This window comes from Triticum aestivum, chromosome 4D (genome assembly GCF_018294505.1).
Source record: "Triticum aestivum cultivar Chinese Spring chromosome 4D, IWGSC CS RefSeq v2.1, whole genome shotgun sequence".
Lineage (NCBI taxonomy): Eukaryota > Viridiplantae > Streptophyta > Magnoliopsida > Poales > Poaceae > Triticum > Triticum aestivum.
The window spans coordinates 436,897,705-436,969,793 of NC_057805.1; positions in this window are offsets into that span (position 1 = coordinate 436,897,705).

The window sequence follows — 72,089 nt, forward strand, 5'->3', positions numbered from 1 at the left end:
GCTAGAATAGACTGTGAGAAACAAACTGTCGGTGTTAGTTTTGGTGATGAGTCTCATGAGTTTAATTTTTCCAAGTTTAGTAGAAATCTTCATGAAAAAGAATTGCCTAGTAAGGATGAATTAATTGGTCTTGCTTCTATTGTTGTACCACCTACTGATCCTTTAGAACAATATTTGCTAGACCATGAAAATGATTTACATATGCATGAAAGGAATGAAATAGATAAGATTTTCTTTGAACAACATCCTCTGCTTAAACACAATTTGCCTATTGAAACTCTAGGAGGTCCTCCTCCACCTAAAGGTGATCCTGTGTTTGAATTAAAACAATTGCCAGACACTTTGAAATATGTTTATCTTGATGAAAAGAAGATATATCATGTTATTATTAGTGCTAAACTTTCAGAGCATGAAGAAGAAAGATTATTGAAAGTTCTAGGGAAGCATCGAGCTGCTATTGGATATACTCCTGATGATTTAAAGGGCATTAGCCCCACTCTATGTCAGCACAAAATTAATATGGAACCTGGTGCTAAACCCGTTGTTGATCACCAACGTCGGTTAAATCCGAAGATGAGAGAAGTGGTAAGAACGGAAATATTAAAACTTCTGGAAGCAGGTATAATCTATCCTATAGCTGATAGTAGATGGGTAAGTCCTGTTCATTGTGTCCATTCCACAAAGAATTGTTACAGGCTATAGAATGGTAATTGATTTTAGAAAATTAAACAAAGCAACAAGAAAAGATCATTACCCTTTGCCTTTTATTGATCTAATGCTTGAAACGTTATCTAAGCATACACACTTTTGCTTCCTTGTGGATATTCTGGCTTTTCACAAATACCTGTTTCTCAACCTGATCAAGAAAAGACCACTTTTACTTGTCCCTTTTGGAACCTATGCTTATAGACGTATGCCTTTTGGTTTATGTAATGCACCTGCTACCTTTCAAAGATGTATGACTGCTATATTCTCTGACTTTTGTGAAAAGATTGTTGAGGTTTTCATGGATGACTTCTCTGTTTATGGGAAGTCTTTTGATGATTGTTTAAGCAATCTTGATCGAGTTTTGCAGAGATGTGAACAAACAAATCTTGTCTTGAATTGGGAGAAGTGCCACTTTATGGTTAATGAAGGCATTGTCTTGGGTCATAAAATTTCTGAAAGAGGTATTGAAGTGGACAAAGCTAAGGTTGATGCAATTGAGAAAATGCCATGTCCTAAAGATATAAAAGGTATTCGTAGTTTCCTAGGTCATGCTGGTTTCTATAGGAGATTTATCAAAGACTTTTCTAAAATTTCTAGGCCTCTTACTAGTCTTTTGCAAAAGGATATTCCTTTTGTTTTTTATGATGATTGTTTAGAAGCCTTTGAAACACTCAAGAAAGCCTTAATTTCTGCACCTATTGTTCAACCACCTGATTGGAACTTGCCTTTTGAAATTATGTGTGATGCTAGTGATTATGCTGTTGGTGCTGTTCTAGGACAAAGAGTTGATAAGAAATTGAATGTTATTCATTATGCTAGTAAAACTCTAGACAGTGCTCAAAGAAATTATGCTACTACTGAAAAAGAATTCTTAGTAGTGGTGTTTGCTTGTGATAAATTTAGACCTTATATTGTTGATTCCAAAGTAACTGTTCACAGACCATGCTGCTATTAAATATCTTATGGAAAAGAAAGATGCTAAACCTAGACTTATTCGATGGGTTCTCTTGTTACAAGAATTTGATTTACGTATCATTGATAGAAAAGGAGCTGAGAACCTAGTAGCTAATAATTTATTAGGCTTGAAAATGTGCCTGATGACCCACTACATATTGATGACAGTTTTCCTGATGAGCAGTTAGCTGCAATAAATGTTGCTCACAGTACTCCTTGGTATGCTGACTATGCTAATTACATTGTTGCTAAATATTTACCACCTAGCTTTGCATACCAACAAAATAAAACATTCTTCTATGATTTGAGACATTATTTTTGGGATGACCCACATATTTATAAAGAAGGAGTAGCTGGTATTATTAGACGTTGTGTACCTAAGCATGAACAGGGACAAATCTTACGGAAATGTCACTCCAAAGCTTATGGAGGGCATCATGCTGGAGATAGAACTGCTCACAAGGTATTGCAGTCTGGATTTTATTGGCCTACTCTCTTCAAGGGTGCCTGTAAGTACGTCTCATCTTGTGATGAATATCACAGAATAGGTAATATCGGCAAGCATCAAGAAATGCCTATGAATTATTCACTTGCTGTTGAACCATTTGATGTTTGGGGATTTGATTACATGAGACCTTTTCCTTCCTCTAATGGGTATAAACATATTTTGGTTGCTGTTGATTATGTTACTAAATGGGTAGAAGCTATTCCAACCAGTAGTGCTGATCACAACACCTCTATTAAAATGCTTAAGGAAGTTATTTTCCCAAGGTTTGGAGTCCCTAGATATTTAATGACTGATGGTGGTTCACACTTTATTCATGGTGCTTTCCGTAAAATGCTTGCCAAATATGATGTTAACCATAGAATCGCATCACCTTATCATCCTCAGTCTAGTGGTCAAGTTGAACTTAGCAATAGAGAAATAAAATTAATTTTGCAAAAGACTGTCAATAGGTCCAGGAAGAATTGGTCTAAGAAATTAGATGATGCACTTTGGGCTTATAGAACAGCATATAAAAATCCTATGGGTATGTCTCCTTATAAAATGGTTTATGGAAAAGCTTGTCATTTGCCTCTTGAGTTAGAACATAAAGCATTTTGGGCATCAAAGAGCTCAACTATGATTTCAAACTTGCTGGTGAAAAGAGGTTATTTGATATTAGCTCATTAGATGAATGGAGAACCCAAGCTTATGAAAATGCAAAATTATTCAAAGAAAAAGTTAAAAGATGGCATGACAAAAGAATCCAAAAGCATGAGTTTAAAGTCGGAGAATATGTTCTTTTGTACAACTCTCATTTTAGATTCTTTGCAGGAAAACTCCTCTCAAAATGGGAAGGCCCCTATGTTATCGAGGAGGTTTATCGGTCTGGAGCCATCAAAATAAATAATTCTGAAGGTACTAACCCGAAGGTTGTCAATGGACAACGAATAAAACATTATATCTCAGGTACGCCCATTAATGTTGAAAGTAATATTATCCAAACTTCGACACCAGAAGAACACATAAACGAGTCCTTCCGGAACACCCCAGAATCGTGAAAATAAGGAGGTACGTGATATAGTAAGTAAACGGACTCTGAAAAATTTGCAAAAATATTTTTTATCAGTTTTGGAATATTTAAAAATTTAGGAAATAAAGAAACTTCCAGGAAGCGTACCCTGGTGGGCACAAGACACCAGGGCACGCCGGGCTTTCCTGGCGCGCCCAGGTGGGTTGTGCCCACGTGGGACACCTTTCGGACTCCATTTTCTACCGTATGCTTGTCCTCCAAGGTAAAAAAATCTATATATACTTCCTGAACCTGTTAATCACCGTATCGCGAAGAAATCCTCTGTTTTCTTTTCTTGCTGTTTTCTACGCAGTTTTGAAAATATGTCGTCTCAAGACTCTGACGGAGAGAGCTATGTCTGACATCTTATTGCTGACCCAAAGACCTACGGGGACCTATCTCCCTATAGTCGAACTACGGATGACGAGGAGGATGCTCACTTTATGAGGATCGATGATTCAAGCTCAGAGGAGGAGGATGTTCCTCTACCTCAACCTGGGGATATGCACGTGGAGTTCAAGAAGTCAAGTCTCCCTAAGAGAGCTAACCGTTCTAAAAATCAATCTATTCCTTCTCGTTTCCAGGAGAAAAGCAAAGGGGATTTATGTGACAAGATCTTGAAGCTGGAGTTGGAAGTCGATGATTTAAAGGAGGAAATTTCTCTCCTCAACTACAATATGAAAAAGTTGAAGGCACAATTTTCATCGCCACCACCATCTTGTTCACCACCAAAGGAGAACTGAGTATCGGGTATGGGCACTCCCCTTGGCTTCCGCCAAGCTTGGGGGAGGTGCCCCGGTATCGTATCATCCCACTATCTTTTTTGCTTTTACTTATTTTAGTTTGATCTTTTTCTTTAGATGAATAAAAGTTTAATTCGATCCTTTCTTCTTTGAGAGTTTGCTTAGTGATCTATCCTTGTAATCATGTGCAAGTTATATAATAAAGTTTAGTTTGAGTTTTTGCTTTCTTTACTTTCATGTTGCAATTAAAGAAAAGAAATAAGAAAGAAAAAAGAGAAAGGAAATAAATAAAAGAAAGGAAATAAATTAATAAGATCATATCCTAATCCTATGGTAGGTGATAGCACCACATATGGAAAAGTATAAGTAGAAAATTTTATTAGAGATTGACAAACATAGCATTAGTTAATGATGCAACTCATAAAAGAATTAATAAGGGAAGAGAAGATTCACATATAAATATACTATCCTAGAAATCTTTTGTGATTGTGAGCCCTCATCAAAATATTATATGCCCAAATTGTTAACGTTGGACAAGGAAGACAACTTAATGGTTTATGTTTGTTTATATTCACATATAAGTCATATTGTCATAGATCCTTTAACATGTGATGCTTGCCCCCTATCTTTGCTAGCCAAAAAAAATCTGCACTAAGTAGAGATACTACTTGTGCATCCAAAAACCCTTAAACCCAAATCTTATTTTCAAGTGTCCACCATACCTACCTAGGGATTGAGCAAGATCCCTCAAGTAAGTTGTCATCGGTGCAAAAAGGCAATAAAAATTGCTTCTAAATGTGTGAGATCATTTAGTGTAAGAGAAAATTGAGCGTTGCACGAACTTGTGATGGTGAAGAATAAAAGCGATAGACTGCATAATAAAGGTCGCTATCACAAGGGGCAATGCAACGTGATGTTCTTTTGCACTAAGGGGTTGAGCATACAAACAAATAAGCGCATGGCAACCTCTGCTTCCCTCTGCGAAGGGCCTATCTTTTACTTTTATGTATTACTTTTATGCAAAGAGTCAAAGTTTTCCTTCTATTCCTTTTTATTTTTCTCCTTTGGCAAGCATCATGTGGTGAGGAAAGATCTAGGCACATATGTCCAGTTGAATATAGATAGCATGAGTTATTATTGTTGACATCACCCTTGAGGTGAATACGTTGGGAGGCGAAACTATAAGCCCCTATCTTTCTATGTGTCCGGTTGAAACGTTTTGCTCATGTGTATGCGGTGAGTGTTAGCAATCATAGAAGACTATATGATGGTTGAGTATGTGGACTTGCCTAAAGGCTCCGATACGTGACCCTTCCTGAAAAGATGATGAATTGTAGTTGCAAAGTTGACTGAGAACATAGTTTGTTGGTTTTAATAGAGTTTTTGCTTTATACTTCGATTGTGTGATGAACTGTTACTTATTGATGAGAAGTATATGATAAAAGTTCTATGACAAAAGTCTTATGTTTAAATTTGTTGCTGTTATAATAATCTACATGATGCTTCTATGTCCGTATTTTGTTTTTTTCGACACCTCTCTCTCAAAGCATGTGGACATGTTTTTCGATTTCGGTTTTCGCTTGAGGACAAGCGAGGTCTAAGCTTGGGCGAGTTGATACGTCCATTTTGCATCATGTTTCTTACTATTATTTATAATGTTTTTATCCATAATAATGCTTTTTGGAGTAATTCTAATGCCTTTTCTCTCATAATATGCAAGGTACACACCAAGAGGGAGAATTCCAGCAGCTGTAAATCTAGACCTGGAAAAGCTACGTCAGGCTACCTATTCTACACAACTCCAAACAAGATGAAACTTCACAGAGATTTTTATGGAATATTTGAGGAATATTGGAGCAAATAACTACCAGAGGGGGCCCACCAGGTGGGCACAACCCACCTGGGCGTGCGAGGGAGCCCAGGCGCGCCCTTGTGGTTTGTGCTCACCCAGGCCCACCTCCGGTGCCCATCTCCTGGTATATAGGTCATTTTGACCTAGAAAAAAATAAGGAGAGGACTTTCGGGACGGAGCACCACCGTCTCGAGGCGGAACTTGGGCAGGAGCACTTTTGCCCTCTGGCGGAGCGATTCCGCCAAGGGAACTTCCCTCCGGAGGGGGAAATCATCGTCATCCACATCACCAACAACTCTCCCATCTTGGGGAGGGAAATCTCCATCAACATCTTCAACAACACCATCTCATCATTTTTTAATTTTTTGGAATTAAAATGCCATGGCATGCACTCCATGCATGTGCCCATGCCTTGACAGCAATATGTTTGAAAATTCCTTCTAATTTACTGCACATGGAATTAACTTGCACAGAAGTACACAAAAATATGATTTTTCAAACCATTTTGATTAGGCGTTGCATATATATGTAGTTCAAATTTGAATTACGGTCATTAAATGGTTAGAAAATCACTTAAATGTCTTTAGAAGGTCAAATGACCCCTGAAATTTACCAAATTTTCACATGACAGTTGCACGTTAAACGTAGGAAAAAATTTTGAAGGCCGTAAGAGGAAGCTATCTCCCGTTCATCATCAAACATGAATTGTTCCCTCTCGGAACCACGAACCTTCTAGCGAGTTGCTCCGGTTTGTGAGGGGTGTGTGTCCAAACATTCGTCAAACATGCCAATTTCTTTACCACATCATCTTGGTGGCATGACATTAAATCAAGCAAGGTTTCATGTTTTTCTGATCATTTTTTATTTTTCTGGAATTAAAATGCCATGGCATGCACTCCATGCATGTGCCCATGCCTTGACACCAATATGTTTGAAAATTCCTTCTAATTTACTGCACATGGAATTAACTCGCACACAAGTACACAAAAATATGATTTTTCAAACCGTTATGGTTAGGCGTTGCAAGTAGATGTAGTTCAATTTGGAATTATGATCATTAAATGGTTAGAAAATCACTTAAATGTCTTTAAAAGGTCAAATGACCCCTAAAATTTACCAAAATTTCACATGACAGTTGTAGTAGTGCACGTTAAACGTAGGAAAAAATTTGAAGGCCGTAAGAGGAAGCTATCTCCCGTTCGTCATCAAACATGCATTGTTCCCTCTCGGAACCACGAACTTTCTAGCGAGTTGCTCCGGTTTGTGAGGGGTGTGTGTCCAAACGTTCGTCAAACATGCCAATTTCTTTACCACATCCTCTTGGTGGCATGACATTACATCAACCAAGGTTTCATGTGTTTTTGATCATTTTTCTATTTTTTGAATTAAAATGCCATGTCACTCCATGCATACGTATGCATGTGTCCACACTACAAAAAAGACACATCCGTGACATTTTGGGCCGAACGAATTTTTTCCTGTCATACTTATGACACTTATATGATGATAATTGTGACAAAACCCGGTATCATCATAGATGTGGTGGGGTCCTACTTCTATGACAAAAAATCATGACAGAAAATGGGCTTTTCGTCCTGGGCAGGCCGGAGACGTAGCTGCATGACATTCTTTGGGCCGTCCATGATGGAAAAAACCGTGGTAGAAGCGAGGGCGAGGAAAATATCGGGGTGTTCCCGGTTACGGTGGGTGGTCGGGGCCGAGCGATGCGCGTTTCTCTCGTACACGCAACGCGCGTGGGTGCGAGGCGTTTGGCTCTAACTGAACCTAAGCGAGGCATTGGGCTCTAACTAAACCCGAGCGATTACACTGCAGGCTACGCGTTACTGAACCCGAGCGATCGATCGATGGCTGTTAACTGAACCCGATCGAGCAATTCCTTCGCTACTGCTGCTAACTGAAGCCGATTGATGCTGCCTCTGGATGAACAGTGAGTGTTGCTGGGGGGTTTGGATGAACAGTTCCTGGTGGGGGTGGAGGAACAGGACCCCGTGGCGTTGCCTCTGGATGAACAGGACCCCAATCATTCAAGCCGGTTGGGGCTGGATGAACAGGACCCCGTGGAGGGCATGCAGGATGAACAGGACCACCCCGTGGAGGGCAGGATGAACAGTAGACTGTGGAGGGCTGGATGAACAGTAGCCCGTGGAGAGGGCTGGTTGAACAGTAGCCGGTGGAGTAGCGCGCGGTGGAGGCTGGATGAACAGGAGCCCGTGGATGAACAGTCACAGGTGGAGGCTGGAGGAGGTCGACGGTGGATGAACAGTATCCCGTGGAGGCTGGAGGAGGTTGACGGTGGAGATGAACAGTATTCCGTGGAGTCCCGTTTTGCGGTATGCCACACCCCTCCCGATTAACAGGACCCCCGTTTCGACCGTAGCGCTCCAACACAAGTCAGTTTCCTCCGTTTTGCGGTACGCCACACCCCTCCCGATCAACAGGACCCCCGTTTCGACCGTAGGAGCTCCGTTTCCTCCGTTTTGTGGTACGCCAGACCCCTCCCGATGAACAAGATCCCGTTTCGACCGTAGGAGGTCTGTTTCCTCCGTTTTGCGGTACGCCAGACCCCTCCCGATGAACAAGATCCCGTTTCGAACATGGCCGGTTGAACACAAGGCTGTTTCCTCCGTTCTGCGGTACGCCATGCCTCCTTTCCATCGGCTGTTCCGTCCAAGCCGGTGGCTCCCACGTGTTCCGTTGCCTCCCGATGAACACGACGCATTCCGTTGCCTCCCCATGAACACGACGATGATGTTTCTCCGTTCCGACCCAGCCATGTACACGAGCCCTGGCCGTACGTACGCGCGATTAGGCGTTCGAGACCCCGCCCGTATGTACGTACGTGGCCGTATTTACTTTCTTGCACCCTGGCCGCTGTACGTACGTGTACATGCTACGTGCGCGCCTCTACTACAACACGTGCGCGCCTCTACATCGACCAGTATGTACGTACACGTTCGCGATCAGAATGACAATGCTACATATGCTTCGACTAGGTGTGTCCCGACTGTGAGGCACTTCCTTGCCTGCGAAGATGTAGCTGGTGGGTCCCAGCAGTCAGGGGGACGAATCGTTTTTTTGCCCGGACGCACTTCCTTGCGTTCGAAGATGTAGCTGGCGGGTCCCAGCAGTTAGGGGGAAACGTTTTTTGGCGAAATACGGTGGCCCGTCTGGTGGGTCCCCGCTGTCAGGTGGAGGAATAATTATTTTGAGTATAATAAGGAGGCACTTCCTTGCTGCGGCCGTGGACCCAGCTATCAGCCTTTCCACGTACAGTACTCTTCCGATGGAAGTCGTTCCTTGACCAAGTTGACCACGCTGCGCCGAGAGCACCAGGGCGGTGGATGATGGCGAGGCCTAGGAAGGGGGCGACGCGGAGCCGGGGAAGACGTGGCAGTGGAAGCCCGCGCGAAGAGGAGTACGAGGGTTCACTGGTTCGGCTGCGGTGTGAGGCTGTCGTCGCCGCAGGGCCTGGCCAGCGGTGGGAATAGTAGGGGGCGGTGAGGCCTCCGCGGCAGCACATCCGCCCATGGGAAGCAGGAGCATGCGGCACGACAAGCGTTGCTTTGGGAGGCTGGAGCAACAAGACCAGAGGTTGAAGAAGAACTACGGCCGTTGGATGGACATCGTACGGTCACTGGAGCTAGTATCGTTCATATTGACTAGGTTGACAAAGCACTCCGTCCCCGTCAACTTAGTAGGCCCACAAGTCAGCCTCCCACCTGTGGGGAACGTAGTAATTTCAAAAAAATTCCTACGCACATGCAACATCATGGTGATGGATAGCAACGAGAGGGAAGAGTGTGTCCACGTACCCTTGTAGAGCCAAAGCGGAAGCGTACGTCTTCACGATCCGACCGATCAAGCACCGAACGCACGGCACCTCCGAGTTCTGCACACGTTCAACTCGATGACGTCCCTCGAACTCCGATCCAGCCGAGTGTTGAGAAAGAGTTTTGTCAGCACGATGGCGTGGTGACGATGATGATGTTCTACCGACGCAGGGCTTCGCCTAAGCACCGCTACAATATTATCGAGGTGGATTATGGTGGAGGGGGGCACCGCACACGGCTAAGAGATCAATGATCAATTATTGTGTCTATGGGTGCCCCCTCCTCCGTATATAAAGGGGGAGGAGAGGGCCGGCCAGGGAGAGGTGGCGCGCCCAAGGGGGGAGTCCTACTCCCACCGGGAGTAGGATCCCTCCTTTTCCTATTTGGAGAGGGAGAGGGAAGGAAGAGGAAGGAGGGAGGAAGGAAAGGGGGGCCGGCCCCCTCCCAATTCGGATTGGGCTTGGGGGGGCGCCCCCTCCCTTGCTCCTTTCCCCTCCTTTCCACTAAAGCCCATTAAGGCCCATATACCTCCCAGGGGGTTCCGATAACCTCCAGGTGCTCCGGTATAATCCCGATCTCACCCGGAACCATTCCGGTGTCCAAATATAGTCGTCCAATATATCGATCTTTATGTCTCGAGCATTTCGAGACTCCTCGTCATGTCCGTGATCACATCCGGGACTCCGAACTACCTTCGGTACATCAAAATACATAAACTCGTAATATGACCGTCATCGAACTTTAAGCGTGCGGACCCTACGGGTTCGAGAACAATGTAGACATGACCGAGACACGTCTCCGGTCAATAACCAATAGCAGAACCTGGATGCTCATATTGGCTGCCACATATTCTACGAAGATCTTTATCGGTCAAACCACATAACAACATACGTTGTTCCCTTTGTCATCGGTATGTTACTTGCCCGAGATTCGATCGTCGGTATCTCAATACCTAGTTCAATCTCGTTACCGGCAAGTCTCTTTACTCGTTCCGTAATACATCATCCCGCAACTAACTCATTAGTTACAATGCTTGCAAGGCTTATAGTGATGTGCATTACCGAGTGGGCCCAGAGATACCTCTCCGACAATCGGAGTGACAAATCCTAATCTCGAAATACGCCAACCCAACAAGTACCTTCGAAGACACCTGTAGAGCACCTTTATAATCACCCAGTTACGTTGTGATGTTTGGTAGCACACAAAGTGTTCCTCCGGTAAACGGGAGTTGCATAATCTCATAGTCATAGGAACATGTATAATTCATGAAGAAAGCAATAACAACATACTAAACGATCGAGTGCTAAGCTAACGGAATGGGTCAAGTCAATCACATCATTCTCCTAATGATGTGATCCCGTTAATCAAATGACAACTCTTTGTTCATGGCTAGGAAACATAACCATCTTTGATTAACGAGCTAGTCAAGTAGAGGCATACTAGTGACACTCTGTTTGTCTATGTATTCACACATGTATCATGTTTCCGGTTCATACAATTCTAGCATGAATAATAAACATTTATCATGATATAAGGAAATAAATAATAACTTTATTATTGCCTCTATGGCATATTTCCTTCAGTCTCCCACTTGCAATAGAGTCAATAATCTAGATTACACAGTAATGATTCTAACACCCATGGAGCCTTGGTGCTGTTGATGTTTTGCTCGTGGAAGAGGCTTAGTCAACGGGTCTGCAACATTCAGATCCGTATGTATCTTGCAAATCTCTATGTCTCCCACCTGGACTTGATCCCGGATGGAGTTGAAGCGTCTCTTGATGTGCTTGGTTCTCTTGTGAAATCTGGATTCCTTTGCTAAAGCAATTGCACCAGTATTGTCACAAAAGATTTTCATTGGACCCGATGCACTAGGTATGACACCTAGATCGGATATGAACTCCTTCATCCAGACTCCTTCATTTGCTGCTTCCGAAGCAGCTATGTACTCCGCTTCACATGTAGATCCCGCTACGACGCTTTGTTTAGAACTGCACCAACTAACAGCTCCACCGTTCAATATAAACACGTATCCGGTTAGCGATTTAGAATCATCCGGATCAGTGTCAAAGTTTGCATCGACGTAACCGTTTACGACGAGCTCTTTGTCACCTCCATAAACGAGAAACATATCCTTAGTCCTTCTCAAGTATTTCAGGATGTTCTTGACCGCTGTCCAGTGATCCAGTCCTGGATTACTTTGGTACCTCCCTGCTAAACTAATAGCAAGGCACACATCAGGTCTGGTACACAGCATTGCATACATGATAGAGCCTATGGCTGAAGCATAGGGAACATCTTTCATTTTCTCTCTATCTTCTGCAGTGGTCGGGCATTGAGTCTTACTCAACTTCACACCTTGTAACACAGGCAAGAACCCTTTCTTTGCTTGATCCATTTTGAACTTCTTCAAAATTTTGTCAAGGTATGTGCTTTGTGAAAGTCCTATTAAGCGTATTGATCTATCTCTATAGATCTTGATGCCCAATATATAAGCAGCTTCACCGAGGTCTTTCATTGAAAAACTCTTATTCAAATATCGTTTTATGCTATCCAGAAATTCTATATCATTTCCGATCAGTAATATGTCATCCACATATAATATCAGAAATGCTACAGAGCTCCCACTCACTTTCTTGTAAATACAGGCTTCTCCAAAAGTCTGTATCAAACCATATGCTTTGATCACACTATCAAAACGTTTATTCCAACTCCGAGAGGTTTGCACCAGTCCATAAATGGATCGCTGGAGCTTGCACACTTTATTAGCTCCCTTTGGATCGACAAAACCTTCTGGTTGCATCATATACAACTCTTCTTCCAGAAATCCATTCAGGAATGCAGTTTTGACATCCATTTGCCAAATTTCATATTCATAAAATGCGGCAATTGCTAACATGATTCGGACAGACTTAAGCATCGCTACGGGTGAGAAAGTCTCATCGTAGTCAACCCCTTGAACTTGTCAAAAACCTTTTGCAACAAGTCGAGCTTTATAGATAGTAACATTACCATCAGCGTCAGTCTTCTTCTTGAAGATCCATTTATTCTCAATGGCCTGTCGATCATCGGGCAAGTCAACCAAAGTCCACACTTTGTTCTCATACATGGATCCCATCTCAGATTTCATGGCCTCAAGCCATTTTGCGGAATCTGGGCTCACCATCGCTTCTTCATAGTTCATAGGTTCGTCATGGTCTAATAACATAACCTCCATAACAGGATTACCGTACCACTCTGGTGCGGATCTTACTCTGGTTGACCTACGAGGTTCAGTAACAACTTGATCTGAAGTTTCATGATCATCATCATTAACTTCCTCACTAATTGGTATAGACGTCACAGGAACCGGTTTCTGTGATGAACTATTTTCCAATAAGGGAGCAGGTACAATTACCTCATCAAGTTCTACTATCCTCCCACTCACTTCTTTCGAGAGAAACTCCTTCTCTAGAAAGGATCCATTCTTGGCAACGAATGTCTTGCCTTCGGATCTGTGATAGAAGGTGTACCTAACAGTTTCCTTTGGGTATCCTATGAAGACATATTTCTCCGATTTGGGTTCGAGCTTACCAAGTTGAAGCTTTTTCACATAAGCATCGCAGCCCCAAACTTTAAGAAACAACAACTTTGGTTTCTTGCCAAACCACAGTTCATAAGGCATCGTCTCAACGAATTTTGATGGTGCCCTATTTAACGTGAATGCGGCCGTCTCTAAAGCATAACCCCAAAACGATAGCGGTAAATTAGTAAGAGACATCAGAGATCGCACCATATCTAGTAAAGTATGATTACGATGTTCGGACACACCATTACGCTGTGGTGTTCCGGGTGGCGTGAGTTGCGAAACTATTCCGCATTGTTTCAAATGTAGACCAAACTCGTAACTCAAATATTCTCCTCCACGATCAGATCGTAGAAACTTTATTTTCTTGTTACGATGATTTTCAACTTCACTCTGAAATTCTTTGAATTTTTCAAATGTTTTAGACTTATGTTTCATTAAGTAGATATACCCGTATCTGCTTAAATCATCTGTGAAGGTGAGAAAATAACGATACCTGCCGCGAGCCTCAACATTCATTGGACCACATACATCAGTATGTATGATCTCCAACAAATCAATTGCTCGCTCCATAGTTCCGGAGAACGGTGTTTTAGTCGTCTTGCCCATGAGGCATGGTTCGCAAGTACCAAGTGATTCATAATCAAGTGATTCCAAAAGTCCATCAGTATGGAGTTTCTTCATGCGCTTTACACCTATATGACCCAAACGGCAGTGCCACAAATAAGTTGCACTATCATTATCAACTCTGCATCTTTTGGCTTCAACATTATTAATATGTGTATCACTACTATCGAGATTCATCAAAAATAGAGCACTCTTCAAGGGTGCATGACCATAAAAGATATTACTCATATAAATAGAACAACCATTATTCTCAGATTTAAATGAATAACCGTCTCGCATTAAACAAGATCCAGATATAATGTTCATGCTCAACGCTGGCACCAAATAACAATTATTTAGGTCTAATACTAATCCGGAAGGTAGATGTAGAGGTAGCGTGCCGACGGCGATCACATCAACTTTCGAACCATTTCCCACGTGCATCGTCACCTCGTCCTTAGCCAGTGTCCGCTTAATCCGTAGTCCCTATTTCGAGTTGCAAATATTAGCAATAGAACGAGTATCAAATACCCAGGTGCTACTGCGAGCTCTGGTAAGGTACACATCAATAACATGTATATCACATATACCTTTGTTCACCTTGCCATCCTTCTTATCCGCGAAATACTTGGGGCAGTTCCGCTTCTTGTGACCAGTCTGCTTGCAGTAGAAGCACTCAGTCTCAGGCTTAGGTCCAGACTTGGGTTTCTTCTCTTGAGCAGCAACTTGTTTGTTGTTCCTTTTGAAGTTCCCCTTCTTCTTCCCTTTGCCCTTTTTCTTGAAATTGGTGGTCTTATTAACCATCAACACTTGATGCTCCTTCTTGATTTCTACCTCCGCAGCCTTTAGCATTGCGAAGAGCTCGGGAATTGTCCTATCCATCCCTTGCATGTTATTGTTCATCACGAAGCTCTTGTAGCTTGGTGGTAGTGATTGAAGAATTCTGTCAATGATGCTATCATCTGGAAGATTAACTCCCAGTTGAATCAAGTGATTGTTATACCCAGACATTCTAAGTATATGCTCACTGACAGAACTAGTCTCCTCCATCTTGCAGCTATAGAACTTATTGGAGACTTCATATCTCTCAATCCGGGCATTTTCTTGAAATATTAACTTCAACTCCTGGAATATCTCATATGCTCCATGACGTTCAAAACGTCGTTGAAGTCCCGGTTCTAAGCCGTAAAGCATGGCACACTGAACTATCGAGTAGTCATCAGCTTTGCTCTACCAGATGTTCATAACATCTGGTGTTGCTCCTACAGCAGGTTTGGCACCTAGCGGTGCTTCCAGGACGTAATTCTTCTATGCAGCAATGAGGATAATCCTCAAGTTACCCAGGCCGTGTAATTGCTACCATCATCTTTCAACTTTGCTTTCTCAAGGAACACATTAAAATTCAACGGAACAACAGCACGAGCCATCTATCTACAACAAACATAGACATGCAAAATACTATCAGGTACTAAGTTCATGATAAATTTAAGTTCAATTAATCATATTACTTAAGAACTTCCACTTAGATAGATATCTCTCTAATCATCTAAGTGATCACGTGATCCAAATCAACTAAACCATCACCGATCATCACGTGAAATGGAGTAGTTTTCAATGGTGAACATCACTATGTTGATCATATCTACTATATGATTCACGCTCGACCTTTCGGTCTCAGTGTTCCGAGGCCATATCTGCATATGCTAGGCTCGTCAAGTTTAACCTGAGTATTCTGCGTGTGCAAAACTGGCTTGCACCCGTTGTAGATGGACGTAGAGCTTATCACACCCGATCATCACGTGGTGTCTGGGCACGATGAACTTTGGCAACCGTGCATACTCAGGGAGAACACTTTTATCTTATAATGCTACCGTCAATCACAGCAAGATAAGATGCATAAAAGATAAACATCACATGCAATCAATATAAGTGATATGATATGGCCATCATCTTCTTGTGCTCGTGATCTCCACTCCGAAGCACCGTCATGATCACCATCGTCACTGGCGCGACACGTTGATCTCCATCGTAGCATCATTGTCGTCTCGCCAACTATTGCTTCTACGACTATCGCTACCGCTTAGTGATAAAGTAAAGCAATTACAGGGCGATTGCATTGCATACAATAAAGCGACAACCATATGGCTCCTGCCAGTTGCCGATAACTCGGTTACAAAAACATGATCATCTCATACAATAAAATATTGCATCATGCTTTGACCATATCACATCACAACATGCCCTGCAAAAACAAGTTAGACGTCCTCTACTTTGTTGTTGCAAGTTTTAGGTGGCTGCTACGGGCTGAGCAAGAACCGTTCTTACCTACGCATCAAAACCACAACGATAGTTCGTCAAGTTAGTGTTGTTTTAACCTTCTCAAGGACCGGGCATAGCCACACTCAGTTCAACTAAAGTTGGAGAAACTGACACCCGCTAGTCACCTGTGTGCATAGCACGGCGGTAAAACCAGTCTCGCGTAAGCGTACGCGTAATGTCGGTCCGGGCCGCTTCATCCAACAAGACAGCCAAACCAAAGTGTGACATGCTGCTAAGCAGTATGACTTGTATCACCCACAACTCACTTGTGTTCTACTCATGCATATAACATCAACGCATAAAACCAGGCTCGGATGCCACTGTTGGGGAATGTAGTAATTTCAAAAAAATTCCTACGCACACGCAAGATCATGGTGATGCATAGCAACGAGAGGGAAGAGTTTGTCCACGTACCTGTTGGGGAACGTAGCAGAAATTCAAAATTTTCTACGCATCACCAAGATCAATCTATGGAGTAATCTAGCAACGAGGGGAAGGGGGGTGCATCTACATACCCTTGTAGATCGCGATGCGGAAGCGTTGCAAGAACGCGGATGAGGGAGTCGTACTCGTAGCGATTCAGATCGCGGTTGATTCCGATCTGAGCACCGAAGAACGGTGCCTCCGCGTTCAACACACGTGCAGCCCGGTGACGTCTCCCACGCCTTGATCCAGCAAGGAGAGAGGGAGAGGTTGGGGAAGACTCCATCCAGCAGCAACACGACGGCGTGGTGGTGATGGAGGAGCGTGGCAATCCCGCAGGGCTTCGCCAAGCACCGCGGGAGAGGAGGATGAGGGAGAGGGGTAGGGTTGCGCCGAAAGAGAGACGTTCTCATGTCTTGGGCAGCCCCAAACCTCAACTATATATAGGGGAGGGGGAGGGCTGCGCCCCCATCTAGGGTTTTCCCCCCAAGGGGTGCGGCCAGCCCTAGATGGGGCTTGGGGGCGGCCAAAGGGGGGAGGAGTGCCTCCCAAGTCAAGTGGAGGCCCTCCCCCTTAGGGTTTCCCCTCTCCCATGCGCATGGGCCTTGGGGGGGCTGGTGCCCCTGGCCCATTAAGGCTAGGGCGCCCCCTTACAGCCCATGCTACTGTATTGGACATGGTGGAACATTTTCCGGACCTCCGGACCCCTCCGGAATCCTCCGGAATCTTCTGGAAGCTTCCCGGTACAATACCGAAAAAACCCAAACTTTTCCCGGAACCCGAACAACAACTTTCCATATATAAATCTTTACCTCCGGACCATTCCGGAACTCCTCGTGACGTCCGGGATCTCATCCGGGACTCCGAAAAACATTCGGTAACCACATACATACTTTTCCTATAACCCTAGCGTCATCGAACCTTAAGTGTGTAGACCCTACGGGTTCGGGAACCATGCAGACATGACCGAGACGTTCTCCGGTCAATAACCAACAGCGGGATCTGGATACCCATGTTGGCTCCCACATGTTCCACGATAATCTCATCGGATGAACCACGATGTCGGGGATTCAATCAATCCCGTATGCAATTCCCTTTGTCTATCGATATGTTACTTGCCCGAGATTCGATCGTCGGTATCCCTATACCTTGTTCAATCTCGTTACCGGCAAGTCTCTTTACTCGTTCCGTAACTCACATCATCCCGTGATCAACTCCTTGGTCACATTGTGCACATTATGATGATGTCCTACCTAGTGGGCCCAGAGATACCTCTCCGTTTACACGGAGTGACAAATCCCAGTCTCGATTCGTGCCAACCCAATAGACACTTTCGGAGATACCTGTAGTGCACTTGTATAGCCACCCAGTTACGTTGTGACGTTTGGTACACCCAAAGCATTCCTACGGTTTCCGGGAGTTGCACAATCTCATGGTCTAAGGAACTGATACTTGACATTAGAAAAGCTCTGAGCAAACGAACTACACGATCTTGTGCTAGGCTTAGGATTGGGTCTTGTCCATCACATCATTCTCCTAATGATGTGATCCCGTTATCAACGACATCCAATGTCCATGGTCAGGAAACTGTAACCATCTATTGATCAACGAGCTAGTCAACTAGAGGCTTACTAGGGACATGATGTTGCGTATGTATCCACACATGTATCTGAGTTTGCTATCAATACAATTCTAGCATGGATAATAAACGATTATCATGAACAAGGAAATATAATAATAACCTATTTATTATTGCCTCTAGGGCATATTTCCAACAGTACCCTCGTAGACCGAAAGCGGAAGCGTTAGCACAACGTGGTTGATGTAGTCGTACGTCTTCACGATCCGACCGATCAAGCACCGAACGCACGGCACCTCCGAGTTCTGCACACGTTCAACTCGATGACGTCCCTCGAACTCCAATCCAGCCGAGTGTTGAGGGAGAGTTTCGTCAGCACGACGGCATGGTGACGATGATGATGTTCTACCGACGCAGGGCTTCGCCTAAGCACCGCTATGATATTATCGAGGTGGATTATGGTGGAGGGGGGCACCGCACACGGCTAAGAGATCAATGATCAATTGTTGTGTCTATGGGGTGCCCCCTCCTCCGTATATAAAGGGGGGAGGAGAGGGCCGGCCAGGGAGAGGTGGCGCGCCCAAGGGGGGAGTCCTACTCCCACCGGGAGTAGGATTCCTCCTTTTCCTATTTGGAGAGGGAGAGGGAAGGAAGAGGAAGGAGGGAGGAAGGAAAGGGGGGACGGCCCCCCTCCCAATTCGGATTGGGCTTGGGGGGCCCCTCCCTTGCTCCTTTCCCCTCCTTTCCACTACAGCCCATTAAGGCCCATATACCTCCCGGGGGGTTCCGATAACCTCCCGGTGCTCCAGTATTATCCTGATCTCACCCGGAACCATTCCGGTGTCCAAATATAGTCGTCCAATATATTGATCTTTATGTCTCGACCATTTCGAGACTCCTCGTCATGTCCGTGATCACATCCGGGACTCTGAACTACCTTCGGTACATCAAAATACATAAACACATAATATAACCGTCATCGAACTTTAAGCGTGCGGACCCTACGGGTTCGAGAACAATGTAGACATGACCGAGACACGTCTCCGGTCTATAACCAATAGCGAAACCTGGATGCTCATATTGGCTCCCACATATTCTACGAAGATCTTTATCGGTCAAACCGCATAACAACATACGTTGTTCCCTTTGTCATCGGTATGTTACTTGCCCGAGATTCGATCGTCAGTATCTCAATACCTAGTTCAATCTCGTTACCGGCAAGTCTCTTTACTCGTTCCGTAATACATCATCCTGCAACTAACTCACTAGTTACAATGCTTGCAAGGCTTACAGTGATGTGCATTACCGAGTGGGCCCAGAGATACCTCTCCGACAATCGGAGTGACAAATCCTAATCTCGAAATACGCCAACCCAACAAGTACCTTCGGAGACACCTGTAGAGCATCTTTATAATCACCCAATTACGTGGTGACGTGTGGTAGCACACAAAGTGTTCCTCCGGTAAACGGGAGTTGCATAATCTCATAGTCATAGGAACATGTATAAGTCATGAAGAAAGCAATAACAACATACTAAACGATCGAGTGCTAAGCTAACAGAATGGGTCAAGTCAATCACATCATTCTCCTAATGATGTGATCCCGTTAATCAAATGACAACTCTTTGTTCATGGCTAGGAAACATAACCATCTTTGCCTAACGAGCTAGTCAAGTAGAGGCATACTAGTGACACTCTGTTTGTCTATGTATTCACACATGTATCATGTTTCCGGTTAATACAATTCTAGCATGAATAATAAACATTTATCATGATATAAGGAAATAAATAATAACTTTATTATTGCCTCTAGGGCATATTTCCTTCACCACCAAGGTGGGTCCCAACCAGCAGGGGGAGTATTCATTTTTTGTGCGTAATAAGGAGGCACTTTCGGTGGGTCCGTGCTGACAGCCAGGGGAACGTTTTTTCACGCAATACGGTGGCCCATCCGGTGGGTCCCAGCAGTCAGGGGGGAAACGTTTTTTCGTGAAATACGGTGGCCCCGTCTGGTGGGTCCTTGCTGTCAGGTGGAGGAATCATTATTTTCCGCGTAATAAGGAGGCACTTCCTTGCTGCCGTCGTGGACCCAGCTGTCAGCCTCTCCACGTACAGTCCATGTCCGATGGAAGCCATTCCTTGACCACGTTGACCACGCCGCGTTCCGTTGCATGCATGCATCCGTGGGTGTGGTGCGTCCCCACTGTCAGCCTCTCACGTACAGTCCTTCCGATGACTCTCGGTTGTTGACCACGTTGACCACACCGTGCTGAGCGCACCAAAGGCCGGTGGACGACGGCGAGGCCCCAGACTGGAACGACCCAGAGATGGGGAAGACGGGGTAGTGGAGTCGCAGATGGAGAAGAGTGGGAAACTTGACCGGTTCGGGTGCGCGGCAGCACAGCCGCGGTGCCGCCCACGGGAGATAGGAGCAAGAACAGAGGTTGAAGAAGGAGCACGGATATTGGATTAACATCCAACGGTCCAGCTTCTAGAATCATTTGTTGATTAAGTTGACAAAGCCCTGCGTACATGTCCGCTTAGTAGGCCCACAAGTCAGCCAGCAAATCTGACGGGTCCCAGCTGTCAACGGGAGGAACAATTTTTTCGCATAACAAGGAGGCACTTCCTTCCGTGCGAAGATACAGCCGATGGGTCCCAGCTGGCAGGTGGAGGAACCATTTTTTTCAGCTTAATAAGGAGGAACTTTCCTTGCGTGTGACCATGGACCTCGTGGGTCCCAGCCGTCAGGCTCTGCACGTACAATCCTCTTCCGAGGACTCTCGTTTGTTGACCACGCCGCACCGAGCGCAGCGAGGCGGTGGACGGCGGCGAGGCCCCGGAGGGAATGACTCGGAGATGGGAAGACGCGGCAGTGGAGTCACAGATTGAGTGGAGGAGAAGGGTTATAACTGGTTCTGGTACGGCATGGGGGTGGAGTCGGTGTAGAATAACAGGAGGTGTGGAGGGATAGCCTGGCCGGCGGTGGGGTAGCGCTTCGCAGCGATGTGTGCTAAGCAGAGCCGCTAGCCACCGGAGGCCGGACCAGGCGGTCCTAGCGACGCTGGAGGAAGAAGATGAGAGAGTGGAGGTGCATGCCGACCAAGTTGACAATGCCCTGCGTAGGCTTCGACCTATTGGCCCACATGTCAGCCTGCAAAATTGTGGCATATATTTAACCCATGTTTTCTAGAATGTACAGTCCATTTTCTGGGCTGGGTGAACAAATAATTTCGCGTCAATGCGGCCCATTTATATTATCTAAGAAATCCCAGCCCATTTGCACTTCCTTCAAATACACGAATTAGCTGGGCTCATTATATATATATAATGTTATGTTAGAAGGAGCAATTAATATCAAAAATAAACCGGAGAGGCACATTTTTTATATACATAATTAACAAATTAGCGAGTTATTGCTCAAAAAAAGGAGCGCGTTATTATTACATTGGTCCTTAAAATCTTCACAAGCTTTTGTACGCAATCACCAGGATTTTCCTTGCCTGTGAGTCAAAAACAACCAGGATTTTCCTTGCCAACTTCCGTTAACCATTTACTTTTATAAGTTAATAACACGTGGGATGTTTTATAATGTATATATAAGTCTCTATAAAATATACGATAATAGTAATAATATAAATATATATAATGTGGTTAAAAAATACATTGGGCTGCCGATCTTTAAGAAAAAGCCATAGGCCGGTATGGACCTCAAAAAATAAGTTGAAACCACTGTCACCGTATGTTCTGGGCTACGCATGTTAAAATACAAAACCTAGGCCTAGGTGATACTTGTTCGCCCTCTAGAAAAAAATGATAACAGATCCCCGAGCGAACTGGATTATAGAGGGGGCTGGCGGCACGACTGAAGAAGCACATCAGGAGCGATTTTTTTCTTCAGTGGATGGCTCTCGATGGCATTTTTTTACTTGCCTCTGCACCATATAACTTGTATTTTTAGCCTCCCAGTCCGTGGTGGACCAGCAGCCCATTTGCTGGAAGGGCCAACCTACAGAAACTAGCACTCGATTTTTCATCAAGCCCCAAAAACAACGCAGTACTATGTTTGTTTTGAGGCCGAAAACATTACGGCAGGGGTTGAGCGGGGGAGGGGGCAAGACAGAGCAAAAAGATTAAAAAGAGCTGATGCGCCGTTGCTACCCTAACAAAGTAGGTGCAATTCTTCTCGGGAAGAAGGTGTGCCGTTGACACCCACACGTCACATACCCCACAGTAGGCATACTAACAAGTTCACACACAAGCACAACAGAAAAGGTAAACATTCGTATCAAACTCAGGTTCACAGGACACGTTCATATTCATAGCCAACATTCACTATCAACAACTCAAAAGATTCATATATACATAAGTTCAGCATGTCTATGGATCCAAATGATTGATAGATCACACAACAATATTCATAGATAATTCACAAAAAGATTCAGATATACACATGTTCAATATGTTTATGCATCCAAATGATTGAGATCACAGCCAATATGATCCATGGACGAACTTTAATTACCTAGGGTACAGATTGGTAAATGGTGTTCAGTCGGAGGTACTTCTTGCTAAAATTAATGCTTGTACGAGTAACCTTTCGAGTACATAAGAGGCAACACAGACAATCTGAACTTTGCTTGTAGGGTTATCCTCAAATAGTGGCCTCGTGGCGAGGGAGGTTTGAGCAACTTGGCCACTACTTTCATCCAACTAGTTTACTGGCTCATCTTGGTCCTGTAGCTCGCCAAAATTCTACATTGCAGACTGGTAAATGGTGTTCAGTCGGAGGTACTTCTTGCTAAAATTAATGCTTGTACGAGTAAACTTTCGAGTACATAAGAGGCAACACAGACAATCTGAACTTTGCTTGTAGGTTTATCCTCAAATAGTGGCCTCGTGCCGAGGGAGGTTTGAGCAACTTGGCCACTACTTTCATCCAACTAGTTTACTGGCTCATCTTGGTCCTGTAGCTCGCCAAAATTCTACATTGCATACGAGAAAGGAGGCGGTTGAGAAAATGAACCACCCAAATTTTTTGTGCAGTTCAACTGAAATGGAGCATCCCTGGCGTGCAGACTGATTAAGTGCCAGATGAATATACGCGTCAACCAACTTGTCTGGAATCTTTAGACTCCATGCCATACAGTTCGCTGCCATATCTGCCGATAACCAAAAGGCACAAGTTGGGACCAAAGACTGGACTGTGTTTTTCTGGGCTATGTGCCAAGCAATATTTTTAGTGTTCACTCTCCTAATACTTGGAGTTTGACAACTGGTTGACACCGGTTGATACTCGAATGAATATAGGCACTTCTTGTCAACATCGATGCTTGTCTGAGTGAACTTTGGAGTACATAGCAGCAGCATAAGTATCTGTCCATCTGATCTTTTTGTGCAGTTCTACTAAAATCACCCAATGCAATGATTTTCCTGCGAGTTCAGGCTCCAAGTTACTCCTTTATAAAATCGTCAAAAAGTAGCACAATACCAAATTACCAATACATGACAAGCACAATAATCAGGATAAAGACCAGTACCAACCTGTGTGAGGTAGCATATCAATTACTTTTTCCTTTGACTGGAAGCCGAGATAAGCGAAGCGACTGACAGCAAAGGAAGAAAGCAGGCCCAGATTAGCGACTGACAGGAAAGGACGGAAGCTGTCGAGGCAATGAAGCACCCAAACTTTTTGTGAAGTTCCACCAAAATCAAGCATCCCTGTTGGCACATATATTGAGAGAGTGAGATTACTGTAATAGTGGGACTAGTTGATGAAACATACACTAACAAATAGAAGCACCCTCATTATCTTAATGGGTAAAGTTAGCAACATAGTAGTCTTGCTTAAAGAGAGGTATTATTTTATTTAATCAGTGCCAATTAGCTCAACACTCAAAGCATTGCCATGTATCATAGGTTGCAAAACTTTAACGTGCAAAGATAAAGGAGTTTCTCATGACAGTAGCACGATACAAATAGAGATGACAGCAAACTAATATGGATGAAGGCCTTAGGCCCGTACCAACCTGAGGAAAAAAGCTTATTCATGTAGTCCCATAAGAGATGATAAAGCACTCACTGGAATCACTCAATAGTATATATTTTTGTGCACTTCAAATGTATGGTTGAAATCACTCTTGTTTACCAGTGCTGAGATTATATCGAAAGATTATCAAGAACTTCCAGCAGAATTAAAGCACAGGCTGGGATACAGTTCATTGTATTGTCTTGTGTAGTTCCACTAAAATGTATGATTGGCACAACATGATCCCTGTTTGCACAAGTAGGAACAAGGTGAAACCTTCATTAGCTTACTGAGAAAGGATAGAAAGACATTAGCATATTACTCTAACAGTAGCATCAAATTCATGATGGACAATACGCAAAACATTGCCTCATTGAAGCAATGGCAATAAATTGACATGCAAAACAATAGCACTATGATGTCATGACACTAATAATATTCCCTCCCTGCTCCACCACATGATTCACCTCCATAGACAAACATACACACGTACATGATTCAGCATAGGGTGCTACTAAAGATTTGTTTAACTCCGACAGGAAAATTAGGCAACAATAAATTAGTGGTACTAAAGTACTCCTAATTAATTAAGTGAGACAACAAAAGTGGAAGGGCTCCCTGGAGGATCGTCTCACATGTAAGGTAGTCGTTGCCGGAGCCCTTGAATGGCCTCGACTGAGGCCTCTGGCTTCAGCAAGATCGCCTTGGCACTGTTTATTCTTCTTCTTCCTCTTCATGCTCTGTTTCTCATTCTCCTCACCAGTTGGTGAAACCAAGTACATGATTGGCCTTCTATTTCAGAATTGGTTTTGTAAGTGAGGGAGTACAAGTGTACTAGTAAAAAATAGCATTATTTTCTCATGGCAGTCGCAAAATAGAGATGAACACATGCATTAAATATCATTCTTACCTAAAGGAAGGTTATGGTGCGAATATGGATGATGAGGATTGGAACACAGATCTCCCTTTGTGCAGTTCCACCGAAATGAACCAACTGTTCCATTCTGACATTCCAGTTAAACAACACAAAAGTCACTTCTTTTAAGAAGAGTTTTGTGCAGTGCACCAAAAGGTCACAATAGCAACCAGGTGAAATGGATATCCCTGTTTACACAAAAATCTATAGAGGAAACAGTCAGAGTCTCAAACAATTACAGGCAAAAACATTTGGCTAAACTTGTCATGGCTTATAACAGTGGCATGGCTTCATTTTTACCAGGGGCATTAGATTAAGAACAACTAAATATGTGGTATAAGGGCATGGGACAGTGGGTGCACCAGCAGTCCAGCACCATGTGCCTAAACAGGGGCATAAAGTGGTGATTCATAGTTTGTTACCCCGAGAAACAAACATCCAAGAAACATATCTGGGTTGGTCCCATTTTTGTTCACTCTAGCCACCTACTCCCATGTGTGGATAGCAAATCTAGTCCTGGTCATACCACTGTGTTCAGCATTATCCCTATATTTCCCTTTTCGACCAAGAGACCGGTTGGATGACCAGTCTGTACTACTTTCACCCCCTTTCCTTCCTGTTTGTACCATGTCCGATGTACTACAAACTAAATTCCCCCACCCCCACTTTATTTCTTGTTTGAACCAAGTACAAGATTCGACTCCATGAAGTAGCTTTACCTCTAACAATAGAAAAAAGGTGATGTTGGACCATCCGATCGAGAGGGGCTGAGAGGTAGAAAATGATGCACATGCAGCGACGTAGCGAGCTGGGAAAGTAGAGCTAAGGCGGTTTCCAAGGAAGATATACCTGAAGGTCGTCGGGATGTGGATAGGTGGGTAGCGGCAGGTCAGATCCGCCCACACTAGGGCAAGGACGAAGGGATCGGAGGACTTCCCGCGCCGGTGATTGGCCAGAGATAACGGTGCGGCCAGTAGTGGGTCTCCTCCCTCGTTGTCGACGACGGCCTAAACGCTGCCCCTCCCCCCTTCCCCGGCGGAGGGGGATACGTCCGGATCCGTAACCAGCGGTGAGGATAGAAAGACAATGCTTTTTGAAGGGAGAAAGACAGTGTTACCACCCCTATATTGTTTAGATCTGGAGAGGATTAGAGTGTGTGAATAGAGCAACCCTAGCACGCAAGCGCGGAGGCTCCGGCCTATATATACGAAGTGGGGTAGTTTTCCTTTTTCACTCCATCAAAACAATCGTTTAAAATTGTGTACTACGTGCCAGGTCGCCGTTTTTTTAGTTGTTGATTGTTTTTTGAGGTAGCTACCCGCTTGTTCCAAGTGGAATTACGGTGTGCCAGGTTGCACTTCGTATCGTCGAAGTCTGGTACAAGTCCCTCCATTAAATGAACAACCACCCCCTCGTAAAAATTGTGAACAAGCCCACGGCTAAAATTATTGGAAACGTGGGTTGCCAAATATAAGTGTTTTTAGAGATTGCAACAAGTGACTACATACGAAGCAAAATATGTCTGCATACATCCATATGTGGTAGTCCATTTGAAATGTGTAAAAAGACATATATCGAGTGCAGTGCTTTGATGTGTCGCGTCAACTCATACAAGACCGAGAAGTTTGATTACTACAACGCCCTCTCCCTCGTGGACTGAGCTCCGGTGCCTTAAGTGCACCTGCCTTTAGCTGCATGACAGGTGGGCCAACCACCTGTTGGGCCCACCTGTCATAGACGCAAAGGCAGGAGCAGTAAGTCAATGAAGCTGCGTCCCTCCCTCGCGCATGAGCGTGGTAGCTAGCAGGACTAGTAGGAGCTTTCGCTACACGCTTCTTGACGGCGGCGAACTTGCGGATGGAGTTGACCATCATGTCGTCCATGCGAGAGGCGAAGCCGGCGTCGGCGAGGGCTACGACGCCCGCGGTCGCCAGCACCGTCTGGAAACGCTGCGCGGTGTGGGGCCGCAGGCCGGCGCCTTGGATGATTTGGCATAACCGACTGCCGCTCACGACCATCGCCTCCATAGGTGCTTCTGGCTTCTGGTCACTTGGTCTTTTTTTAAACGGAACACTTGATTCCATAACTCACACAGGTCCAGCCAAGATGCTGGCCATACGAACATTTACATCATCTGGCATGTCCTCTAGCCAGAACTCCTGATCAACTTGGTGACGGGCACCGTAGGCAGCTAACTCGCGGGGCGAAGCTAAAAGAAACATGGCTAAAGTTCATTTGCACGAAATCACGGATTTCTTGGAGTGAGTAGTGTTGCGCAGAGACTGGGAGTGAGCAGTGTTGCGCAGAGACTAGGAGTAGATGGATTGGAGGGGTGGGGATTTGCTGATGGTCGATTTGCTCAACTGCGGCCCCACCTCACAGTGAAAACGTTACTACTGGAATAAAAATGCCATATACTCCTATACTAATAAAACATTAAGACCACGAGGCGATGCATTGCTGGTTACAGGAGGCAAGAAGAAGAGATGCATCCATCGACGACGTCCACCTCCTCGACTCAGGGCGCCGGCCCACCGAACGGCGGCTATGTAGCAGCGGCTTTCGTGGCCAGGTCGACGTGCTTCTGAACAATGGCGTCCAAAGATTCCAGCCGCTGGAAGAAGGCCAACGTCTTTCTGTCCTCGCTGGCCTTGTAGTGGCCTATGTAGACGATTTCCTCATAGACATGGATGTGCAGGTCGACGGTTTCTTGCATGGTGAGGCGCTGCACGACGAGCGCGGCCTCGAGGTGCACATTCTTTGTCGCAACCTCCGGCACCTGCAGGGCCACCAGGGCTTGAAAGAGTTCGTCACCATGGAGGCCGATGAGGGTGGCAGGCAATGAGGAGCCTGGGCACGCGGGCTGGAGCAGTACGACAAGGTTGTCCGCGCGCTTCTTGACGGTGGTGAACTTGCGGATGGAGTTCGCCATCATGTCGTCCATGCGAGAGGCGAAGCCGGCGTCGGTGAGGGCTACAACGCCGGCGGTCACCAGCACCATCTGGAAACGCTGTGTGGTGCGGGGCCGCAGGCCGGCGCCTTGGATGATTTGGCACATCCGACTGCCGCTCGCGTCCATCGCCTCCATAGGTGCTTCTGGCTTCTGGTCACTTGGTCTTGGATTGGAGCGAGCAGTGTTGCGCAGAGACTAGGAGTAGATGGATTGGAGTGGTGGGGCGCCTTTATATGAGATTCCAAACTCTGTTGCATTCACATCGTGTTGGCTCTATTCTGCTTCTCCAATTAATTCCCTCTGCAAGTAGAGTAATTTGAGGATGCATCATTGACCGTTCAACGTCTCGGGAACCGCTATCCTCTCCCTCCTTGGCATTCAAGCACCTATGGAGGCGACTGCTGCTCGCGTCTATCGCGTGTCAGGAGACGTTCCCGTCGACGACGAGGTGCCTATGGTGACTTCGTAAATTCCAAGATGATAGTACTAGTATACTCAATATTGTGCACCGCGACCAAGGCCGAGAGGAAAATGAGAGAACTACGTATTTATTTACGGTGTAGATTCACCCATTTTGCTCCATATGTACTCCGTCTCGGTGTACTCTAGTCACTTGTTGAAATCTCTAGAAAGGCAAATACTCCTTTCTGGTTTACAGGGCTATACTAGCAAGTACTCCCTCCGTCCGAAAATACTTGTCATCAAAATGGATAAAAAAGATGTATCTAGAACTAATATACATCTAGATACATCCCGTTATATTCATTTGATGACAAGTATTTCCGAACGGAGGGAGTACTACAATAGTGGGATCACATAGCAATTTTGTCTCATGCAAGAGCCTGGCTATATGCGTGCTCCAAGGTTCGCAACTGCCACATTTGGGTTGCACTTGGCTCTTCGCCTCTTCAAGAAGACGAACAATGATGTTACTACTGCTGCTTCTACAGTATCGAATCCACTGTTGCATGTCCGTCCACCGCGAGCGGGAGGGATAGCTTGTTGTAGTACTATAAGCAAAAGCCTGTCCTCGTCCGTGAGCCACCGCGCGCATGGGCGAGGGAGAAGGCGTGTAGTAGTAAAATCAAGCTTCTCCTCATTGTACGAGTTGACGCGACACATCATAGCATTGGCCCCACATGGTTGCCTCTATACTTGGCTGAAAGACCCGCAGTGTACAATACTCCATTTGCTGCAACCTCTAACATTTACCCCACCACAAATTAAATTATTAAAATATATATTCCTATCTTGACCAGATGAGCGTGCAAACTAGAATCACCAGGATGACAGGTAGGGCCAGAAGATTATTTTAATCAAAAAAATATAGCATGGAGCCGACCCCAACAATTTTAAGCTTACAGGCACGGTACACGCTATCCTAGACTACTCTACACATGAAACTGCCACACGAGCGTCCGGGCTACGCTTGGCTCTTCGCCTCTTTGGGAGTACTACTGCAGTGGAGGAGTACTACAATATGCTTCTGGCCATCTGACACCGATTCAACTGCTGCATGTCCACCGCGTACGGGAGGGAGAGCGTGTAGCGAATGAAAGCTTCTCCTAGTCCTGCCAGCCACCACGCTCATGGGCGAGGGAGGGACGCAGCTTCATTGACTTACTGCTCCTACCTTTGCGTCCATGACAGGTGGGCCCAACAGGTCGGTGGCCCACCTATCATGCAGCCAAAGGCAGGTGCGGTTAAGGCGAGAGGGCGTTGTAGTAATCAAACTTCTCGGTCTTTTACGAGTTGACGCGACACATCAAAGCACTGCACTCGATATATTTCAATAATTTGCGTTTACCGATGCATTAATTACAACGCATGCATGCCGTGACTCTCCTTTTGATACTTGTATGTGTTGATTTAATGCACCTTGAAGTAGTATGAATATGTGACGGTAAAGCTTTGTAATGCCCCGGCCCTAACAAAGCGAGAGATGGTTGTGCACGAGGAGGGCGAGACCATGCAGACGGAACATGACCCGACGATGGAGCTCTATATGGTCTCGATGGACCTCACCTTGCTCCACTGCCCCTTGTGCCTCCTCCCCTTGAAGCCTCCAGTGCATGAGTTTCGAATACACTTTGTCCGTTCGGCTGATCGAGCAAGGTGCAGGTTTCTTGATTTATGTGTTGTTCGATTGATTTGTGTAGTGCAAGGGAGGGCACCTGGCTTGCGTGGACTGCCGCATCGAGCGCCCCGGGAACCAACGGCAGTGCCAGAAGTGCGAGGGCGGCAGTGGCTTCGATGTGCGGAACACGGCGGTGGACGCCGTCCTCTCCTCGGTGAGGGTGGAGTGCCCGCACGAAAGCTGTGGGCTCTACGTCACTTACCACAAGCTCGCCGATCACCAGAGCGTGTGTCCGCTCGCGCCCTGCAAATGCCCCATGCCCGTCTGCGGCTACGAAGGCCCGCCGCCGGTGCTCTCCCACCACATCAGCACCGTGCATCCCATGCCCGTGCACAGGATCAAGTACGGCAAGGCGCTCCAGCTGCAAGTGCCACTGTCGGAGCCACGGCTCTTGCTGTTCGCGGAGGAGGACGGCCACGCGTTTTTCTTGGTCGGCGGCATGCTTGATATCGGCGTGCCTATCGCCGTGTCGGTCGTTTGCATCAGAGCGGGAGCGTCCCCACTGCCGCACTACGTGGCCAAGCTGTGGGCGAACGGGCTGCGGGGGAGCCCGAAGGCAGGACCGACGCCGTCAAGGTGGAAATGGAGGTGACAAGAAGCAGGGATCCCGGCGACGTCGCCGTGCAGGAGCTGACCTTCTTCACAGTTCCGCCTAAGCTGCTGGCCGGGGCTAAGCTGGTGTCCCTACGCATTCAGATTGACAAGCTCACGTCCTAAATGATTCTACAGTGCCTTCTGTTTATCTTAGTAATATGCTAATATAGGGGTTAGCTCGGTCTACTTTAGCTTAAGAGATGGTGGGTTTTGGTGGTGATGCAGCAATTACCTCGACATCAGATCAGCAGTGAAAGTAATTTCGAACAGTTGAATGGATATTTTGTGTCTGTTGGATATAAAGATCCTTTGGGTAGAAGTAACAGCTTATATGCTTTTTTCGAAATGGAACAGCGATACTAGTATAATTTTTGTTGACATGCACTAATATTTTCGAAACGGACGTCGGGCTGTAGCTAGAAGGGCGGTTGGGACGCGGCATCGGCCCATACCGCGGTGACCCCGATTGGGACGCACCGACTGTGGATATTCTCCCTCGCCGATGTCGACCGCGTCTACGCAGAACATTGTTCCCTTCCCCCAGCTGCGGGATCAGGCCGGATATGTGACCAGCGGTGTGGCCACCGTCGTTCTATGCTTGTGAAGAGAGCAACCCAAGCAAGCAGGCTTGTAGCTTAGGCTCCTGCTAGTGTATATATAGTGGTTTTCTTTTTCTCTCCATATCAACCATTTTATATTGCGTACGTGTCATTGAAGAGTGAAATGATGGTTGCTTCTTCCGACTAACTTACTGTGTGATTTGACTGCTCCTTTAGTGGCCCCTACACGTACTCCCCCTACGTGTATGCAACAGTCACACGTACACATGGACGCAAAAACGCGCGCGACGCCCTAATGCATGCATGTCCGAGCACACGACGGAACACACACGGTCACGCTCAAGTGCTCAACCTACACGTGCATGCACACACATACTCAGCCAGGGTGAGCTAGTGACCGTATAAACACCGGAAAATGTATATATTGAGCGCAATGAGCGTATTATGAAGTCCACTGACCGTATTTTTACAAATATACAGTGACAGACAGTGTATTTATCTCGTTTGAAATTAAGCCATATTAACCGGAGAGGAGGCAGTATGGACTAGCATTACTTTGCTGTGTCCCGTCAACTTGCCGAACGAGGAGAAGCTTGCAGGACGGGAGAAGCTTGCGCGCGGTGGCTCGCAGGACAAGGAGAAACTTTTGACTAATGCAAGCTGTCCTTCGCTCAGGCGGTGGACGTGCAACAGTTAATTCGGTGTCAGATTGCCAGAAGCATACACTATACTAGTACTATTATTGTTGCACTTCCCGAAGAGGCGAACAGCCAAGCGCAAAGTTTACTAGTACTACTACTATAGTCTATAGAGGTATACTATACTAGTACTAGGAACCGGATGGAGGAGCGTCTGCACTCTTATTATATTTTTAAAATGTGATAAAGCAATCTTCAACACATTTGGTTCTCTTCGAGGGTTCTCGCATGTGATAATGGAAGTTGATTGCATGGAACACTCGCCACAATTCTCGCTTAATTCTGGCTCATATCCTGTTACAAATAGGAGCGCTCGGTAATATTTCCTCTTTTTTTGTTATTCAGCATGTAAACAGGTCAGCAAACCTTGCGGCGCATCTTTGTGCGAACCGTGCTTGCTGCACTTTGAATGTGGCCGAGAGCTGGCTTGATGAAACACCTCGCTTCCTACTTCTTTTTTTGCGGGGTACCTCGCTTCCTAGTGACCAGTGTCTTGGCTGATCGTCCTAAGAATGCTTATATATGAATAAAGCTCTCTCATTTACCCGCAAAAAAGATTAAGCCATATTAACCGGAAAGGAGGGAGTATGGACTAGCACTACTTGTTGGTGTGTCCCGTCAACTCGTAGAACGAGGAGAAGCTTGCAGGACAAGGTGAAGCTCGCTTACGCCTTTTGACTAATGCAACGTACCCTCGCCCAGGCGGTGGACATGCATCAGTTCATTCGGTGTCAGATTGCCAGAGGCATACACTGTAGTACCGAACATGCGGAGTACCATCATTGTTCGACTTCACGAAGAGGCGAAGAGCCAAGCGCAAGGTTTAGTAGTACGAGTAGTACTACTACTAGAACCGCATGGTGGAGCCTCTGTACTCTTATTTTTCTTAATCTTTGATAAAGTACACATTTATTCCGGAGAAGGGCGGAAAACGGCAGCCCAACATGTAATGATGATATCGATCAACCATGCTCGAATATATCTTGGCCTCCGTGCGAGCCTGTCTGTGTGTTCTCGCTCCTCGTCTCTCTCAAGGAACGGCGGGTTGGCCATTTTGCCGTCAATTGAGATCGGTTTGCTCACACTCCGGTCCCACATGTCAGTGATATGCCAAGAGGAGGTGCGTTGACCGACTGGCCATACGCGTACTTGGTTTTGCACCTACATACTACTCCTCCCTCCGTCACAGTTTACAGGGCACGCTTCATTATGATGCATTTCTCTCAATGCATTTCCACCACCAGAGAGACTTTAGACGCGTTTGGTTTAATGCTCAATTAATTAGGGCGTGGTAACCGCAATTTTCTCTCGATGTAGTACTACGGAGTGGAGTAAGTGCATGCATGTGTGTACCCGGGGTGGAAGCACTGCATGCATGTGTGTACGCATTATTTCCTCTAGTAATAGACGCCGTGCTATAACCACCAATGCTACTCCCTCATTTCCGGTTTATAAGGCTTATCTCAAAATTTTAGTTTTTCCATTTTATAAGGCTCAATTTAGTTGTTCCCCATCACATATTCAGATTCCAAGGTAGATTAAATCATTACATGCAAGTATTAAGAGAAAATTGACCAATGCATGTACTTTATGCATGCATGCATTGCAATTAATGCATTGGTAAACATAATTTTTTGAGGAAAACAAGAGCATTAATTGGGTGCTTTTGCAAACTACAAAAAGTATTCCACCACTCACCATCTACCTTGGTTGGTGAGATTTTTGAATTGAGCCCTATAAACCGGAAAGGAGGGAGTATTTTTCAGGCCGATCGCTAGTCGCCTTGGTCCCAGAGATTTTCTCTTTTTCTGAAGCGCGCTCTATAAACAGTGACACATGGAGTAGTATGAGCGGATTCAAAGAAGAGCGTATTGATGGTTGCTTCTTCCAAGCAACTTACAGTGGGAAAGGTGGGGCTTATGATTTGACTGCTCATTACTCACTATTAATGCGGCGCAATGACCGGTCAGAGTCTCCCATGCGGCTGTGCACTACCCCCTCGGTTCTTAAATATACTCTGGAGTATTTGTCTTTCTAGAGATTTCAACGAGGGACTACTCAAATATTTGAATTTTTAGATATTCAAATGGACTACTACATACGGATGTATATAGACATATTTTAGAGTGTAGTTTCACTCATTTTGCTCTGTATGTAGTCACTTGTTGAAATCTCTAGAAAGACAAATATTTAGGAACGGAGGGAGTACACATACGAAGCAAAATGAGTGAATCTACACTCTAAAATATGCCCATTTGAAATTTGTAAAAAGAAAAATATTGTTGATGACAGTTGTGATGACAAAAACGAAGCATATTACTTGTCCTAAGGGAAGATAACAACACGGTTTGTTTGTCTAAAACGGTGTGAGGATGAGATTGCAATATGGAAAGTACTCCGGACGAGCTACGGTTTGTGCAAAGAACTATGGAAGATCCACATGCAGCGACGTGGGAAGACGGGCAGTGGAGCAAGGCCGGAGGGGATACCTGGAGGTCGTCGGGATGTAACTAGGTGAGCGGCGGCGGGCAGAATCTACCCATACTACGGCAGCGAGCAGGTGGCGTAGGCCCTACCGCGCCGGAGCTTGGTCAGAGAGAACGGCGTGTACCGTAGATCGGGACGTGCTGCCTCGGCGCCGTTGAACGGAGAAACGATGCACGTCCTCCCTTTCCGCCGGCGGACGGGATGCGGCCGGAGCAGTGACTAACGGTGACAGAGAGAGAGGCCACCGCAGCCTTGTGTGAGATACTCTCAAGAGAGACAAACCAGGCAGGGAGGCTCCATTGTATATAGTGGAGCGGACTACCTTTTTCTCCATAAAAATCGTTTTATATTCTGTGTATGTGCCATTGAGCGATATAACTTTATTTAAAAATAAAGCGCCAACGCATCAAGTCGAACTTTGTTTCGTGCACGCGTGGTACACGACCTCCGTAGGTAAACAACCGCTACACGCGTTCAAATTAGCACGTGGGCTGCCATTTCGTATAGAAATGAGCTCCACCGTGTACCCGTGCGGGTGTGGTTGGGCACGAAGCGTGAGTACGTGCACGGTGCACCTATTCTCTTCTTGTATACGTACACCACCTACGTGGGGTTGTGTGAGAGAGATACAAACGTAGAGAGATATAGTGTGTGGGTTCGTGAGAGTTTTTTTAGGGGGGGGGGGCTAATCAAAAAATGTAACATATGCAATGTGTGTGAAATAGAGTCCTGGATATATCATATATATAGAGGGGGCGATCCACAAGAAGAGAGTGGAGGTATCATCGACTTGAGGTGTCCATAGAATCGAAGAGAGGGATGATGTGTGTGTGTGCGTGCGCGCGGTCGATAAAGAGTGCCATCGAATTTTTGTGTGCCCACGTCAAAGATATAGAGTGGTTGGCCTACTAGAACAAGAGAGGGGACAGGTGCGGTTTGTCTCTGTGGCATGGATACCTACCTACAGCGCTCGACTATCGGTGTGTGGTGGGGGGGGAGGCCTAATTAACTATAGAGGTACAATGGCTGGTATATGTGTGTAGGAGGAGAGAGGCCTACCTCTTGTATTAAGGGAGATCGATCTACCTCATGTATTAAGGGAGATCAATCGGCATCCATGCATATGTGTAGGAGAGGAATAAGGTTGGGAGAGAGACAGAGCTAGAGTGTTGGAGGGGGTGGTAGTGGAGTTGCTTCTAACAAATGGTCGGATAGGCTTGCTAGACAACCGGAGGGCACGCCTACAATATCAATAAGAGAGGGGATGGCTGCCTGTCTGTGCACGTGCGTGTGAGAGACGGGTCAGGAGGCATGCACGAATGATGAGGGGGGAAACATATGGCTGTGGTAAGCAGACATAACTACATAGGAAGATCAATCGTCCTTTGTCAGAGAAAGGAGAGACATAACTTGTCAGGTACGTCGATCGATGGGGGGAATATTTAAAGTCGACCTAGGTATATGTTGGGAGATCGATCGGTATACATGCATGTGTGTGTTAGAAGCAAATGAGGCACGGGGAGAAGGATAGAGAGAGAGGGATGCATCTAGGAGGTGGTGCGAGAGTCGTACTATATCGAGGGGGAAGGAGTGTGTGAGTACGAGATCGATGAAAAGAGTGGTGGGAGTGAGGCATGGACGGTGATAAGAGAAGAGGGGAAGGTTGTGTTTGTGCTAGGCACACCTGGCTAGATAAGCATATCGATCGACGTGTGCCGTAAAGAAGGAGCTGGGGGGCCTACACACACCGTGGGTGAACTACCTAAAGTGAAAAGATGAATTTGCGTGATGGAGCTAGATAATGCTGAGGGAGGGTGAGAGGGATGCGGGCGTCTGCATGCACGAGAGAAAGTTAGCGCCAGCTAGCTACAAAGATAAGAGGATTGTGTGGGTGTAAAAGACGAATAGAGATCATACTTCATTATAAAAAGCGAATTCGGATATTTGAAGAATTTATCATAGTGTTTTAAACCGATGCATGTGTGAATATATATAACGGTGATACACATGGTGTGGTTATGAACATGTTATACTACATATAATATATTTTATCTCTACTCTTATAAAAAACGGAGTTGTTGATGATGGTGCCATCCTGCAATATAGGCCGTCCGATTTATATCTGACGGATAGGAAGGGAACTATGGCAATTTTGAAAAAAGATACCCACACGCCTCTCCATATTTGCAAATTAGGCCTCCCCTTGATCATGTTGATGTTCTGTGGAACGCATGGGCATCTTGCTAGTACTACGTATAACATATAGAACATTGATCATAATTTGGGCTAATGTGTGGCTTTTGCAGCTCAGGTCTAAATACTTGTCATAATGTAGGGGGCGGGGCACTATACTATGTGTGATAATCACGGTGTACACGTATGGAACATGGTTTAGATTATGAATATATAGTTAGTACATCAAATGTTCTATTATTTGGAATCAACATCAAGTGTATTCAAAAAATAGAATTCGAGTTCATGTAGTACACATAGTTCATATCTATCTCTATAGTAATTATGTGGTGTGTTATTAAGGTAATACACGAATGATGGTTGAAGCTTTAAATATAATTTTTATAGTAAAACGGGGCAAGACTCTCTCTTTGTGTGGTGTGAATAGTTTTATTTTTTTCGTTTTCTTTTTGGTTGAGGGAAGTGCGAATTGATTTGGTACGTACAAGTACAATATTACACGTTAGGCTTGTCCCTAAAATTCAACCCGCGCCTTGTTATATCCCGAAAATTCAGATATCATGCTCCCAAAACTGGCGCCTTCACAACCCGTGCCTTGCTATCCCGAAATTACAACGTGCGCGAAAACTCCCTCCAGCTGCCAAATCCCGACACGCGAAATCCCCCTTCTAACCCTGAGACGAAAGGGCCGCTAGTTCAAATCGGTGCGGGGTACTTTTATAACACACCCTACATTTTGGACAAGCGCGCCCCTAAGTCATGGTTCACCCCCTCCCATCGCCTCCTTTTTGCCATTCGAAATCCCAGGCCGCCATAACCTCTCCGCTCCAGCCACGAAACCCCACCCTCCTCCGTCTGCCACCTCACCGCTGCCCAGCTGGAGCCTCTTCCCCGACGACGTCGTCCACCGCAACAGCTCGACGTCCCTCGTCCACCTCCCCGGATGAGGATCCTTCGTCCATCTCGCCGTCCCACCGGTTCAGCCGCCCCGTCCTCCACCTCCAAGGAGCTACTCCGACGATCGCCTCGTCTATCGCGGCTGCTCCATCCCCACAGCGCCGCCTTAACCTGCTCCACCGGAACCGCAACATCCTCACCGACTCCTCGGACGAAGCCGAGGCCTACTCGGCGCCACCAAAGAGGTTGCACACTCATCGCATCGCACCTTCTCCTTAGCTCGACCTCCCGGCGCCGACGGTGCTCCATCCCGCACCCCCATGGAGTGGCTACCTTGAAGCCAGCGCCGCGGGCGACATCTCCACGGCGGCTCTCCCCCAGTGCGAGGCCCCTTCGGCGGCGGCGTCCATACCTGCCGGATCTGCTGCTGCTGCTCCGGCTCTCGCTCCCTCGCTCACGCTGCTGCTGCTCCGGCTCTCGCTCGATCGCTTGCTCGCCCAGCTGCTGCTGCTCCGGCTCTCGCTCGCTCACTCGCGCTGCTGCTGCTGCTGCTGCTCCGGCTCTCGCTCGATCGCTCGCTCGCCCAGCTGCTGCTGCTGCTGCTCCGGCTCTCGCCCGCGCTGCTGCTGCTGCTCTCCCCCTCGCTCGTGCTGCTGCTCTGCTCCGATTTAGCTACACTTCAGTCGATCGAATCGACTTTTGGGTCAGTCTATTTTCAGGGGGTGGGGGGGCTCGCCGGACTTGAGGAAGAACCACCCGCAGCGGGGACGGGGGCTCGCCGGAGAGGTACCCCACTATCTATCTTAGGGTTCAGGGTGGGGGCGGGGGGGCCTATAGGGCTGGCCGGGGCGGTGGTGGACCGGCGGTGGGGAGTTGTTTCGGGGCGGCGAGGCGGCGCTGGGGCCGGTGGTTCGGCCGGTGGTGGCAGGCGGCTCAGGAGGGTGCAGGTTGAAGATGAACTACAGGCCCTCCCTAAAATACATGTCAAGTGCCTCTCTGCTACCATTGCGTTCATTTCGACAGTAACATTCAGATTCCACAATAAATCTTGGGTGGGAAACAAATAGTAAAGCAATCATCATCTGTCTTTTTATTAAATTAAAGCAATCATCAGCCTGCTATCATTATTTTTGGATCCATCCACTCGTTGTTACCATCACTCTAAATTTATGCATGCTCTCCTTACATAATCTCACCATATTTTTTCGTATGCATGTCAGATATTGTACACAGTCATGCTGAACATGTAGAAAAAAAGAGAAGAGTTTTGCGCGGCAATAGAATGTCATGCAGACATCGCTCCATGGTGGGTTCAATGGCAAACCCTCCCCACCCCTCTCCAGATTGTAATCCGGAGGAAGATATCTGTTCTGAGGCGGATTCAGACGCCGCTGACCACTCCTATTTACCCCCCAAGGTGTTTGCTCTACCTTGGCATGATGATGTTAGTCATATCATGCATATGTTGCCTTGCAGTGCCTACTTTTGACATCATATATGTCATCTGCTTAGTTTAGACATGTTCTGTAATGCCACCTATTTAGTTTCTATATCATATATGGGAATTGTGCAGTCTCATGTCTTTTAGCCAGCCATAATATACGTGAAATGTGCAATGCCATCCTGTTTAACCAGGCATCATATATTTGAATGATATCTTGCCCATCCTTTTCTTCATTACATTTCCATTTGTCGACAATGTTTGTACATTAAACTACTCTTCCTGTGAATCAGCCATTTGGGTGGGAGATTGAAAAATCTGGAGTGAAAACAAGGCCTTCAGAGCAGACAGTGCTACCTGTCGAAGCAGATCTCTTGTTGGGTCCCGATAGCTCCTCAGAGATGGATTCAGAGACAGATGACCAGTCCTATTCCCCCACCGAGGTGTATGCTCTAACTTGGCATGGTTATACTGCTCATATCATGCATATGGTGTCTTGCATTGCATAGATTAGACATCATATACACAATATTCAACACCATGTTCTTAGTCAGACATCATATCTAATGCCCTCTGTTTAGCATATAAATCACATATGTGAATTAAATGATGCGATCCTGATTACTTAGATAACATGTAGGTGAATTATGTCATGCGATCCTGTTTAGTTATTCATCATATCTTTGAATTATGTTATGCTATGCTATCCAGTTTAGATAGACATCATATATGTGAAATTATGTCATGCTATCCGTTTTAGTTAAACAATATACATGTCAACTATTTCATGCCCTCTTTTTTCCACACTATCTATTGCATCTGTCTCTCATACAATGTCTGTACATTCAACTATGTTTCCTGTTTATCAGCCATTTGAATTGGAGCGGGTGATGCCAGCATCTAGCGGACTAAAAACACGGTCTTCAAATAAAACAGTGCTACCTCTTGGTGGAGATAGCACCCCGGTTGTACATGCACGAGAACCAGCCCTACCACACATAACCCAAACTCTCGCAGATTGTACCCCTACTGCGATGGACAGAGAACCAGCTTCACCCAATCTAACCCCAACCCCAGCAGATAGTAACCCAGTTCCTGTTGACACAGCACCATCTCCACCACAGAGCTCCCAAACAAGAGCAGTTAGTAAGGCAGCTCCAGTGCCCAAAGGGCCAGTACTACCACGGCGAACCCCAACTCCACCAGTTAGTACGCCTATTCCTGTGGAGGAAGCACAACCAGCTAGTCGTAGTTTAGCATCTATCGCATTTGATGTTGTTAAATCGTATGTGCGTATCTTCCCATCTTGGAAATATTATACTGAAGATGAAGGAAAATGCCAGTTGCAGGTGTTTGTCCAGGAGTTATGTGTAAGTAATGTTATTCATGGCAATTACTTTGCTTTGTCCCATACATCCTACCTCCATGATGGTTATAATACAGCAAATTTTCCCATTTTTCTCTATAGAGAAGGACCGATTTGGAAACTCAGGATGAGGTAACCTGTGCTAATACCTCTGCTATCTTCAAGAATGCTTGGTGGCAGTATCGGAATTACCTGAAGAAAACGTACTTCACCGGCAAAGAAACTCATCAAATTCCCTTACGTTCTCCTGAGACACATTTACTGGACGATGACTGGGAACGCCTTGTTCTGTACTGGTCCCGAACCAAGAATGTGGTAAGGTCTATGAGCTCATTTTCTATTTTAAGTACTATATTCTTGCGTCTTACTGTACTCTGTTCATGTAGAACAAGTGCCTAAACCTGAAGAACAACTGTTCTAATTTAAGATTCCATTGCTATCATAGTTCAAAAAAGCGCTAGGCGTTAATTGTGCGTTTTGCCACCGCCTTGCGCTTTACTGACCAAAGCGCATGCTTATGCGCAGTTATGCACAGATTAAGCGTAGTTATGCGCAATGCGTTTCGCCAACGCCTAGAGCCTAGGCGCGCTTAAGCGCTCGCTTAGGCGCGCCTTTTTTAACTATGATTGCTATCGTGCATACTGCTTTGCTCTTGTATCACTGTATTTACTCATACAAACTTATTTTTAAATTGAAGGATCCAATCGAAACTGCAATGGCACAGCAGGTATGTTCACGCATGTTTCTTTAACAGGCTTGCTCTTATCAATAGCTCTGTTGATTTCAATTTCAATTGTGTATACAGTTGACTTCTCATATCATGCACATTACTAGCATCACAACAGAGCCAATAGTGTTGTTGTACATGTAGACCCGTGGCACCCATCTGAAATCTTGTTGTGCCGTGTAGTTTCCCACGCTTTGTATTCTTTCACTGCTGCTTTGTCTTGAACTGATATGATTTGAACCGTGTCTCTATTTTGATTTGGCAAGACAATGCAGTGACCATAGGACATAGATATATGTTTGTTTGATGCTTTTATTATGTACTAGTACTTGGCAATAGAAGACTTGGTAGTTTAATCCTGTCCACCTTACTAATGAACTGGTTCACCGAAATGAGTTTCATATACTAGTACATGCTAAACTGTTATGTGTCTGCTTGTTTCTTCTTTTAGAATGCTGACAGAATATTGGGGAAGAGTGCCTTATTAAGCAATGGTAAAGGAAGTAATGCAGATAAGGTTCAGGATAGTGACACATCCTTGTTGGTCTCCAACAAAGCTGATAAAACAGCTAAGGAAGACTATCTCGAAGACAGTGAGACAACCCCAAAGTCCTGTCTTGGTTTAGTGTTGGAGTTACTGGCCACTACCGCTTGCACAAGCTATTCAAACTCACTGTCTGAATCAGTTCGGTTTCTTGAGTCTCAACTACAAGCTGAAAGACATCGATCAGCTGTGCTGCGACAAGAAGCGGAAGGACTGCGGAAGTCCCTGGAGCATTCAGATGCATACTTTCTGGTGCAACAGCAAGCGTTGGAGGATTTTAGCGCCAAACAGGACAAAGCTAATAAGCTTGCTAAGCTTATTGCCAGCATGGTGGATACCACGTTTCTTGAGCTCTTCTGAAGTTGTTTCAGTTATGCTCTTGTTTTGCTGCCGCGTTTATTTGCACTGGTGGCCAATTTTGACGGCCAGTGTATGTAATATGCTGCTTTGTTCCCTATATTTGCACTGGTGGCGAACTTTGATGCCCAGTGGATGTAATATGTGTAATAGCGGTAATAGGCTAGCGTTAATTACTTGCTTATTTATTTCCTTATTGTCTTGTTTAGTTGTTTGCTTGTAGTCACTGCAGTTCTTTTTCTGTGTTTTTCTAGTGGCCACAATAACCTATTTTTGGAAACTAGGCCAAAATAATCATGGCAACACACGGACTATTGTAACCATGGGCCTCCTGCGGGCCGTATGATCCATGGGCCTTCTACGGGCCGTAAGATCCATTGGCCTTCTATACGGGCCGTAGGATCCATGGGCCTTCTACGTGCCGTACGATCCATGGGCCTTTTACGGGCCGTACGATCCATGGGCCTTCTACGGGGCGTACCGTCATTTCACCAATCATGGGTCGTACTATTCATGGACAATAACGGGCCGTTTATTGGCCGTATTTGATAACTCTATGAAAACAGCCCAACGGGTTTTTTCGACATGAAAACGGTCCAACGTATTAACGTGCCACAAACGGGCCGACTGTAACCACGGGCTGAATTTGGCCCACAAGCAGAAAATGACAGTAACGGGCCGTAAGTAACCGAATGCTGGAAATGAGCCCAAGAATAAATGGGCCCTGAGAAGGCCGAAAGATATCATGGGCTGGAAACGGCCAAACGGAATAATGGGCCATTAATGGGTATAAAGTGATACATTGTTCATTACGGGCCAGTTTTACCACGGGTCGTTAAGGGGCCGAGGGTTATAAGGGCCTCATATGGGCCGAAAGATGTCATGGGCCATACATGGGCCGGAAGTTAAAACAGGCTGGAATTATATTGGACAGCCTAGATGACGCTATAGGGCCTAATTCGGATAGACCGTAAACGGGCCGTGGGATAGTGGGCTGTAAATGGGCTATATGCGAACAGGCCGTTAACAGGCTTGCCGTGGGCCGGCCCGCCACCTTTTTACCAAGTCAAACGGGCCGGCCTTTTCACAGGAATGTGCCCCTGTTGGGCCGTGCCATGTGTCGGCGTATCATAGGCGCTTTGGGTCCAATGAGTGGATGACATCTGTCCCAACGGTGAGCCGACACGTGTTTCCTCCAGCCAATGATGATTTTACACGTGGAAAATTCCCATTGGCCGGGGCTGTTAACGGGTTATCGGATCCAAAACCGGACACGATAGCTTAACGGCGTTCCGTTACGGTGGATGCCACGTGTCGGTCACCCTTGACGAAAGCACTTCTGTGACACGCAATTTATCGTCATGGAAGTGGACACTTCCGTGATGATAATTTTGGTAATGTCATGGATCACTTCTACAACAGCACAGGTATGACTATCTTGATTCTGTCATAAATTTTTCATGGATGTACATGCATGACAGAAAACGTGACCTACTGTGACAAACACGTATCATCACGGAAGTGTATTTTTTTGTAGTGCCATGTTGTGAGACCAATATGTTTGAAAATTCCTTCTAATTTACTACACATGGAATTAACTCGCACACAAGTACACATATATGATTTTTCAAACCGTTTTGGTTAGGCGTTGCATGTAGATGTAGTTCAAATTTGAATTACGGTCATTAAATGGTTAGAAAATCACTTAAATGTCTTTAAAAGGTGAAATGACCCATAGAATTTTCCAAAATTTCACATTACCGTTGTAGTGGTGCACGTTAGACGTAGAAAGAATTTGAAGGCCGTAAGAGGAAGCTATCTCCCGTTCGTCATCAAACATGCATTGTTCCCTCTCGGAACCATGAACCTTCTAGAGAGTTGCTCCGGTTTGTGAGGGGTGTGTGTCCAAACTTACGTCAAACATGACAATTTCTTTACCACATCATCTTGGTGGCATGACATTACATCAACCAAGGTTTCATGTGTTTCTGATTTTTTTGGAATTAAAATGCCATGCCACTCCATGCATACGTATTCATGCATATGTGTCCATGTCGTGATACAAATATGTTTGAAAATTCCTTCTAGTTTACTGCACATGGAATTAACTCGCACACAAGTACACAAATATGATTTTTCAAACTGTTTTGGTTAGGCGTTGCATATAGATGTAGTTCAAATTTGAATTACGGTCATTAAATGGCTAGAAAATCACATAAATGTCTTTAAAAGGTCAAATGACCCCTAGAATTTTCAAAATTTTCACATTATAGTTGTAGTAGTGCATGTTAGACGTAGAAAAAAAATTGAAGGCCGTAAGAGGGAGCTATCTCCCGTTCGTCATCAAACATGCATTGTTCCCTCTCGGAACCACGAGCCTTCTAGTGAGTTGCTCCGGTTTGTGAGGGGTGCGTGTCCAAACTTTGGTCAAACATGCCAATTTTTTTACCACATCATCTTGGTGGCATGACATTACATCAACTAAGGTTTCATGTGTTTCCGATTTGCTTTATTTTTGGAATTAAAATGCCATGTCACTCCATGGTTAATTGTACTGTCATAGCCGTTAGACCAATATGTTAGAAATTCCTTCCAATTTACTGCACATGGAATTAAATCGCACACAAGTACACGAAATATGAGTTTTCAAACCGTTATGGTTAGCTGTTGCATGTACATGTAGTTCAAATTTCAATTACGGTCATTAAATGGCTAGAAAATCACCTAAATGTCTTAGAAGGTCAAATGACCCCTGAAATTTTCCAAAATTGACATGACAGTTGTATTAGTACTACAAAATTTCTCGTTCATTTAAAACACCATCCATTGGCACTTTATTCCAAATTCGTCTTTCACAGCTAATAAAAAATATCTATAACATCACACACAGTTGTTTTCTAGGAACTGTTTGCGATAAAAATATCTGGGTCTATTTATGTCTCCCTCATTAAGCTTCGCCGGCTCGTCTGCTCTAGTGTCGGTAACCCCCGAATCCACGAATCTCGATCCCCATTCCTGCACCCCCTTCTTGCAAAGATGACGCCGTGGAAACGCTTCGTGAAGGCCCGTACGATGGTCGTGTCCCCCCCCGAGCGTTGCCGCCTGCGCCGAGAGCGCGGCCGCCTACGCTGAGAGTGCCGCCGCATCCGCATTGAGTGCGGCCGCTACCGCCGAGAGGGCGTCTGCGGCAGCCGAAAGGGCAGCTGCAGTAGCCGAGACGCCTGCAGCTGCTGCTGCGACGGTGGCTACAAACACCGAGAGCGCTCGAGCTGTCGTCCGTGCCGCTGATGTCGCCTTGCCCCGGGTCGAGGCCATCCATGTCAAGATCGAGGATGCACACGCCAAGATATTCCCGGCCACCTCGGACTCCAGCATGCAACCCACGTCTGAAAAGGCGGCGGTGGCCATGGAGCACCTGCTTCCTCATGAGGTCGCGGAGCGAGAGCTGGAGATGCAGGAGGCAGTGGAGATCGAGGAGCGCCGGGAGGAGGAGTTGCGCGTGGCCGAGGTCGAGGTAGAGAAGAGTCTGTCTGTCGAGGAATCGGCGATGGAGTACCAACGCGAGCTCTAGCGCAGCCACTACTATGAGTACTACAACCATGAGGGCGGCGCCGAGGACGAGGACGAGGACGAGGACGCGGTCGACTTCAGCAGGGGGGACGCGGAGTCCACCAACGGCGGCATGTCGCCAGGACAAGTCATCGACGTCTCATCTCACACCGGCGATGCATAGGCCGGCGCGGTGGTGGATTTTTAATTATGCGTACTTAGGCTTTGTTTTTAATGCTGGTCTTTTGTTAGAGCAATGTTTAGGTTAACTGGCTCTGTGTAATTACTAAAATTGCTTGATTCAGTAAGTGTGGTATGTCTGCTGTGCGCTCTTTTGTGTGCCCAAATTAGCAATCAATGTTAAATTATGCAATGGCTTACCCGGGGAAATTTCCACCAAAATTTGAATTATCAAACTCATCCCATGCGTGTAAAGAAGAAGAATCGTTTACGATGCGCACAATCGTTCAAAGTGAATGGTCTGGCGGCACCGCGCGCGTTCAAAGTGAATGTGCCCATGCCTTGAGACCAAAATTTGAATTATGAAACTCATCCCATACGTGTAAAGCAGAAGAGTCGTTTGCGATGCACACAATCGTTCAAAGTGAATGGTCCGGCGGCACCGTGCGCAAAGTTTCCCTCCACATTTCCAAAATTTTGGCCTACCGCCAAAATATCTACCCCCGCCCCCTTCCCCCTTCCCCACCCCCTTTTCTCCCCGACCACAAGTCACATTTCCCCTGTTTCCTCCTTCCTTCCTTCCTTGCTAAGCTATAGCCGCTTCCTCGCTCTCGCCGTCTCGCATCCTACCGCCGGGGTCGCCATGGTCTTCTTCAAAGACCTCTGCAGCGGTTCCTCATCCGGCGACTACTCCTTCACCACCCGGGTATGCCTCTCTTCTCTCTCTCGGGCTATGACTTGGAATGAAGGATTTTTACCCGGAGGTCGATTTGAGTCATTTCTTCCTCTTGTAGCTCCCTAGGACCATCAGTGGCAATGAATGGAGCGGGTTGGCTAAAGGTCTATCTGCTCATTGTCACCATCAATCTGCATGCGTGAAGCTAGTTGCGTTTGATTCTATGGACAGTGGGAGGAAGTTTCTGGCATGTGCAGAGAAGGTTAGACCCTCTTTCGTTGTTACAAATCATTTGTTAGATGTGATTCAGACACTGTCACGGCCCCAACCCATTCATACCACACCTTCAACCAAACGCGTCCTAAGACAGTGTCACAGTTTGTACCTAGTATCTTAAATTATTGCCATCTCATCAGCGGTGCCATTAGAAAATTATTTGGCACCGCTTCAGCAGTTTGTGCAGCCAACTTTGGTCCACACATCCGAGCAGTCAAGCAGTAAAATAATAAATCTTTATGGCACGAAGGAACTGGGCATCAGAGCAACTATGTGCTCCGGAGTCCGGGTCCTTGATTTTTTTCCGCTGTAGCGGCTCGCCAGTGCAGGGCACTGGTGCGAGATGTAGCAACAGTTGTCTTTACCCCAGTTTTGGCATACATAGTGGACGGCCTTAGTGCTATTAGTTCTATGTTACTAAATTTGTGCATGTACACACCTTTTAGTATCAATTTGCTGTCATCCAAACACTGTCGCTATGCTGTTGCAGTTATATTTACCTTCCTCATAAAATGTTCAATTTGTTATTTATTGTACATGAGTAAGAACTTGTAGCGTCGTTGTAGTTAATTATAGCTTCTGATGTTCCAGAATTTGGTTGTTGTCTCAGTAACAATTATTTCATTTGCACATTGATCTTTTTGAGAAGATATGTCATAATTAGCATGTTTCTTCAGTTTTTCAAAATAAGAATTAGTGATTTTCTATGTTGCTATAAACCCATTTCCCCTACAATTGTTACTGATCTAGTTTTAAATATTATAGGATGAACAAAAGTGTTCTTACTTGGAGTGGGTTGATCAAGAGTGGCCACAGTCTTTGAACATGTGCCTAACGAAGCTCTAGAGCATGTATGAGGAAGAGAACACATGTAGGCTTAGAGAAAGTCTTGTCAATGCTGATGCATATTTCAAGATGCGGGATAAAAAGTTGAAGGTGGAGAATGAGCTCAGATTTTTTAAATCATACTTTGCTACGATGGTGTTGGCGAAGGAGGAGGCACTTTCCCAGTTGGCCCGTGCAAAACGGGTTCTTATTGAACTGAAAGCAGAGGTGGATAAGACGAGCCTGGATGATCTCGATTAGGGAAATGAATATATTGTTCTTATGAAGTTGAACTAGCTATATGTTGTACTGTTCTGTTTTCATGTAGCTACCATACTGTGGTGTTATAATATATTTATGTGCCTGATATGGAATTGGCAAACAGCTGTTCGATATGAAATGTGAATTTGCGTAATACTGGAATTATTAATTGTAAACTAATAAACCTGCTAAATGTGTCATCGACCTTTGCAAACGGTTCTAGCAGTAAAAGCGCTTGCGATGGATAGCCCAATGCCACACAGTTTTCTTCATCAAATCGTGTGTGATATAGTTGATAAAAGCAAACAGTTAACCAAGGAAGACCGTGTGTGATAGTTACACCTTTCACACACGAGCCTACACATAAAACTGTGTGGGATGTACGTCCGAACGGAAACGTTTTCCCTGGATTGACTGTGTGGGATGTACATAAGAACGAAAACGTATTCCTTGGATTGACTGTGTGTGATATACATACGAACGGAAATGTTTTTCTGGGATTCACCGTGTGGGATGTACATACCTACGGAAATGATTTTCTTGGATTACCGTGTGGGACGTACATACCTACAGAAATGATTTTCTCGGATTACCGTGTGGGATGTACATACCTACGGAATGATTGGGTTTCGATGCCTCGCCCGATCGCACACGGCCCCAGCCTGGGTCCCAGGACGGCCTATCCCCGACGATTTCTGGGTCGTGTGGGAAGGACACCCTATCGCACACACTCACTTGGCGACGGTTCCAAATGCCATCACGGAAAGGGGTTAAAAACCATTTATTTAGGACCGACGCGCACCAGTGTGATAAGCTCTACGTTCACATACAACGGGTGCAAGCTAGTTTTGCACGTGCAGAATCCTCGAGTTAAACTTGACGAGCCTAGAATATGCAGATATGGCCTCGGAACACTGAGACCGAAAGGTCGAACATGAATCATATAGTAGATATGATCAACATAGAGATTTTCACCATTGAAAACTACTCCATCACGTGATGATCGGCCATGGTTTAGTTGATATGGATCACGTGATCATTTAGATGACTAGAGGGATGTCTATCTAAGTGGGAGTTCTTAAGTAATATGATTAATTGAACTTTAATTTATCATGAACTTAGTACTTGATAGTTTTTGCATATCTATGTTGTTGTAGATCAATGGCTCGTGCTACCGGTCCCTTGAATTTTAATGCGTTCCTAGAGAAAGCTAAGTTGAAAGATGATGGTAGCAACTACACGGACTGGGTCCGTAACTTGAGGATTATCCTCATTGCTGCACAGAAGAATTACGTCCTGGAAGCACCGCTAGGTGCAAAGCCCGCTGCAGGAGCAACTCCGGACGTTATGAACATCTGGCAGAGCAAACCTGATGACTACTCGATAGTTCAGTGTGCCATGCTTTAGGGCTTAGAATCGGGACTTCAAGACGTTTTGAACATCATGAAGCATATGAGATGTTCCAGGAGTTGAAGTTAATATTTCAAGCAAATGCCGAGTTGAGAGATATGAAGTCTCCAACAAGTTCTATAGCTGCAAGATGGAGGAGAATAGTTCTGTCAGTGAACATATACTCAAAATGTCTGGGTATCATAACCACTTGACTTAGCTGGGAGTTAATCTTCTTGATGATAGTGTCATTGACAGAGTTCTTCAATCACTGCCACCAAGCTATAAAGGCTTCATGATGAACTATAATATGCAAGGGATGGAAAAGACAATTCCCGAGCTCTTCGCGATGCTAAAGGCTGCGGAGGTATAAATGAAGAAGGAGCATCAAGTGTTGATGGTTAATAAGACCACTAGTTTCAAGAAAAAGGGCAAAGGGAAGAAGGGGAACTTCAAGAAGAATAGCAAGCAAGTTGCTGCTCAAGGGAAGAAGCCCAAGTCTGGACCTAAGCCTGAAACTGAGTGCTTCTACTGCAAAGGGACTGGTCACTTGAAGCGGAACTGCCCCAAGTATTTGGCGGATAAGAAGGATGGCAAAGGGAAAGGTATATTTGATATACATGTTATTGATGTGTACCTTACTAATGCTCGCAGTAGCGCCTGGGTATTTGATATTGGTTCTCTTGCTCATATTTGCAAATCGAAATAGGGGCTACTGATTAAACAAAGATTGGCTAAGGACGAGGTAACGATGCGTGTGGGAAATGGTTCCAAAGTCGACGTGATCGCCGTCGGCACGCTACCTCTACATCTACCTTCGGGATTAGTTTTAGACCTAAATAATTGTTATTTGGTGCCGGCGTTGAGCATGAACATTATATCTAGATCTTGTTTGATGCGAGACGGTTATTCATTTAAATCAGAGAATAATGGTTGTTCTATTTATATGAGTAATACTAGCACATATGCCCGTGCGTTGCAACGGGAGAGAATTTTTTCCGAGAAGCATTGGGAGAGATAATTGATGTGTCCATCAAAACGGTCTCCACACAATAGTGGGGCGATAGAGCGGAGAGCTGTGGTGTTCTCGCGGGTCATGTTGGGCCCGCGAGATCTTCATAGTAGTGGGGTTGGTAGGAGTGGCGGCCACTACCCAATTCGTGCATTTTTTTTCCTTCAGGCCCGCCTCCTTGTCGAGGTTGTGGTGACCTCCTGATTTTTTTAAAACATGTGAGTTTTTTTTTGAAAAAAGGTTAATTTCTAGAAAAAGGAAAACAAAACTTGAAATAGGAAGATTTTCTTAAATTCACAAACACTTTTTGAAAACAGGACCATTTTTAAGGCGGAGAAACGAATATTTTTCAAATTTGTGAACAATTATTTTAAAATGGAAACTTGTTTTGAACATTCAAATCAATTTTTAAAAATGTCTTTTTAATAATGAACATTATTCTGAATTTTTGAAAATTTCGTTACTAATTTTGAAATGAAATTTATTTGAGAAATCTAGAAAAAAAATTCATTTTTTTAATGCAAACCTTTTTTTAATTTCAAACAAATTTTGAACGAAAATTAAAATTGCAATTTCCCAATGTTTTTGAAAGTGGGAACAAATTTTGGAATTCCAAGATTTAACAAAAAATAGTACAAAAATGAAATTTTGGAAAATTTATAAAATTAATTTATGGGAAAAGGAAAAAATAAGTTGGAAGGAAAAAAATAAAAATTGAAAAAGAACACAGAAAAAACGGTAATGGGCCGGCCCAACATTGGGCGACCGAAGGGAAACTCCAACTATATGCTGCGCTGTGCAACAAATAAGGTATCCCAGCTGCATGCGCAGGATATAAATTGGTAACTTTTCTGGGCCTTAGTGCGTGCGGCCCACGTACGAAATTCTGGGCAAAACTTTTTATTTTTTAGCAGATGGACCACGAAAATTTAGTACCACGTCGGATATAAGAAAAATGTTTTCGGTGGTGAACGGATGAAAAACTTGGAGAAACGCACCTTGCTTTATTAGTAGGTATAGATCTTTTATGGTCGTGCACCCTTGATGAGTGGTCTATTTTTTGTTGAATCTCGATTGTAGTGATACACATATTCATAATATTGAAGCCAAAGGATGCAAAGTTAATAATGATAGTGCAACTTATTTGTGGCACTGCCGTTTAGGTCATATTCTTGTAAAGCGCATGAAGAAAGTCCATGCTGATGGGCTTTTGGAATTACTTGATTATGAATCACTTGATGCTTGCGAACCATGCCTCATGGGCAATGACTAAGACTCCATTCTCCAGAACAATGGAGCGAGCCACTGACTTATTGGAAATAATACATACTGATGTATGCGGTCCGATGAGTGTTGAGGCTCACGGCGGGTATCGTTATTTTCTGACCTTCATAGATGATTTGAGCAGATATGGGTATATCTACTTAATGAAACATAAGTCTGAAACATTTGAAAAGTTCAAAGAATTACAGAGTGAAGTGGAAAAACATCGTAACAAGAAAATAAAGTTTCTACGATCTGATCATGGAGGTGAATATTTGAGTTATGAGTTTGGTCTTCATTTAAAACAATGTGGAATAGTTTCGCAACTCACGCCACCTGGAACACCACAGCGTAATGGTGTGTCCGAAAGTCGTAACCGTACTTTATTAGATATGGTGCGATCTATGATGTCTCTTACCGATTTACCGCTATCGTTTTGGGGTTATGCTTTAGAGACAGCTGCATTCACGTTAAATAGGGCACCATCTAAATCCGTTGAGACGATACCATATGAACTGTGGTTTGGCAAAAAACCTAAGCTGTCGTTTCTTAAAGTTTTGAGCTGCGATACTTATGTGAAAAAGCTTCAACCTTATAAGCTTGAACTCAAATCGGAGAAATGCGTCTTCATAGGATACCCAGAGGAGACTGTTGGGTACACCTTCTATCACAGATCCGAAGGCAAGATATTTGTTGCTAAGAATGGATCCTTTCTAGAGAAGGAGTTTCTCTCGAAAGAAGTGAGTGGGAGGAAAGTAGAACTTGATGAGGTAGTTGTACGTTCTCTTGAATTGGAAAATGGTTCATCACACAAATCAGTTCCAGTGATACCTACACCAATTACTGAGGAAGTTAATGATAATGATCATGAAACTTCAGATCAAGTTACTACCGAACCTCGTAGGTCAACCAAAGTACGATCCACACTAGACTGGTATGGTAATCCTGTTCTGGAAGTCATGTTACTAGACCATGACGAACCTACGAACTATGAGGAAGTGATTATGAGCCCAGATTCCGCGAAATGGCTTGAGGCCATGAAATCTGAGATGGGATCCATGTATGAGAACAAAGTGTGGACTTTGGTTGACTTGCCCGATGATCGGCAAGCCATAGAGAATAAATGGATCTTCAAGAAGAAGACTGAAGCTGATGGTAATGTTAATGTCTACGAAGCTCGACTTGTTGCGAAAGGTTTTCGACAAGTTCTAAGAGTTGACTACGATGAGACCTTCTCACCCGTAGCGATGCTTAAGTTTGTCCGAATCATGTTAGCAATTGCCGCATTTTATGATTATGAAATTTGGCAAATGGATGTCAAAACTGCATTCCTTAATGGATTTCTTAAAGAAGAGTTGTATATGATGCAACCAGATGGTTTTGTCGATCCTAAAGGTGCTAACAAAGTGTGCAAGCTCCAGCGATCCATTTTTGGACCGGTGCAAGCATCTTGGAGTTGGAATATACGCTTTGATAGTGTGATCAAAGCATATGGTTTTATACAGACTTTTGGAGAAGCCTGTATTTACAAGAAAGTGAGTGGGAGCTCTGTAGCATTTCTTGTGGATGGCATATTGTTGATTGGAAATGATACATAATTTCTGGATAGCATAAAAGTATACTTGAATAAGAATTTTTCAATGAAAGACCTCGGTGAAGCTGCTTATATATTGGGCATCAAGATCTATAGAGATAGACCAAGATGCTTAATTGGACTTTCACAAAGCACATACCTTGAGAAAGTTTTGAAGAAGTTCAAAATGGATCAGTCAAAGAAAGGGTTCTTACCTGTGTTACAAGGTGTGAAGTTGAGTCAGACTCAATGCCCGACCACTTCAGAAGATAGAGAGAAAAGGAAAGTCATTCCCTATGCCTCAGCCATAGGTTCTATCATGTATGCAATGTTGTGTACCAGACCTGATGTGTGCCTTGCTATAAGTTTAGTAGGGAGGTACCAAAGTAATCCAGGAGTGGATCACCGGAAATCGATCAAGAACATCCTGAAATACCTGAAAATGACTAAGGATATGTTTCTCATTTATGGACGTGACAAAGAGCTTGTCGTAAATGGTTACGTCGATGCAAGCTTTGACACTGATCCGGATGACTCAAAGTCACAAAACAGATACGTATTTATATTGAATGGTGGAGCTGTAAATTGGTGCAGTTCCAAGCAGAGCGTCGTGGCGGGATCTACGTGTGAAGCGGAGTACATAGCTACTTCGGAAGCAGCAAATGAAGGAGTCTGGATGAAGGAGTTCATATCTGATCTAGGTGTAATACCTAGTGCATCAGGTCCAATGAAAATCTTTTGTGACAATACTGGAGCAATTGCCTTGGTGAAGGAATCCAGATTTCACAAGAGAACCAAACACATCAAGAGACGCTTCAATTCCACCCGCGATCAAGTCAAGGAGGGAGACATAGAGATTTACAAAATACATACGGATCTGAATGTTGCAGACCTGTTGACTAAGCCTCTTCCACGAGCAAAACATGATCAACACCAAGACTCCATGGGTGTTAGAATCATTACTATGTAATCGAGATTATTGACTCAAGTGCAAGTGGGAGACTGAAGGAAATATGCCCTAGAGGCAATAATAAAGTTATTATTTATATTTCCTTATATCATGATAAATGTTTATTATTCATGCTAGAATTGTATTAGCCGGAAACTTAGTACATGTGTGAATACATAGACAAAACAGAGTGTCCCTAGTATGCCTCTACTTGACTAGCTCGTTAATCAAAGATGGTTAAGTTTCCTAACCATAGACATGTGTTGTAATTTGATGAACGGGATCACATCATTAGAGAATGATGTGATGGACAAGACCCATCCGTTAGCTTAGCATTATGATCGTTTAGTTTTATTGCTATTGCTTTCTTCATGCCTTATACATATTCCTCTGACTACGAGATTATGCAACTCCCGAATACCGGAGGAACACCTTGTGTGCTATCAAACGTCACAACGTAACTGGGTGATTATAAAGATGCTCTACAGGTGTCTCCGAAGGTGTTTGTTGGGCTGGTATAGATCATGATTAGGATTTGTCACTCCGTGTATCAGAGAGGTATCTCGGGCCCTCTCGGTAATGCACATCACTATAAGCCTTGCAAGCAATGTGAGTAATGAGTTAGTTGCGAGATGATGCATTATGGAACGAGTAAAGAGACTTGCCGGTAACGAGATTGAACTAGGTATGATGATACCGACGATCGAATCTCGGGCAAGTAACATACCGATGACAAAGGGGACGACGTATATAGTTATGCGGTTTGACCGATAAAAATCTTCGTAGAATATTTAGGAACCAATATGAGCATCCAGGTTCCGCTATTGGTTATTGACCGGAGATGTGTCTGGTTCATGTCTACACATGACAATTTGTATTATGAGTTATGTGTTTTGGTGACCGAAGTTTTTTCGGAGTCCCGGATGAGATCACGGACATGACGAGGAGTCTCGAAATGGCCAAGAGGTTAAAATTGATATATTGGAAGGTTATATACGGACATCGGAATGGTTCCGAATAGGTTCAGGGATTTATCGAAGTACCGGGAGGTTATCAGAACCCCCCGGGAAAGTTAATGGACCTTATGGGCCGTAGTGGAGAGAGGGAGGAAGGCCATGGGAGGTGGCGCGTGCCTCCCCCCTGCCCAATCCGAATTGGACAACGGGTGGGGGCGCGCCCCCCCCCCCTTTCCTTCTCCCTCTCCCCCCTTTCCCCCTCTCCGCTGGAAGGAGGGGGGCGAATCCTAGTACGAGTGGAGCCTATCCTTTTTTAAGGTTATAAATGGTGTTCTGCCTTTGCATTATATTCCCACCGACCCAAAATAAGTGTATCAACTTTGTACAAACTCTAGTGCAAAGTTGTACTAAGGTTGAGACACTTTTTTTGGGACAGAGGGAGTATGATACAAGTATGAATTAAAGAGTTTGACAAAAAAAGTATGAGTTCAAAAGAGGGGAAAAAAGGGGCAAGAAGCTACAACTGCAAGGCAGGGGCGCCCATCATCTCAAGATCAGAAATGATATGACCAAGAACAAAATTAGTGTGGGCGATGGAGTTCTCATAAATGTGTCGGTTCCTTTCATTCCAAAGGTGCTACGTAAAATGTGCAATGTCAGTAGCATTCTTGCGAGGTCCAGCTGCTCTGCCAATCATTGACGGATCTGAAGAAGTTGATCTTGATGAAGCTTAATGCGGTTTGAGACCCAACTGATCTTAAACCATGCTCCCACATACTAGGAGCAGTGACAAAAGAGATATACAGCTGAGTCAAGTTTTTATATCCGTGACCATTTAGGCTAGTGGTGACCTGTGGTGAGTTGTAGGCGTGTGTTTGTTGTGCCAGTTTCTTGCCCAATGTTTCTTTGATTAACAGGACAACCAACTTCTTTTGAACTAACGGAAAAAACAAAGTTTTGCCTCGGTTAGAAACAGAGTGAGGAGGGACTACGGTCCCCGTTGAATTAATTTACTAGGAGTATTTCATATTAAATACCTTGTCTTTCTAACGATATTCTTTGCGGGATTGTCCTGGAGACACAGAGATCTCGTGCATTCGAGTCCCTATAAAAGAGCATAATAGTGAGCACGTTGCTCATGTAAGTTTCTCGTTATGTTATCTTATCCTCTATACCTTTTTTGCGTTGATCTTATCTTCTATACATAAATAGCTAACCCTCACTATTAGATTTTTTTTTGCACATGCGTCCTTCCACATCACCTCAATCGATAATTTTCTGATCAAAATTGTGTGGAATCAAAAGTTATGCATGTACGCATAAGTTACAATTTTGCATTATGTATCCATCCAAACCATACCACCTCATCAAGTTATGCAAGTCTTTCTTCTTTTTCCAAATATATAGTTCATGCTTCAAATTTATATTAAAAGATGGTGTTACATTAAGTTCAATTCAAAAGTTTCTCACCTTTTACACATCATTCTATACTTCGTAGGTTTTCTAAATCTAAAACCAAGAACACCTTTACAATCGTTCTATTTATTATAAGCAAATATTTATGCATTTGTTTTAATACGTACTTGTGCGCGTCGGTGCTATACAAACGGTTTTTAACCCCTTTCCGCGACGGCGTTCGGAACCGTCACCTAGTGAGTTTGGGCGATAGGGGGGTCCTTCCCACACGACCCAGAAACCATCGGGGATATGCCTTCCTCGCACACATGCTCGGCAAAATGAGGTAGTGTGCGACCGACGAGTGCTTCAATACATGAATACGTATATTATTATACATGCGAAATTGTTTCCGGTCGCAAGTACATCCCACACAGTCAGTCCCCGCTAAACATTTCCGTTCGTATGTACATCCCACATAGTCGCTCCAAGGAAAACGTTTCTTTTCACAGGTACATCACACACAAATTTTCCCGTTAAATCGTTTGCGTTATTGAATGTATCACACATGGTCCGTAGAAGAAACTGTGTGGCAAAGGCTGTCCATCACACACAGTTTTTATGTGGTAAACGTTTGCGCAAGGTGACCTAACGCAAACAGTTTTCAAGAGAAAGTCGTGTGTGTTTGTTCATTGATCCAACACTTTATTCCTAGAAACTATGCGTGTTGCCTGAGGTCATCGCCCACGGTGTTTTTTCAATAAACGTTTGCAATAGCAAAACCCAATTAGCAGGCTAATTCGCCATTAGCAGGCTAATTGCCCTATTATTAATAATCCATTTATTAATCTAATTGACATTCATATTAAGCACATAATATATTTCATTTCCATATTAAGGAAGCAGAATTTCATAATTGAAATACATCAGAGTACAACATGATATAGCTTCAGCACCCAACTACCCCATTACACAACTACACCAGCACCAAGGCTCACATACAACATGTAGAACCTTTCAAAATTAGCATCATAGACGGTATATAGACAGATGCATCTTATCTGGAAAACTACTAAAGCGGAAGGCAAATATTGAGCCTTCATTCATGTTGAAGGTCTTTGAAACTTTAGGCCAGTGCCTGTGGATGATTGACCGTCCGTCCTTCGTCCTCTTCAGGAACACTTCAATATTGAACTGTGGGTGTTGTATGAAAACCTTCCTCGCCTCCTGACCATAGAGGTGGTTTGAGAGGTAATCATCAATGAACTGCTTTGGAAAGGCCTGAAAACAAGGATGTGCATAAATATCTTCTCTATATTGGAAATGGGGCAAAGGAATAAAAAAGGCAAGGTATAATAGTTACTACCATCTTGTAGTGAACTAATGTCTTCTTCATTGTGCAGACGAAGATCTTGTTGTTTTTTGTCACTAATTTCTTTATCCGAACACTCTTTCTGAGTTTCTTGATTTGATTGATATTCATGGACAACTCATTTCCCCATATGCAAAAAGGGTCGACAGTGGGTCAAAACCTCTGACAGCAGGACCTACATGTGCAAGACCAAATTGTTAAAAACCAAAATATTAGAATGGTTCCTGCAATTGCACAATAATGTGCTATTAGACAACTCACCATGGACGTGCTAATCTCGATTGTAAACCTCAGTGCTTCCCATTGTTTCCCTGCAACACATTTAAGGTAGTTAGTCATCAGGTTAAGTAAGGGTTCGCATGCTATCAGTAAAATGTGTTGATGAAAAATAAGCACATTGCAGATTCATCAGATTAATTCAAGCCACATGGAAAACCCATTTATCCAAACCAAGCATGATTAAGAACTAGGAAATATAGCACTTGTATATGTTTCTCATGTATTAAGTGCAGCCAAATTCGATTTATTCCTCACATGCACAACAATACAAAATTCTACCCATGACAATTGGACATCGCATTGCAGAATTGAACCAAGCAGTTAACTAAACACCACAACAAATGAACCAAACATTAACTGAGCACCACATTGCACAATATAACATACTCCTAATAGAAGATCAGACAGATAACCAAACAGATAACTACAGTCAATTGTAGCTATTGTATTTGTTTGTCATGTATTTACTACAGCCAAATTCAATTTATTCCTCACATGGTATACAATAACAGAATGCACCCACAACTATTGAACATCGCATTGCAGAATTGAACCAAACAGTTAACTAAACATGACAACACAAATGAACCAAATGTTAACTGAGCACCACATTGCACAATGTATAACTAAACCAAGCATGCTTGACAACTTGGAAATATAGCAATTGTATTCATTTCTCATGTATTTTGTAAAGATAAATTCGATTTATTTCTCACATGGAAGACAATACAAAATTGCAGCCTGAAGAATTGAACATCACATTTGCAGAATTGAACCAAACAGTTAACTGAAGACGGCAACTAATTAACAAAATAGTTAATAAGTGAGCACCACACCACACGACATATAGAACAGATACACTAGAGCAGCAGATTGCATGGTAAAATTAGATAGCACAATTCACTAGAATTTGTGAAGGAAAGGCAGGAGCAGCACACGCAATGGGTAACCCGAGCATGCTTAACCGGCGTAGCTAGCAAATGGCAAGGTGCTCCTCCAAGATCCGGGGGTCGGCACGAATGGCAGCCATAGCGACCTCACCCGCGCGTGCGGCCGCGGTTTGCTTCTACGCTGCCAAATGCTCCTTGAGATCCTGGCTATACTGCGTGCACCATGGCTTAGGGCGGCGCTTATTTGGTGGAGGTGTCGGTGATTTGGGTGGAAGGTGTCGCGCTCGCGCCGACGGTCGGGGCATGTGGGATGTGGAAAGAGGAGGAGGATGGGGATCGGGTGTGGATTACCTGCCTGGATAGACGAGGCCGAGCAGCGTGAAGGAGGGTCGCCGACGAGGAGGCGGTGCTGCAAGCAAGGAGTGAAGGTTTCAACTTGGAAAGGAAGGTGGAAACAGGGGAAATGTGGCTTTTGGTAAGGGGGAGGGGCGGGGAGGTAGATATTTCCGCGGAAGCCGAAAATTTGGAATCGCTTCAGCGAAAAAACTGGCGCGCAAAGTGTCATCAGACACGGTCCCTTATTCAGAACTGTGTACGATATGTGAACATCACAAGCGCTTCAGATAGCTTAACCCGTGTGTGATGAGTTTGAACGTCAAAAATTTTGGTTCGAATTTCCATTGTTATAGTGGTCATCCACGTCATTGCATAATTTGGGTACAGAAAGGAGACTACAGCACACCCACACTTCTTAATCGAACAAGTTCAGTAATTAAACAGAGCTAGCTGACCTAAACATTACTCTAACAAATTAAAGACCGACGCTCTTAATTAAACAAAACAAAGAGTACTACTACGGCTAGTGCTCGTTGATCTCCGCCGCCGCCTCCATGTCCAGCTCGCGCCCGATGGTCTCCTGGGGAAGGGGCTCCATGGCATCCATCGCACCATACTCGGCAAGCATCTCGCCATCCGCGTCCGCCATCTCTTTGGAAAAGGCTGCCACGAGCTGGGCATGGGCGGACGCGATCTGGGCTTGGACGGGCTCCATCGTCGCAAGGTATGCGGCGGAGGAATGGACGGCTGCTCGAACGCTCTCGGCGATTGCCAACTCTTCGGCCGTAGGTTGCTGACCGTTGTCGGAGAAGCTTCGTTCGATTTGTGCGGTGACCGCCAGGAGCTGGGCGTGGGCGGCCTCGACATGGTCGTGGGCGGCCTCCATCAGGGCTAAGGCCGCCGTTGCGGAACGGAAAGCTGTTGTGCCGCTCTGGCCAGTTGCTATCCTTGAGGCAGATGTTGTTGCCGCCACCTGAGAAGCAACAACGGCCGTTTGGGCTGCCTTTGACGCCCGGTCGCAGATTGCGGCCGTGCTCATGCACCTTGTTAGCACGCGAATGGCGGCTGCGGCCGCGCTCTCGCTGGAGTGGGCCACCGAAGTTGCCCTCACGACGCGGGTCCACGTGCCCATCTTTCACCGGCAACGATTGAACAGTGAAATGATATTTGGGGAGCGAGCTAGTGTGCTTGAGACACCGGCTGTGGACTGTAGCCGACGCACCTTCTCGCGTAAGCCATAGGCGTACTATACACCGACGGTGCTCCAGGATATTTTGTGGTGCATCTCACATGGTTGGTGATAATAAACTATGTGCGATCTACTTGATTTTTCATCTTGATTTGAATTACATAATGGGGTCATAACGGTAATGGACGGTGTTTGAATTGCTAGACCTTTTATCCGGAGTGAACATGCAACTATATGTGTGTCGTAAAAGAATTGGAATTAGTCAGGGTTCGTTTGAACATTTTATACATTAAATTGGTTTTCTAGCCATTTCAGGTGCACAATTCAAAATTAAACTACATGCACATGTTCCGGTGCACCAACATGGGTTGTAAAATCATATATGTGTCCATGGGTTTATGCTTATCTCTCATGCAAGAAAAGGGGATGAAATCCGAACACCACGGCACCGTGGCTCTCGGGCAAATGTCGATGTACTTGCTTTTGTAATTCTAGTAAATCCAAAATTCGTCCGAAATTCATGAAACTTGGCATGCTATCATGGAGCGGCATCAACATGCCGTGGTAAATTTTTTATCCCATTTGGGGCAGGTTTGGGTATAAGCTTTTCATAAACCAGAGCTTCTCACAACAAGTGTGATGGTTTCGGTAGGGAACGTTTCACCTTTCTGGACAAAACGATATCCGTTGCATCTTCTCGATTTCAATTTTTTCCCTTGTGTCAACATAGAACAACAGGAGTGTTGTGTCAATTTTTGGGATTTTTCGGGATTCGCTTGGACATTTTTATACATTAACTGGGTCTTCTATGCATTCATGTGCATAATTCAAATTTGAATTACAGGCACATGCTCTAATGGGTATAATTTAGTTGAAAATTCAAATATGTGTACTTGGTTGCCTTCTTAGGTCCCATGCAAGAAATGGGAATGAATGTCAAACACCCTGCCACCGTCACTCGGCCGCAAACATTGAGATACCTGGTTTTTAAATTCTAGTAAATCCAAAACTCATCTGAAATTCATGAAACTTGGCATGCTATCATGGAGCGGCATCAACATGCCGTGGTAAAAAATTTGTCCCATTTGGGGCAGGTTTGGGTATATGCTTCTCACAACAAGCATGATGGTTTCGGTAGGGAACGTCCCACCATTGGGGACGAAACGATATCCATTGCCTCTTATTACTTCCAAAAATTTCTCGTGTCAACATAGAACAACAGGAGTGTTGTGTCAATTTTTGTGATTTTTCGGGGTTCGTTTGGACATTTCTATGCATTAACTGAGTTTTCAATGCATTTATGTGCATAATTCAAATTTGAACTACATGCACATGCTCCAGTGCATATAAATTGGTTCAAAAATCAAATATGTGTCCCTGGGTGCATGCTTAGGTCCCATGCAAGAAACGGGAATGAATTTCAAACATCAGGGCACTATTGATTGCCGGCAAAACATTGAGATGCCTGGTTTTTAAATTCTAGTAAATCCAAAACTCGTTTGAAATTCATGAAACTTGACATGCTATCATGGAGCGCCATCAACATGTCGTGGTAAAAATTTTGTCCCATTTGGGGCAGGTTTGGGTATATGCTTCTCACAAAAAGCATGATGGTTTCGGTAGGGAACGAACCACCTTTGGGGACGAAACGATATCCATTGCCTCTTATTGCTTTCAATTTTTTTTCTCGTGTCAACATAAAACAACAGGAGTGTTGTGTCAATTTTCGTGATCTTTCGGGGTTCGTTTGAACATTTTTATGCATTATCTGAGTTTTCAATGCATTTATGTGCATAATTCAAATATGAACTATAGGCACATGCTCCAGTGCATATAAATTGGTTGAGGAATCAAATATGTATCCTTGGGTGCATGCTTAGGTCCCATGAAAGAAATGCGAATGAATTTGAAACACCAGTGCACCGTTGATTGCCGGCAAAACGTTGAGATACTTTTATTTTTAAATTCTAGTAAGTCCAAAACTCGTCTAAAATTCATGAAACTTGGCATGCTATCATGGAGCAGCATCAACATGCCATGGTCAATTTTTTGTCCCATTTGGGGAAGGTTTGGGTATATGCTTCTCACAAACCAGAGCTTCTCACAACAATCATGATGGTTTCGGTAGGGAACGTCCCACCTTTGGGAATGAAACGACATCCATTGCCTCTTATTGCTTCCAAAAATTTGCTCGTGTCAACATAGAACAACAGGAGTTTTGTGTAAATTTTTGTGATTTTTCGGGGTTCGTTTAGACAGTTTTATGCATTAACTATGTTTTCAATGCATTTATGTGCATAATTCAAATTTGAACTACATGCACATGCTCTAGTGCATATAAATTGGTTCAAAAATCAAATATGTGTCCTTGGGTGCATGCTTAGGTCCCATGCAAGAAATGGGAATGAATTTCAAACACCAGGGCACTGTTGATTGCCGGCAAAACATTGAGATGCCTGGTTTTTAAATTCTAGTAAATCCAAAACTCGTTTGAAATTCATGAAACTTAACATGCTATCATGGAGCGCCATCAACATGCCGTGGTAAAAATTTTGTCCCATTTGGGGCAGGTTTGGGTATATGCTTGTCACAACAAGCATGATGGTTTCGGTAGGGAATGTCCCACCTTTGGGGACGAAACGATATCCATTGCCTCTTATTGCTTTCAAATTTTTTCTCGTCTCAACAAAGAACAACAGGAGTGTTGTGTCAATTTTTGTGATTTTTCGGGGTTCGTTTGGACATTTTTATGCATTATCTGAGTTTTCAATGCATTTATGTGCATAATTCAAATTTGAACTACATGCACATGCTCCAGTGCATATAAATTGGTTGGAGAACCAAATATGTGTCCTTGGGTGCATGCTTAGGTCCCCTGAACGAAATGGGAATGAGTTTCAAACACCAGGGCACCGTTGATTGCCGGCAAAATGTTGAGATACTTTATTTTTTAATTCTAGTAAATCCAAAACCCGTCTGAAATTCATGAAACTTGGCATGCCATCATGGAGTGGCATCAACATGTCATGGTAAAAAAAATTCCCATTTGGGGAAGGTTTGGGTATATGCTTCTCACAAACAAGAGCTTCTCACAACAATCATGATGGTTTCGGTAGGGAACGTCCCACCTTTGGGGACGAAACGATATACATTGCCTCTTATTGCTTCCAAAAAATTTCTCGTGTCAACATAGAACAACAGGAGTGTTGTGTCAATTTTTGTGATTTTTGGGGTTCGTTTGGACATTTTTATGCATTAACTGAGTTTTCAATGCATTTATGTGCATAATTCAAGTTTGAACTACACGCACATGCTCCAGTTCATATAAATTGGTTGAAAAATCAAATCTGTGTCCTTGGGTGCATGCTTAGGTCCCATGCAAGAAATGGGAATGAATTTCAAACACCAGGGCACTGTTGATTGCCGGCAAAACATTGAGATGCCTGGTTTTTAAATTCTAGTAAATCCAAAACTCGTCTGAAATTCATGAAACTTGGCATGCTATCATGGAGCGGCATCAACATGCCGTGGTAAAAAATTTGTCCCATTTGGGGCAGGTTTGGGTATATACTTCTCACAAACCAGAGCTTCTCACAACAAGCATGATGGTTTCGGTAGGGAACGTCCCACCTTTGGGGACGAAACGATATCCAATGCCTCTTACTGCTTTCAAATTTTTTCTCGTGTCAACATAGAACAACAGGAGTGTTGTGTCAATTTTTGTGATTTTTCGTGGTTCGTTTGGCCATTTTTATGCATTAACTGATTTTTCAATGCATTTATGTGCATAGTTCAAATTTGAACTACATGCACATGCTCCAGTGCATATAAATTGGTTGAAAAATCAAATATGTGTCCTTGGGTGCATACTTAGGTCCTATGCAAGAAATGGGTGGCGTGCGAGCGCAGTCCGGTGCGCAGGCTGACCGAGAGGCGTGCAAGCTGTCCTCGAATGCACAGGCTCACCGGGAAGCATGCGAGCTGCACGCTGCATAGGCTCACTGGGAAGCGAGCCCCTTGACTTCCATGGCCGCCTACCTTCCTCTCCATGCGCGCGCCCCCCTCCATGGCATGGGACACCGCCGTCGAACGCTATCTCTCAGCGCCGCCTGCTGCCGTCCTCCCGCACCCCGCCCGTCGACCCCGGGATGACATGATGCAAAGTGAGAGCAGGATTTGTGCATCTCTTCAACACAAACGGTTCTTTTGGATGACCCGTGTGCAACCACTTACAAACAATTTGGTGCGATTTGCATCTGTCATATTGGGTATGTTATCATTTGTCAAACTGGAAAGATTGACATTTGTTGATCTAGTAACATTGCCATTTGTCAACCTTGTAACACTGCGATTTGTCAAAATATGAAACTAAAAATCACTGGCAGTATCTAATTTTTGCAACTAAAATTCAATAATTAAGCATAGATTTTATTCATAGATTAAGCGGTCGTTCTTAATTTATACAAACAGTTCAACTCGACAGCTGAACCGACCAAACTTTTCCCCAATTGTTGCCAACCACGTACTGAAATAGCTAGTTCAACTATATATACTAGCTAATTTTAAGTACGTTGTACAGTTCCACCACATCTATAGTCAGATGAACTGAACAAAGTAGCCCCTAAATACTACTACTACTGGGGAGGGGCTTTGTACTACTTCTGGTTGCCTCTCCTCTGCCGAGCGCCCTCAGTAAGAGGCGGAGGAGGAGGAGCCTACCGACAAGCTGGGCAACCACAATATGGTGCATGCCGCTGTTGCAGCTTCAGCAACGCTCACCTCAAACGCCCTCTGCCGCTCCAGACGACCCCTCTCGAAGTGGTGGTTCTCCTTGTAGATCTCCTGATTCCTCGCCTCTGAGGCGGCGTGTGCCGCAGCCATGGCGGCGGTAAGGCTCTTTGCGTGCTCGACGTAGCGCTCCTCCTCCTCCCGCAGGAACTCGGTGTAGCGCGCAAGGTCGCTGACGCACGTGCAGGCATCCACCTCCGCCTCCTGCCTTCGGGCGGTGGTGGCGGAGCGGGTGATGACCCCGATGGTCGACGGTGGGCTCGCGGCCACGGCGGCCGACGACGGGGTGGCGGCCATGACCACCACCTCCCGTCTTTGGGGCGCGATGGCGGAGCGGGTGATGGCCACGGTGGCCGGCAATGGGGTGGCGGCCACGACGGCCACCTCCCGCCTTTGGGCCGCAGCGGCGGAGCGGGCGATGGCCCTGGCTTTCAAAGGTGGTGTGGCGGCAACGGTGGCCAGCAACAGCTGCCGACGGGCACCGGCGGCTGAGCGTGTGGTGGGTGTTCCGCGCACACCAACAGGGACGTCACGCGCACTACACTACGCCGGGGACTATGCTGCCCCCGGGGTGTAGCCTCCTAGCTGGAGCGGTCCTCTGATGAAGACGAAGTGGCTGAGCGACGACGACAGACCGGTGCCACTCGCGATTGTGGGAGAAGCAGACAAGATAAGCTACAAGATGGGAGGGGAAAATGCGACGCAGGACTCGCCGGCCGTGAAGGTTTTTATAGCAGGCCGGTAAGCATTGGGATTTTGGGGGATTTCACCGAGTCGGGCAGGAAGCTTGCGCGGGAACCTACGAGGTTGTGCGGGAACAGGCTCACCGATGATTCATTAGCCAAAAGAACACCCCCGCGTGCTGCGCAAGCTTGCGCTGTAAGCCGTCTGCGGCAGCGGGGTGACAAGACGTGCGAGAGGAGGACAAAAGGCCACGTACACATACGCTTGATAAAAAAATACGTTTGCGATTTAATTACCTACTATACCCCCATCCTAGTTTATAAGTATGATTTAAGTAATAAAATACGAATGCATGTCGCCAAATATTTTATAGTTGGATTCGTATTTGAACATAGTTTCCAATTATATAATTTTTATAACATGCATTAACATTTTGTTGGTTAAATTTGAGGGCAAAGTATGCCACAGAATATAAAGGGGACTATAGACTAGACGGAGGTGGTAGCAGACGGCTGCTCTCTACGCAGTGATGCAACTATCGGCCGGCTTGTAGGCGACCATTTTCTACGTGTTCAACTGCTCTATGCGTGTGGTTGCTTGTGGTTCAGGCGGCCGCGGCGCGCTCTGCTCTCGCGTCCCTCCGGGTGCTCTACCCTCATCCCTCCACGCGCGCTGCCAGTGTTTGGGGCCGGTGCACGATCATGCACGTTCGTGTGCATGCAGTTGCGTCGGGCACGGCATGACGATGCAATTACCCGCTGCAAAAACTGCCATGCGGACGCGCCGAGAATCCACGCCGCTCGGCCCCCTTTTATTCCTGCGGCCATTTACCTTCATCTCTCGTCTCACACGATGCAATAAGCACACCCACGAGGACACATACAGAGAGGACATCCAGCGGTTCCAATGGCGCTCCCCGTGGCTCCAATGGCGCTCCTAGCGGCCGACGACGACAACGATGGGAAGTTCACCACGCAACACGTCGTGAACACCCATGTGAGGGGGAAGGCTCTCTCGGTGGTGTACACGAACGATCCGGCCTCGGTGGAGAGCTCCATCCAAACTATGGAGCAGTTCCTTGCCAAGGACAAGCACCAAGTGGTTGGCTTCAACCTCGAGTACACCATGGGTCGTGCCAGGCACGATCAGAAGGTTGCCGTCACCCAGTTGTGCATGCGACAAGACGTCCTCGTCTACCACTACCACTTGGACACAACGCCTTGCGAGCATTTCTCCAGGTTTATAACAGCTCCGACTACAGTTTCGCTGCGGTGGAAACCACCAACGATCTAAAAGCGCTCAAGGTTTCAGGCTTGAAATGCTCGAATCTTGTCAACATCCAGTGCCACTACAAGGTCTGGGGCAGCGACAAAAACAAACTGAACTCCCTGGTTGACCTCACCTCGGCCATCATCGACCCCTACTACATGAAGATGAAGAATTAGAGCAATAAGGACAAGAACGCCTGGCATAGTGTGTGGCATGAGAGACTGGATGAACAACATGTCAAGTACGCTGCCATGGACGCGTACACAAGCTACGAGATGTACAGGCGGATCGTTGACATGAGGAACTGTCTTCTTCCTGGCCCAGACAAGGGATCGAGCCACATAGCAGTGGCGGGAGCGTCACAAGAAGTAGATGACTAGATGATCGTTTCTCCTACTTTAGAATGCATGCAATTGTTTATTGAGGTGTGTGCGAATGATCTGTATAGTCACTTATGTAATTGGATGTTTATTTCAGTTATATATATATACATGTTATTCTACTATAGACAGAGCAAATCACATGGCTTATTAGCAGCAATCGTCTGTGTTATTATTGGTCTTCGCACACATTTCTGATTACAGACCTGTTTGTCGCGTATCACACACATCTTGTTCAGTTGAACCGTTTCCATTGTGTTGCCTAATCACACACAGTTCATCCTAGTGAACCGTATGTTGTAAATCGCACACGCCTTCATCTGGCTGCCGTTTCTTTTGTTCCTCCTCATCCCAAACAGTTAATTGAGCTGAACCGTATGCCCCGCATCGCACACGCAACTAAAATCTGAACCGTGTTTGATGCATCCGTCATCGCAAACGTTTTGCACCTTTTTGGACGATTTTTTACACCACCGTTTGCGATTATGGCATCCCACACACTTTCGTCGAAGGGTCTCTGATCGTAGTGTCGCATTTGGACCATCCTACATTAGTGATGGTTCCTGCGACAATGTGCGGGGCAACATCTTGTATAACTAAATAGCTACCCTACACTAACTTATTTCTCTAAACATGCAGCATGTATGAAAATAACACACATCTCAACATCCAACCATGCATAAGAAAAAGTCCACTTCAGTATGCAAATATGCATGAGAATTTCCATTTTATTATGATATGTATATATAATAAATATTTTACAACAATACACAATATATCATATGTATTTTTAGTTTTAATTCTAGTACTATTAATCTAAATATTCATGTTCCATACAACCAAATCTCATTGAAATACATTGCAAAATATTCCGACAACAACGTGTGGGGTATCATATAGTTTAACAAGAAGCGATTGCTTTTGACATCTTATAGATCGTGTGTGTCAGAGGCTAAAGAGTTGGGAATAGAAAATGTTATCTCTCTCTGGTATAGAAATTTTGGTGAAAGCAGTAATACAGGAAACTCCCTCTTATGCTATGTCAGTCTTGAAATTACCTAAGGTGGTATGCAAAGCAATCACAGATGAGCTCTCAAATTTTTGGTGGGGTGACAATGAACAATCAAACAAAATGCATTGATTCGCATGGTGGAAGATGTGTATCCCAAAGAAGAAGGGGGTTGGGATTTAGTGACCTTCATAGTTTTAATCTTGCTATGTTAGCAAAGCAATGTCGGGGAATGATTCAGAACCATGATTCCTTATGTGCATGTGTCTTACACGATAAACACGTTCTTCCAACGTCATACTCCCAATGTTGTTTTAGGAATATCATTACACTTGACGATATCTCAAGATCCAGAAAACGTGATCACTAACAACACTTTTGCTAGTCATAGAGACAAGACTAGGAATCTTATTTTACCGTTTATTAGTCCACACGTGCATATGAGTTTTTCATTGAGTCGCATATCCTAGGATCATAATAGTTATAGCATAGAATATAAACTCTCAATTATGAACATAGAAATATAATAACACAATATTATTGCCTCTAAGGCGTATTTCCAACAGTTGGGCCTCGTTGAGTTGCGTCAACACAACATTGTTTAACTTTCTGCTAGAGGCGCGCTACCTCCTCTCCATGCCGCTGGAAGACACCAGCTTCCTTCACGAGCTCCTTCTTCAGTGCTTCGAGCTCATACTGAAGCACCCCTTGCTGGTCCTTGCTCCCCTACATCTCACCACGAAAGACGGGGCGTTCCTCCTGCTCCTTCTGAAGGGAGGCCTCTAGGTCATGCTTTGATGCAGCCAAATCATACAGCTCACCCTTGACAGCCCGCATGGTTTCCTCCGCCTCTGTGTGAGCCTTCGTGGCCACATCTATGTCACGTCGGATAGCAGTTGCCTACTCAGGGCCTAAGAAATAGGAAAACATGGCTAACTCCTGTTAAATAAAAAGAAAAATCATGAAGTTGATAATTGCTCAAAATGACATATGCGTAACAACCAGAACCAACTTAATTTAACTAAAGCAAACATGATGTGATCAACAATAAGCCTGGCAGTCCCCACATCGACTTATGGACACGCACAAACATTTCTGTCGAACCCCAAACCTAGCACAATCAAAATCGTACTGTAATGTGGGGATGGTAGTGGTTTGGAGGGTGTCCTAGGAGATGCGGATGAGGTCAGCATACCCTTGGAGGTGCCAGCAGAGGAGATCCATGATGACAGGCTCGCAGTTGTCTCAACGGCGTTGAGGACACCAACTGACGAGCAGTCCATGAAAGTTAGCAACTATGAATCGGTGAAGGAGGTGGTGCCATGGACTGCGGGGAAAGGTCACTTGCTAGAGGAGGCAACACTGACGGCCGTGCATATGTTAACGGACAGAATAGGCGTTGCCTTCGATCTGCGCCTCAGCAATGAGAGTACATAGGTAGAGAGGCGATGACTCAAATGGGTTGGGAGAGAGTATAGCTGAGGAGGAGGAGGAGGAGGAGATCACCGTGAGAGGAGCGCATGGTCGTGGGAATAAAAAAAAGAGGCCAAAGAAGCCCGCCAAAAAAAGAGGCCAAAGAAGCCCAAATAAAAAAAGAGGCCAAAGAAGCCCACCAAAAAAATGAGAGAAAAAGAGAGAAGGGGCAATGCTACTATCCTTTTACCACACTTGTGCTTCAAAGTAGCACCATGATCTTGATGATAGAGAGTCTCCTATGTTGTCACTTTCATATACTAGTGGGAATTTTTCGTTATAGAACTTGGCTTGTATATTCCAATGATGGGCTTCCTCAAAATGCCCTAGGTCTTTGTGAGCAAGCAAGTTGGATGCACACCCACTTAGTTTCTTGTTGAGCTTTCATACACTTATAGCTCTAGTGGATCTGTTGCATGGCAATCCCTACTCACTCACATTGATATCTATTGATGGGAATCTCCATAGCCCGTTGATACGCCTAGTTGATGTGAGACTATCTTCTTCTTTTTGTCTTCTCCACAACCACCATTCTATTCCACCTATAGTGCTATGTCCATGGCTCACGCTCATGTATTGTGTGAAGATTGAAAAAGTTTGAGAACATCAAAAGTATGAAACAATTGCTTGGCTTGTCATCGGGGTTGTGCATGATTTAAATATTTTGTGTCATGAAGATAGAGCATAGCCAGACTATATGATTTTGTAGGGATAGCCTTCTTTGGCCATGTTATTTTGAGAAGACATGATTACTTTATTAGTATGCTTGAAGTATTATTATTTTTATGTCAATATTAAACTTTTGTCTTGAATCTTTCGGATCTGAACATTCATGCCACAATAAAGAAAATTACATTGATGATTATGTTAGGTAGCATTCCACATCAAAAATTCTGTTTTTATCATTTACCTACTCGAAGACGAGCAGCAATTAAGCTTGGGGATGCTGATACCTCTCCAACGTATCTATAATTTTTTATTGTTCCATGCTATTATTTATCTGTTTTGGATGTTTAATGGGCTTTAATATGCTATTTTATATTATTTTTGGGACTAACCTATTAACTGGAGGCCCAGTGCCAGTTGCTGTTTTTTGTCTATTTCAGTGTTTCGTAGAAAAGGAATATCAAACGGAATCCAAACGGAACGAAACCTTCGCGGGGATCTTTTTTGGAACAAACAGAATCCAAGAGACTTGGAGTGGACGTCAAGGAAGCAAGAAGGCGGCCACGAGGTAGGAGGGCGCGCCCAGGGGGGTAGGCGCGCCCCCCACCCTCGTGGGCCCCTCGTGGCTCCACCGACCTACTTCTTTCGCCTATATATACTCTCATACCCTAAAAACATCCAGGGGAGCCACGAAATCACTTTTCCACCACCGCAACCTTCTGTACCCATGAGATCCCATCTTGGGGCCTTTTCCGACGATCTGCCGGAGGGGGATTCGATCACGGAGGGCTTCTACATCAACAGCATAGCCTCTCCGATGATGTGTGAGTAGTTTACTTCAGACCTTCGGGTCCATAGTTACTAGCTAGATGGCTTCTTCTCTCTCTTTGGATCTCAATACAAAGTTCTCGTCGATTTTCTTGGAGATCTATTCGATGTAATTCTTTTGCGGTGCGTTTGCCGAGATCCGATGAATTGTGGGTTTATGATCAAGACTATCTATGAACAATATTTGATTCTTCTCTGAATTCTTATATGCATGATTTGATATCTTTCCAAGTCTCTTCGAATTATCGGTTTAGTTTGGCCTACTAGATTGATCTTTCTTGCAATGGGAGAAGTGCTTAGCTTTCGGTTCAATCTTGCGCTGTCCTTTCCCAGTGACAGTAGGGGCAGCAAGGCACATATTGTATTGTTGCCATCGAGGATAAAAAGATGGGGTTTATATCATATTGCTTGAGTTTATCCCTCTACATCATGTCAACTTGCCTAATGCGTTACTCTGTTCTTATTGTCAACTTAGCATGGAACAATCAAAAATTATAGATCAAAAATCATAGTAGAGTTCCAAGATTGATAATAAAACAGCATGGAACAATAAAAAATTATAGATATGT